The sequence below is a fragment of the Pagrus major genome, chromosome 8 (assembly GCF_040436345.1).
Source record: "Pagrus major chromosome 8, Pma_NU_1.0".
NCBI lineage: Eukaryota > Metazoa > Chordata > Actinopteri > Spariformes > Sparidae > Pagrus > Pagrus major.
The window spans coordinates 20,598,107-20,670,195 of record NC_133222.1 but is presented as its reverse complement, the minus strand read 5'-3'; the positions used below and the strand labels follow the sequence as shown (position 1 = coordinate 20,670,195).

Below are 72,089 nucleotides of genomic sequence, written 5' to 3'. Positions count from 1 at the left end.
ACCGAACCTGACTGTGTGTTGTGACGTGTCTTTATTTTCATGAAATAACATCGTACTTCAGAAGCATTTTTTTTTCTTTTTGGTTTGTTTTACGTCTCTCTACCTCTCACTTTGTTCAGTATTGCCAAAAAAAGTTGTTTAAATAAGAGTCGGCGTTTCAGTGATTTGTGGTAAGCTCACAGTTTTACCTTTCTCACCAAGTATTCATCAGATATTTGCCAAACTGTAGGCTGAGAATTATAGCACTTTGGTAGCTATCAGATCAGGTGACTCACACGTTTGTGTTAGCAACATATTGTGAATATGTGCACAGAACACAGTCAACCAACAGATCAAAATGCAGATATGCTTCTGCCCATATGGATTTAGACAGAAGTGACTGTGAGCACACATTTTAGTTCAGTGTTGTCTTACAGCATTTAACAGTCACAGTAAAAGCCAGTTATAATCAGCAACCCCTAAGGTTTAGTAGCATTTAGTTAATCGTGAGGAATTAAAGGAATAGACGACAGAAACAACGTTTACAGTATCAAACTCTCAGCACCTGAAGGATTGAAAAGTGGCTCTGACGACTTTCTGATCTCATCTTAGATTCACGTCAGTCACAATGGATTCCAGTGGCAACTTCCCTGTTTACTCGGCTACTTGGCTGACCTCTTTTCTATGTGTTGTGCTCACTGACGGCTTTTTCCCAGACGAGAAACAACCATGTCCATCAGACTGGGATTAAGCATGAGGGTGTGATTTTCCCAAAACCAATTGCCAGAATAAATGTTGGCAGTGCAGGGCTCCACACTAACTTTTTACACTGGTTGCACTGGTGCATCTAACTTTGACAATTAGGTGCACCCAATAATAACCTCAAGAAACAGAGTGTCGTTAAGGTGCTTGACAAACTCAAATATATAAATCAACCTCAAATATTATTTAGGTGTTATAAAAAACATAAATTGATGTAGTGTACAAAATAGTATACACAAAATATGTTTATATGCAAATACACATCCAGTTGGTGTTTGTTAAAAAATATTTGTATACATTATTTTAATGTCCTACTGAATATCAGACGCACCGGTGCAACCCATTAAAATGTTTCGTCGCACTTAGCAGTTTTTTGGGTGACCAAAAAAGTTGCACCCTGGAACCCTGCGATGTACGTTTCTGCAAACCAGTGAAATGTTGAACCCTCACATTTCTTTATGTTGTAACTTTTCATATTTTTAGGTTCAATTTTGAAAAAAAATTATTATATTTCGGCTAAAAACACCTCTTTAGGTCGCCACAAACACGCTTGGAGAAGCCCTGAGGTCTTGTTAAAAAAACACCTGCTTTTGTCGCCACAAACACTGGAGATGTCCAGCTTCCCATGAAAAATATAAAAAAATTTGTCGCTGCAAACATTGCTGGGAATTCTCCAAAGGTCGCCTTAAAAATATCCAACAGTGTGACACTTACAATATGTTGAAACACAGTATCGAACTGTGTTCACTGGCTTGGCAGCTGTCTCGTCCGAAACTCCACCACCATCCCCTCCACGTCCCGAGTCAGTAAAAAGTTGGATCACTGTCAATATGGTATGTAGCCTATGACACATACAAATATGAATGTATCAGTGGTTTGCAGAAACGTTAACCGCAAACATGATATCCTGGCGACAGGGCTGATTTTCCTGTGGCAGAGCCGAAGAACAATAACAAAAGAAATACAGAAAAATTACCTAATTGGCTGCATACATGAATGAAATGGACACAGTTGTACAGACTGTTCTAAGTATAGCTTAATGCCCTGAAAATTAAGTCCAGTGGGGCCAAACTACCACAACTATCTTTGAAAGTGAGTAGATTTGATCATTTCACCTGAGAGGTTTTTTTAATTTTTAAATTTTTTTTTAGCAGCATTTGAATCCAAATGTGATGGGAGTTTTGTCGATGTTTGTCTTGCCAGCACTGTCAATCAAACCCACACAGTCCTGATGAGGCAGATTAGATCAGTTTTTGTGAATAATGAATTAGAAACAAAATGGAAATGAAGTCTGATTAACGGTTAATAACAACCCAGTTTCAGGGTGAAAAAAAGCATAAAAATCTCTGCCACAGCATACAGTCCTTCTTTGTCATACAACCACCGTTTTCACACAAAAATATGGCTTAACACATCTTGTTTATTGCTAGCATGGTTAGCTGTTTACATCCGTTGAGTCCTGCTTCGTCTTCTCGTGTTGCTCCAGAAACTTATCATGGACATATTGGAAACTGGGTCACCGACGGAATCCATTGTAACTGCTGTGAATCCAAGCTTAACTTAGTTTCTGTCCTCTGCAAAAGAGCAAGTTACAAACTTTCCAGAGCCTGCGGGTGGTGCATAGTTAAATATTAAAAACCTAGTTTTTCAGGAGTATTCCTTTAAAAATGGGGAAATACTCATACCCAGAACAGGTAATTGCACTTTTTGTCACTTTTAGCCAAGTTTAAGGGGTGAAACTCAAATGCAACCCTGCTGTTTTGACCAGTAATGTGTAAATGAATACTTAACACAAAGCACAAACTCAGCCACTGTATCCAGAGGCCCCTTTTAACTCATGTAAATGTGTGAAGAACTGCGTTTATACATTTTACTGTGTCTGTGTACTACAAACTGTAGATGCTATCAGTACTTTTTGGGCCCTATTCAGTCAAGGAATCGCTCTAAGAGGAGGTTTACAACATTTTTCTAAACTTGCGCCTCAAAATCATCATATACTGCTTGGCTGATGAACGTCTACTCATAAACTGCTTGTAAAACATCTTCTTAGATATTTATACACTGTACAAATTTTTGCCTTTTTGTGTATTGGTCAATCTACTGTATGTGTAATGCTGCTTCTTTACTGCTGATATAAAGTATTACATTTTATACTGAGGCCTGTAATCATATTTAAATCATGACTAACAGGCCTTATTCATGTTTATACATAAGTTATTCATATTTAAATCATGAACGACAGGCCTGTATTTTTTTATAAGCGAATGGTTAGATATTAATGTAGGTTTCATGAGTGCAAGATGTTTAAAAGTAGACCTGCTGATCCGTTATACTCCGTAGCAACGTTTTTCTGCCAAATTCGACATATTAAGTGTAGCGTCTCAGACTCATTCAAGCAAAACTGGTCATTCAGTTTGACTGAATAGGGTCCCTCAGTGTGGGGACAGGTGGTCTGATAGATTTTGTACTCCTCTGTATTGTTGTTTCATTGCGGGGACCCCGTACAACAGTGGGGATGTTGAATTGCACAATGTAGCACAGGTCTCAAGTCTGGTATTGGACTGGAGCAACACCAAACTGGATCAGATCAGACCAGATCAGGCAGGAACAGTCTTTTTATATGTATATGTATATATATTCTGTATATACTGTTTGTTTTCTGGAGAGTTGACTTGCAGCAAACTGCCGGGACTCTGTGACTCTCCTGCTGAAACACAAGGCGGGGCCTTTCATTTATTTATCATGATACAATGTCAACTTCATCCCACACCCACACTCTCATTTATACTGTACATCCAGTACATGTATTTGTGTATGAAACATGCATGACACTTATATAACAAGGCGAGTGTTGAGCGAAGTTGGTTTTTCTCGCTTGTTTTCTCAGAGAAACAGTGGTTTCAGAGACGTGATGTCTATCTCAGTATCAGCAGATTTAAAAACTGCTTCTCACCCGCTTCTGTCCTGTGATCACATTTTTAGGTCCCGGAGCTCAAGCTGTGCACATTTTACAATGGCATATACAAGTTCAAAAACAAGTTGGCTCAAATTTTCACCATTTAAACAAATGGGACCAAAAACATTCTTAGTTCAGATAATAATGATAAACAAAAATAACTGTTTGCTAAACCCCCGACCAGCCTGTCAAGCTTTACATTCTCACACAACTTCTCATTTCTACCTAATGACCATTTATTTTGCCAGCTGTATTGAAAAATGTCACTAGCAGCTGGAGGAAGCTTGTGAAAGTGGTCTTCAGTGTGCACTTTGTACATTCATGATACAATGCTAAGACTCATGGAAATAAAGAAACAGCACTGGTATTGTATTGTGGAGGAGAAATAGTAAATGCCATAGGTATATTAATGAAAAGTGTAGGATCAGACTCTTATTTGGTTGTAACAAAACCCTGGTTGGCTGCTTCGTTTACATACTTATATAAACTGTATTTTTTCATCACTTTGAACATTAAAAGTGTCACGTTAAAAGTAGAAGGCTTACAGGTGTATTATCTTTGGTAACGTTGGTTGAAGTGCAGACTTCCCAGAAGATTATCCTAATTTAATTCGCCATTAACTAATGTAGTTAAGGATGTCCTCATCGGCCATATAAATTGCTTGGTTACTTTTGTAAGTTTTTAATGTAGTTAGCTGGGTATGCTGAAAGAGAGCAGCAGGGATGCCCGTAGGTTAGCATCACCCTGGTTCCCTCAACTAAAAGCCTATTGGATTCGTTCATTCATTTCAATTGGATTTTGGATTATTGCAGAAAATATTCTCAAGGTAATGATAATTACACATTTTGTGCATCAAGATAATCTTGACAAATGAACACCACTTACATCATTTTTGAAGTGTAAATGCAATCACCAGAAGTAAGAAGCTAACGTTAGGCTACAAAGAAACTACATCGTACTCGCAAGACTTCAATTTCACCATCATTGAGCTTCCTCCGACACTACACTATACACTCCTTACTAAAAATTGATCAATCTATGAGTTGGAAAGTTGGAGTTGGAATAGTTTCCAGCTGAAGTCCACCTGTAAAGATAGACTAGTGAGTAAATGAGTCTCCATGTTCAGTGTAATGACATTTCATGTCCTTGACAACCTCTGCAGCCTCATTTAGCCACTTGTTGGGACTTATCAACACACAATTTACACCATTCTTACACGTTTTCACTGGTTTATGGTTTGGGAATGGCTCAAAAAAATAGTATCACTCGCACAAACTTCATGTGGAGAAATTCAAAGCTTGACAGCTCTGACATACATTTATGATTGATGGGCTATGATTGGACACTCACTGCTTAGGGGAGGGGTTTAACAATCAGTACATCATTAGATCTACTTCATACAACCACATGACTACCATATTATTCTCTGATGCACTGTATAGATGTGACAGCATATATTTTTATTTTTTTTCGGCATGCATGGATTTGCCCCCAGGACAAGAAACGCTGTTTGCGTGGGACCCCAGTGGAATTCGATGTATTAACATATACCGATGTGTTTGTCACGTGCGGCTGCAATGTGTGAAATCACTGTTCCTCTGAGGCTGTGTCAGTGTAGGAGTGACAATCAAAAGCATTTATTGTGTAGGAGACTACACGGCGGGGAAAACAACCCTTTGCGCTAACGGTGGACAAACAAGCATCGATGAAGTAGGCTTACACCTCGCTGCCTCCACCGCTCATCGTTGCATCTGTGTCACTCTGCCAAGGCGATACCGTGTCAGCATGGCCATATGAACGCCCACGTAATCTTCACACATACAACATGAAAGGTGTTTACTGTACCTTATAATATTAACAATGTGGTTTAATCGAATGCTCGTGATGAATATCCTGTTTTATTCTGATGTTTTTTTATAGCATGCATTAAGTTTGCATGTGTAGATTTTTCTAACAGAGATACACCAGTTGGTTTAAAAAAATAGTCATATAACATCTTTATGTGTTATTTTAGACAACTTTTTTGCCTTAAAAATCTCACTGATCAATCTTGGAATTGTGCAATGCCTTCAGATGTTTCCTTTGAAGACTGTTTTTTGTTCTCTGGTTTGCTTTTCTTCTCTTTTTTTCGGTACGTTCGTGCACAGCCACTCATCAGACACTTCTCAGCATTGTTCTCTCAGACCCAGTGGTTGAAGTGATGTGAATATGAGGGAGAATGATCTGAACAGAGAAAATCTGGGCTGTCTCGCTCTCTGTAAAGGGACAGGATCATTCAGTTGGGAATAACGTTGTCCAGCCTCATATAGCCATGTTTAAAGTTACTACAGATCTGTATTTTATCATAAACTGAAACAATTCATCTGCCCAAAGTCATTAATCTGATTATTTTTCACTAACCCCCTTTTTTTGGATCTCAAAAACGTGACACATGGCTTCTGCATGATGCCTGTGATTACACTAAAAGACCAATCAAAAATGATTTGTCCATTAATACATATAGTATTTACTTAAAATCAGTTCTTAATGTTGGTGATATTGCAAGACAGCACAGGTTTTACTGTTCTAATAGGAAATATTGAAGCCACTAAAGACTGATTTCAAATGACTTTTTCTGTAAGAATTGAAGTCTTTAAATAAATATTCATGTCAAGCCCTTTTGTGTGTGTGTGGTGTATATCACAGGCTGCTTGAGGTGGATCTCAACATCCAGCTCGGAGATGTGCCTCACTGTTTTAAAAAATATCATTTCCTACTGCTGCTAGGGGGCGCTATGACTGTAACTGAATATCAGCGTGTAAAAAAGCTTTCTGTTTCTGGTGAAAACATCACAATTCGCCACGCCTTGTAACAAAAATTTTAACTTTTAAAAGTTCAAAAATTGTAAATGGCCAAAAATTACCATAAAATTCAAAATGGCTGACTTCCTGTTGGGTTTAGGTCATGGCACCAGGAGACTTTTTTTCTACACGTGTACCGAATTTCATGCATGTGCATCAAACTAAACGCTGTTTAGGGGGCGCTAGCGAGCTAATTTGCCCAGCCCATTGCCAACAACCATGAGCACATGAATATGTTTTCACTGTGAGTTTCATGAGGTTTTGAGCACCTTTAGCACTCAAAAAGCAGTTTATTTTGGCAAAAGAAAGAATAATTCCTTGCATTTCAAGGGGGTCCTTGCACCGTTTATTAAGAATAAATAAATTAATAAATGAAATGGAAAATGAATTGGGAAAGTACATAAATAGAGGATTAATACAAGTTAAATAAAAAAACAGAAGCAAATTAAAACAGACAAGAAAATTAATGCAACATTTATTTTTAATATTATTTTGATGCATTTAATGGTTCAGTTCAGTTCAGCATTTAATGGTATATTCATGAATTTATTGAGACACTTCACGATTCCCTTATTTTTTATTTTGGCAGTTTCAGTCCTCCATAGAATAAAGATATTTGGATGCCTCACAAGAAAAAGAATCTTTAATGCGTTGTATAAAAATATCCATGCTGTTATAGTTAACCTTTAACATGTTCATCTGTGTGGTGGGCTTTATTTAAACACAGAAACTACATTTTCTCTTGTCATAGACTCTCTCCACGTCAGTCGGCACCTGTTCTGGTTGACAATGCCAATAAAATCTGCTCAAACTGAGCCAGCACACTGGAATACTTCACACCATTACACCTTTGAAGTGTGGATCTCAAGAACTAAAACGATATAATGGGGTGACAGGCTGTCCAATTCCAAAGACTCTTCAAAATGTGGCTGAGAAATGAAGCAATTTCATGACTATGCCAGGGTGTCTCTTACAGCCTCTGTATTTTAAAATCCATAGCAGACCAATTAGATGTTTAAAGAAAAAGGCATTCTTTTTCTCACCGTCAACAAATACCATTAAAAGAAAAGGAAAAAAAAGCATCGTATTGTGATGCGGCTCATCACAAAGTAGTCTGACTCACTGGATGTAGACTGGCGATAAATAGCCTTTAGACTTTTTCAGTGGGGATCCTCCTCCATTGTGCTATCTGCACGTTAGCATTTTCAAAATCCCTGACTCTACCGGGAAACAACAACAATGTGCGCAACCGAAAAATATTGTGAAGGAACACAAAAGTATTGCAAGGGAACGCAAAGTATAGCAGAGACGCAAAACATATTGCACACATTACTTGTGAAAAGGCAACCAGATGAACTCATAAACAAAAGATGCGCAAGGCCTAAATCTTCACAGCATTATTCACAGGATATTATCATATGTGTATTATTAACACAATATCAAGATTTCATTGTTTTATATATTATTGTGAATATTGCAATATCGCAACACCCTTACTCCGTATTTTTGTATTTTCAATCATCTAAACTTTACTTCACGAGTTAGTGCATTTAGGCTGATTCATAACAGACGTCCACACAAAACAGCTCTCCCAGCTGAGGCATTATTGTTATTATCCGTGGCTGTTGGAGAGGGCACATACAGGGATGTAGAAGTAAACAGATTTCAGTTTTAAACTATTTTCTTGCCTGGTTTTGAAAACTTTGTATCTCTAAAGTCTCAGTGTTGTGGGAACCAATAAAAACAGAACTATATTTAGACTTCATGGATTTTCTAGTTTATCCAAAGGGTTTTGAAAGGCTTCTAAGTTTATGAAGTTTTCACATGACAACAGCATCAAATTGAGGTGGATGTCCTGTCATATGCTGTACTGAGATGTTTCTCCCTCACATTGAGCCATCTTGAGTTTATGGTTGAAGGATTTTACTTTCTTCATTGTATGACACAGACAGTCTTTGTACAATCACGTTTTACGGACCCTCTGCTTCATTATTTAGCACCGTGTGGAGTGTCAAGAGAGTCAAAAAAGCAAGTACATGACAGAAGGAACAGAACATCATGGTGTCGTCTGCTTCACAGTGCAGCAAATCACACTTTGAATTTATAATCCATATAAATTTGTGTGTTCTAGTTTATTTATTAATTGGTTTGCTGATCCGACCTCCCTTAGAGATGCAGAGGCGATGTGTTTGTGTGTGTGTGTGTGTGTGTAAGTGTTGTAGCCTGCTGTCTTTATAAATACACACTCCAATGTTTATCTATTAAACTTAAGCCATTTCTGCTTTATACTGTGTCACAGATGTTACACGCTTTCAGAATAGCAACAAAACAATCGGTTGATGCTCTTTGGGAAGTGGTCTGACATGCTAAGAACGTGGGCTGCTTTGTAACAAGTGTCAGTGTGCTAATTACAGCCCGTAGACTTTTCTCTCTTCCTCGCTGCAGTCCTGTTCAAGATTTTAATGAGCACTCGTTGCTATCTGCTCTGTATGTTTATCTGCCTATGATTTTTAACTTCATGTTGAGTTATTATATTGTTATGGTCACCTCCCACTTGAAGCTATAATCAGAAACTTTAATTGGTACTTTAAGCAACCCCCCACACACCAAACACATGGTAATGTTATATCACAAAATCACAACCAACGAAAATACTCCAGAGTGTACATATGCTGGTAGGGAGGCTGAAATAGCATTGTGACCTAGTGACGTAATAATGATAATGTTTGTTTGTGTAGCACCTTCCATAAAAAGAAAAGAAGTGTTCATGTATATTGCTGCATGATTTTAAAAAACAGTGCAATAAAACAAAAACAACCAACGTAAACACGGAGCTTCTTCTTTCTGCAAAACCTCAGAGAAGTTCAAGCCGTCTGTTTCTGTCTATTTCTTTCTTGTCACTCTTTGCTGTCTTTATGTAGGCCCAAAAAAACCACCTGGTCATGGCTTGGCCTAAAATACTTTTTTTGGTCCCCACAACACTGCTGAAAATGTCTAGTGTTGTAAAAAGTACCCAAAAGTCATGTCCAATCATAGCCTATCAATCATAAAAGTGAAAGTCACCCATATGAATAGTACTTGTCTGCTAACAAATGGCTAAATGAGACCACAGAAGTTGTCACAGACATTAAACGTCATCACAGCGAACACGGAGACTCATTTACTCACTAGTCTTTACAGGCCGACTTTAGTTGCAAACTATCCTAACTCTAACTTCACAACTTGTAAATTGATTAATTTACAGAAAAGGTGTATAGTAATTGTTTAGTAAGATGCTTAGTGGTGGTGACCTTTAAGTCATGTGACCAAAATGTCTGTATAGCCTAACATTAGTCTTTTACTTCTAGCGATTTCATTTACGCTTTGAAAATCACAAAAGTGGTGTTCGTCTGAGAAGATTACCTTGATGATTTGGCTAATCTAATTTCATTTTACGATAACGCACAACCTGTGGAACTAAACAAAGGAAATATCTTTCAGAAATGTAGTTTCTAATAAAGCAGATCAATTAATTTCTTTCTACAGAGCTACATGCAGATCTGCTTCATCTTATCTGACACAAAAAATAGACTTTTTAATCTGCCGCGCTCAGGGAATCACATGTCCTAGCTTCTCTCACTACAGGGACCATCTGCATCGAGCACTGAGACTCTAAAGCAATAAAGCAGACTTGAACAAGCTCAGCATGAATCTAATATCACTTGAGCCGATACGGGGAGCTACTTGAGTCTCCTAGCTGCCATTTCCACCAGTTTTATTTCCCTCGCTCCCCCTTATAAGCTCATCAACTCAAGATGACTGCATGCTGAAATAGGCGGTGATGAGTAATGGAATAAGGAATAGTGTGTAAAATTTTGATGACGTGCACCTCAAAAAAGCCTGCAGCCAGCACACAAACATACACCAACCCTGCAGAAGGCAGCGTCTGTCCACTCTGCTCAGAAAGTACAGGGATAGAAATGTCCTGGCAAGAACGAGGCTTAGTCGTAGGATGAATATGAAACATCTCTCCTGCTATTCTTAGAAGTGGAGGGGGTAGTGTTGCTAAATATAACCGGATCGTTTTGTGCCTGCCATGCTATTTTTACCCAAGCTGAGGCTTCCTGGGCTGCTCTGGTCTTTTCTTAGACTATTACGTAATAAATACATCTTAAGGCATGATGCAGACTCAGACCCAGAATGAAGTATCCCGTCATTCAATCAAATTGAGAAATCTGTGTTATGATAAAAAGGATGAGAGGCAGATTTAAAAGGATGCAGGATGTGTTGTGGGGATTTCTGTGAAGCAGTGTGGCTGATTCTGCAAAGACAAGACTAATGTGTGCTGGAATGTAGAAAGAGTTAAACAGCTCAAAGGACAGTTTGTCAGCTTGCTGTTAGCTCGGATGGTTGACAGGGAGGGAAAGGTAATGAGTTAGTCTTCGGGGAGACATGTCATCTTGAGTATGCAGGAGTAACAGCATTAAAGAGGAAAAACGCTGATTTTCAGTATTGGAATCTGCGCCTTGGGAAAGTTAACACTCACTGCTTGTTCTCATATAGTGAGAAACAGGCCAGCAGAGCGATCTCCAGTCTCTGCATCTGTGATGTCGCCCAGATGTACGGCTCCATCAAGACTCAGATGGCAAAAATGGAGAATGTAAATGTGACAGCGCCATGGAGGATTTTCTCTGTTTCACAGCTTATATAATCTTTATACACATCAGTGTAAACGCCTGGATAAGATATGATAATCCTTCATTAGCCCCACAATGGGGAAATTTGCAATATTACAAGAGCATCAATTAAAACAGTAGTAATAAATAAGTGAAACATATATTATAAAAAAATATAAGTAAAGAGCAGTAGGAACAATATCATTAATATGAGTAAGAAGTAAAAACTCTTAAAATATTTACACTATTGCACACTGATGATAATATTTACACCATTGCACACTGAGGAACAGAAATTGCACACTGGGAAATTACAATTTAGTTTGCAATTTAGATTTGATTTCATACATTTGACACAAGTTTCCTCAGGTTTACAAATATTGGGTCTGCTTTTTTAAGCCTTTCAGTCCTTAGTAGACTAAAACACTCTCACTGACATACTTTATATATTCTCCTTTATTTACAGTATGGTTCAGTGTTGCTGTTTAGTAGTGTATTTTACTTATTTATTTAGATAACCAGCTACAAAAATGTGAATTACTGCCTGCTCTGAAACAATATGTGAACTTCTATAATATCAATATTCTGTGTCAATCCCACAGGATGATAGAGAATCTTTCTGTCCTCGACAGCGTCAAACAATATTTAGTATTCAATACTAGAGGCAGAAAGCTAACTAGATCAGAAAGTTCAGCTGCATTTTAAATCAGAGGTCTGACTCTGACACTTTGTCACTTTCCTCCTGCTCTCATTATGTCTTGTTCAGACCCGCTGTTGAATGTTATAAATGGAGCAGGATGATGGAAAAGTTGGTACATCATTAAGATTACAACACTCAGTCACAAAAGTAATTCATAGAGAAGTGAAGTCCGGCCACTTCCGGTGTGCCCTAAACGACCTCAGGTCAAACATTATTTCCTGTTTTCCCGTGATAACTAGTTACATTTTATTTGTTTTTTTTAGATCACAAGTTATTTATGTCAGTATCAAGATATTATAACCGTTGTTTTCCTGAGATAACGAGATAACTATTCATGAGAATATGACTTCATAAGATTCATAAGAGTGGACCTTTACATACTCACTGCTCTGTGGGCTGGGTTTGGGAGCTTCAAAGCAAACCATGTCTTTTTATGAATTTTTGCCATTAATAATGGGTACTTGATCTGACATTTTCAACTTAAATCAGTTTCTACACTTGTCAAGACAACATGTATGCATGCTGGCTTACCACTGCTGATCTGATAAACATTAAGCTATAAGGAAATAGAGGGAACAACCATCAGAACAACCAACAGACATTACTCGTTATCTCGGATAACAAAGCTCGATGTCTCGATCTCTAGAAAATTATCTCGGAAAAACTTTGTTTCGGGTCTTGGGTTGAAAAATGATCTTTTAACTTGACAAACATCATATGTGTAATTCCTGGCACAATTCAAATGGGATTAAAAATATATTTGTCTCTCACCATTCACTACCATACATATATCTTCTGAATTAGGGTCCCATGGTGGCCCACCAGAAGGGGCGTGACTTTGCCTCTCTATTGGACATCATAAGCTGATATCTAACAGTGTAATCGAATCAAAGGAAGGACTTTTCCTCACAAAAGGGAGTCACAGGTGACCAACTTCTCCTGGCCTCTGTCATCTGACCGCCAGACTGGACACAAGGAGGAATCGCGCGTTTAAAAAGTGTTCAGGTGATCAACATGACACACACTGAACTAAAACCTTTCTCATTGGTCCTGACAGAAAATATCAAAAAGAACAGATCAAGAAGACTGATCGTGTTTTGGTAAATCCTCTGTTGTATCTGAGCATACATGCAATGTGCAAAATGAGATGAACAAGTGAGCAATAAATGATTAATGGTCAATTTACTGTTGGGCCTCTGAAATATTGAGAGAGAGCTCAGCCATGAAATGCAATGTAAATGGATCTATTTATAGTGTAGCAGAGGAAGTCATGTGGAAGAGGCTGGTTGGGGTGCCTTGTTCATATAGCTTTTAGAGGCAACTGACAGGGGAGAAAAGAGGGAGAAAAACACACACTACACCCACATTTGCATGTAAAGCCACTTTTCATTGGGGACATTAAACTTTAAGACGCACACTGCAAGAATAGGGATAAATAATTTCCACATTGAGAAAGATGGAAAGCCCCAGTTCGACTCCCACGTCCCCTGTAGCCTCCCACGCCTATTAAACCCTCCGTCCCACTTTGTCTCATGGGATTGTTTGGGAGTGAAAAGGAAGGGAAGTGACACGTTAAAACCTCTTTTTATTAATTCTGAGAGGAGGGAGGAGGTTTGGCGGTGTGTCACAGCAGCTGATGGGAGGCAGGGAGGCTGCGTGGTGCACACTCTGATATCAACCAGCGGATATCAGGATGAATAACTTAACACAAAGCCCAAATCCTCTGCTAACAGTAATAAGATTTGATTGTGTTTGCACCACTGGGGAATGCTGAGGAAGGACTGGAGATTGGGTCCTTATCCTTCTCCCTTTTATTACATTATCAAGTACTTGTAGTTGGTGGAAGGATCGCTTGATTGCAATTTGGTTACTACGTGATTTATTACACATACACTACATATATATGGATGATTGGCTTCTAATGTATTGTAGTGTTTTAAAATGTAGTGACTGACTGGTACTGAATTTGTCAGGTCTTTCACAAGGAACATGTACTTTTGAGCTGTTGTATATTTAATAATATCATACAAAATGATGCAACAAACCTATTATTTTCTCATTTTGTCTGTGAAATGTCAGAACAGTGGATAAAATGTGGCAATTTCCCAAGATGCTGTTTTCAAACGTCTTGTTTTGTCTGATTAGAAGTCCAAAACCTAAAGATATTCAGCTTAAAATGATATAAAACAAAGCCAATCATTTAAGCTCTAGTCATGTGTAATGTACCGTTTTGTAAGGAGCTCCCTACTCACTCGTCTAATAATGACACTGATCAAGCTCTCTGTGTGATCAATAATTTAAGATTCAGGGTAATTCCAGCCTGCTTAATCCGATGACACTCACTGTGGCCATAAAAAGGGAGTACTATTAGTGTATAGTACCTTATTACAGATGTTTGGGACTGCACTGCCATCTACTGGCTGCTGTGCCCACATGCAAGGGTTTGTCAATCTTTTAGGATGATTTACTGAATAAAAAGGTGTGTGTGAAAGTCGGAGCGACGGCCTCTCCACTCTTCTGGTTATGGGCTTGTCTCCACATTCCGGCTGAACCTGGAGTTTCAGTGAGATCCAACACAGATGTTGGGTGATGAGGACTGGCATACAGACGGTGCTCCAGCTCATCCAAAGTGTGTTGGATGGCCTTGTTCTTACACACTAAACTGAGAAAACCAGTACCTGGCTTTGTGTACGGAGGCCTTGTCCTGTCAAAACAGACGAGGGTTTTCCCCAAACTGTTGGCAGTACAAAGCAGTCATTTAAAATGTCATTTTATCTTGTAACAGTAAGATTTTAATTCATTGAAACTAACTGGCCTAGCATAAACCACCCATCAGATTTGAACCATGCAGGTTTGCTAATTAGAGCTGCAACTATTCATCAATTAATTGATCAAAATAAAACTAAATGCTTACTTAGATAAGCAATGAATCGTCTCAAATGTAAGGATTTGCTGTCTTTCTTCATCATTTATGATAGGAAGTAAAGAGTCTTTGGTTCGGGTTGAACAAAAGACTTCACTTTGGGCTGTGGGAAATTTTGATGAGCATTTTATTGACAAAACAATTTAGCTTTTAATAGTGAAAATTAATCAATAACGAAAATTAGGTGCAACCCTACTGCTAATCAGATTTACAGATTTAAATCTTGCTGAATTAATGTTATTATTTTGACCTACTAGTATCTAGGATTGCCTGCTATTCAAGTACATAAATCAAAGTTATTAGTAATTAGTTACTTACTGGAGAACCACAGAGTTTACAGGGAAGACAGAAGTCTACATATTGACAACCTGTAAATATTCCTTTCATTTGGATTCCTGGTGGAGCATAAATTTGAGGGATCGCAAACAAATTTACAAGTTTAGAAAGAAGAAGAAGAAAAAAAGAAAGATTTCTGTTTTCTTACGAAATTCATAATATGTTCCATCTCTTGTCAAATCTTTGTTTTTGAGACTTTAATCTCACGAGAGTAAAAACTATAAAAATTAGGAGGCATTCATGAGGAGGCATCACTTGGTCATAGAGCCTTGTGATGAGTCCAAATCTAACAGAGGATGTTTTTGCAAATCATCAGACCCAAACTGTCTCTAGGGTAGTGAAGTGTAATCCATAGAAATAATGACGCTCTGGGTTTGGTGGCCGACCCATCATACAATCCCAAAGCGTCAGTTTTTGACGAGTTGGGAATGAGACTCAAAAGTCTTTTCTTACAAATAGCACCTTTAAACCAGCATTTAAGTGTGCAGAATGTGTTCTTTTGAGGCACAAATCCATGAGCTGTTCCTCAAAAGTGAAGCCAAATTATCGCTTATCGCTTTCACCACCACAGCCCAGCATGAACTGTGACGGCAGTGTGATAGATCGAGATGTGATAGAAGTTTAATGTAGCAGAGTAACTAGTTCACTAAGCTAGGGAACAAAATGGGGGAAAGTACCACTATCTGCAGCTGAGTACTGGACAGATAAAATAAAACTTAGTCAGCAAACTTTGTCACTGAAAATAACTTTCTCTCTAGACCGGAGAGCTGTGTGCTTATCAGTAGAGTGAGGTAACTCTCCTGTATGGGAACAGTCCACCTGCCACCTGATGATAGCAAGAAAGTAGAAAAACTGATGCCCGACACATTTGTGGCTCTGAAACGGTCCAGACTCACAGACGAGATGAGAGGTCTCTGGCTGCTTTTGGTGCTTGTGGCTGCGGCCCAGGCTGAGAGGGTGTTCATCGGGTAAGTTAATCTGGCGACACTGAAAAAAAAAGACATATTTACTGTGTTTTTATTCGCATTGTCAATCAAGTCATCAAAAACTTTTTGGACATTTAAAAGCCAACCGAGAGTTCTAATATTTTACTCTGCAGACTGTTTCAAATCTAATTATTAACCTGTTCTGTCTTCTTTTCTTACCCACCTCAAGACTATTTATGTTGATATGATAAAGGAACTCCAATTAACATTTTTAGTACCTAAAAACCACCTCCAATCATCAGAAAACAGAGAAATAAAACAAAAATTGCTATGATGTTTGCTACTTCATAGAGTTTAATGAGAAAACGTGTTGAAGGTGAAGACAGTTAAACATAACGGGTGTTTCTGGAAATATAAAGTTCTTTTTCTCACAAAATAAATAACTATTATACCAGTATAAAGTTCATTTGGTGATTAAAATTTCAAGCAAGCACTTTCAGTGTCCATTAACTCAGTGTTGGTAGTGTACATTTCTGCAAACCTGGATATGTTAAATCTGTACATTTTATATTATGTTGGTATGGTGAAACTTTAGATTGCTTTACTTTTCAATTTTATGTCGTGACAGCACTATGGTTCAAGTCTGGTAAGGTTTAGGCACAAAAACCACTTGGTTAGGGTCAGAGTTGGCAAAAGTACACACATTCTTTACTCGAGTACAGATACTTGTATATGTAAAAGATTCTGGTAAAAGTAGAAGTACTGATTCAGCTTTTTTACTCAAGTAAAAGTAAGAAAGTACAGGCTCTGAAATGTACTCAAGTATAAAAGTAAAAAGCTAACTTCACGTCATATTAATATAACTCACAGACTATTAAACTTAAAGGTAGAACCAGTGGGATTTGTCCAAGCTGTTCGTAAACGCACCCAAAAGTTGGTGATTCTCGAGTCTTGTTCCCAGGATGTCAAATACCGACATTTTGGGTTGGTAAAGAGCACAGCAAAGTGAGAAAATAAGAAAATCAAGGCAGAGGGCTGCAGAGTCTCTGCAGATACTATCACGCCACCCACGCCGTCATTGGTCTGAGCTGTTCTGTACGATTAATTGCCAGTTATATTAGTAAGGAGTCAATTCAAATCTTCCTCAATTGCTGAACTCACTGTACTTCAAATCGTCATGAATATGAGCATCATCTAAAATCCCAAATTTAAATAATGATGTTCAGGAATATTAATTTCTTCCAGAGATCAGGTCATCAGGGTCAATGCGCAGAATGAGGAACAGATCCAACTGCTGCAGGCCCTGGAGAGTCAAGAAGAGTGGGAGGTACACACACACACACACACTCAGAACAAACACGTATGTTCAGGTTTTCTCAGCTGCTTGTGCCAAACATTTTCTCATGAACTTCCAAGAAATAATCCACTTGAGAGTTTACGTGGGCTGAAGGTTAACAGTCACCTCTGCTTATGAGAAAGTCAGAATCTCTATGCTGCACTCTTTCATACAGAAAATAATCCAGACATTAACCATCCCTCTTTTTTTATTCTGTTTATTAAATCTTTCGCTGCTCCTATGCACATAAATTAGTGCAGATTTAGAATCAAACAAGTGCAATAAATAAACATCTTAGATTTTGTGTTTTGATGAGTTTTGGATGTTTTAGTTTGACACATATTGGGAATTTATTGGATTTTAATTATTGCAAAAAGCTTTGACTCAGTACAAGCATGCTGGAATACTTGCAGGTTTGTCAACTGTTGTGATGTGTTCATGCTTACTGGATCTATATGAGGACAAGCCACTGACAAATTATTAAAGAACTGATCATTCTGCGCAGTACACTTCCCCATTTTCAACGCAGGTTCTCCAGTATAACCTGTGATTTCTCTATCGTCTGTCTGATCCCAGCTGGACTTCTGGGTTGACCCAGTCTCCACTGAGCTCCCTGTTGACATCCGAGTGCCCCGCTCCAGTTTGAGCTCTGTGAAGGAGTACCTCCATGTCCACAACATCGCCTACTCTGTTATCATCAACAACCTTCAGGTCTGTTGTTAAAAGACTCAAATACTTCCTTTTAGGGATGTTAATGATTAATCATTAATTGATTAATCAGCGTTAAGAATGTAACTGATTAAAAATGTATTAACCGACAATCGGAGGTGGGTACAAATACATAAAAAAATATCTTGTTGCAAATTTCAAATACTTGGTTATCAAATATGTCAAAAATAAAACACAATACTGGTATGAAAAAATGTATTTTGATTCAAATACAAGTAATTTGTAACCTAACAAAAAACCTTTTTTTATAAACTTATACTGTCACATTTTAGCCATTTAGTAGCTTTAGTATGGATTGGATTTTGTTGGGTTAGTATATAAATATATACATTTATAAAAATTTCCACTAAAACAATAAGATTTCTGATTTTTTTCTTCACTGTCATTTCACATTCAGGAGCTTCTCAATGCAGAGAAAGCTGAGATGGAGATGAACCAGATGAAGGAGCGCAACACCCGCAGCTTCAACTTTGGAGCCTATCATCGTCTGGAGACAGTACGCTATTTATACAAACGCATAAATATTGTAGTTAGAATCATTTTTGGGTTATTTGCAGTAAATTTTAATCTAAATACAGGCATTTCTTTAATTTAACCAATTAACTATTTATTAGTCAACCTAGTTTAGAGTTGTTGCAGATTCTGAATTATACATCAAGTGTATTTGTTTAGTATCAGACGTGCCAAATTTGTCGGTAATTTAGCGCTTGGCTTGTCTCCCATACAGATCTACAGCTGGATGGACACTCTGGTGGCTCAGTACCCCAACCTGGTCAGCAAGCAGGAAATTGGGAAATCATATGAGAACAGGCCCATGTATGTGCTCAAGGTAGGACAGAGCTCATACAGGACAACAGCTTGTTTCCACCTGCCTGTGCCGTGTGTGTGTGTGTGTGTGTGTGTGTGTGTGTGTGTGTGTGTGTGTGTGTGTGTGTGTGTGTGTGTGTGTGTGTGTGTGTGTGTGTGCGCGTATATGTGTGTTTTTGCACAGTAAGAAATGCGTTAAACCCATGAGTTATAGCCACTTTAAATGTCCCCATTAAATGAGAGATGTCTTGACTGTTTGCCAACATCACATGCTATCTTTTCAGCCATTTTTATGACAGCATGAGTTTTCCTACTGTTGATTTTGTGTTTAGTTCAGCACCGGAGGAAACAAGCGCCCTGCTATCTGGATCGACACCGGTATCCACTCCAGAGAATGGGTGTCTCAGGCTACCGGAGTGTGGACAGCCAACAAGGTACAACATGTTAATGACATTGAATAATATGATTGATTGAACTGAAATGTGCTCCTGCTATCCTTTGTTATATTTCACTCAAGACACCACCACTATCTTCTGATATTTTAGAGGAAAACAATTAATTTAAAAATTATTGGCAGATAAATAGAAATCGAAAATCAATCCATACTTTTGCTCACTGAAAGGCAAATGCTGTTTAATAATCCATCTACTATTCTTGTTTCTAGACTCAACAAAATGTGTTAAATCAAAGTGCATTGACCCTCAAATTCCTTCCTATTTTATAAATAATCTAAATAATCTAATAATAGTTTTCCTGTCCTCTATTGTTGCATTCATTGTTAACTCTGATTGTCAGATGCGTAAGACACAAAGGACATGCTTTCTTTTCTTGAGAGTGTTATTTCTAGAGAATCACTTCCTTGTGTTCTTGTTTAGATTGCCACTGATTACGGTACCGATGCCTCCCTGACCTCCCTCCTGAACACCATGGACATTTACATGCTGCTCCTGGCCAACCCTGACGGATATGCTTACACCCACTCTAATGTATGTGACTAACAATCAATGGAAACATGTTGGACTGCTCTTGTTGTTACTTTAGTTTTACTATGTGATGTGAATATTTAACTGGAAACATGGTTGATATGAGCCAGTGCAAATAGCTGAAAACCAGGTATCTAAACTGTTTTGTAAGGTTTACATCCTTAAATACAAATGCCAATAATTGCAGTTACATGCTTTTTGCCTGAATTGTAGTGCTTGACTGACTGTGTTTACTGTGTGATGTACAGGACCGTATGTGGCGTAAGACCCGCTCCATTAACTCAGGCTCTGTGTGCCGTGGAGTCGATCCCAACAGGAACTGGGACGCAGGCTTTGGTGGTCAGTATAGAAAAGATGCTCCTCATATCTTTGTTTTTGTATTTTGTAGATACAGATATAGAAATTACAAACAAGGTACGTAAAGCCAGTGTTGTATAAAGTACCCAAAAGTCATACTTGAGTAAAAGTAAAGATATTGTGTTAAAATATTACTTGGGTAAAAGTGAAAGTCACCCATACAAATAGTACTTGAGTAAAGTATCTGATAATAAATGAACTTAAGTATCAAAAGTTCAAGTAAAAGTAAATTATACATTTATTTACGTGTATGAAAGTATTGTATACTATGAGTTGACCCATTATCGGCCTGGCAAATTATCTGATCAAATGTTCAGCATTTTTTTGATTATCAGAATCAGTATTTTATTTTATCTCATTGTCAATAAAATATGTTAATTCAAAAATGCACTCATTTGGCTCTGACGCCGATGCAATCAGAAAACTAGTCACTAAAATTCAATCAGATTAATGTAGTGAGCAAAAAGTACGATAGTTGCTCCAGAATGTAGTGACTTAGAAGTATGTGGAAATACTCAAGTCAAGTACAAATACCTAAAAAATGTACTTAAGTACGGTACTTGAGTAAATGTACTTAGTTACACTCAATCACTGCATCTGGCCTATGCAGTCTAATACAAAAGATGAACTGTCCATAATGAGGGTTATAATGTTCAGTGTTTTATTCAATTTTATGGTAATTTTAAGGGCTGTGGTGCTGTTGAACTGTGAACTGTTTCCAATATTTTGTCCACCCCATGGTCAGAAAAGCATTGGTGGACATATTAGAAACACCTTTCTAATTCTAATTATAATAGAGTAATTTTGTCATTGAAATACATTGTACTTTAGCTGATAAACTGGCAGCTATGTATATGTGGTACATGAGATAATGTATGTGAGCGCTCTTCCACTGTACTGTATGTAAGTATGTATTGTTTTTATGATTTCCATTGTCTCACACACGTGTTCTCATTTTACTTTCTCCCTCCAGGTCCCGGTGCCAGTAGGAACCCCTGCTCCGACTCCTTCCACGGCCCCTCAGCTCACTCTGAGATCGAGGTGAAGAATGTGGTGAACCTGATCAAGGGCCACGGCAACTTCAAGTCCTTCATCTCCGTACACGCCTACTCCCAGCTGCTCATGTACCCCTACGGCTATTCCTGCGGGAAAGTGCCCGATCAGCCTGAGCTGGTAAGGAAGGAAAAAACTTTTAAAAGACACATAATAAGATTAAATCTGACAGCTTTTTCTATTTCATTCTCATGAAACTGAGATTGTGAAGTAGTTCTCACACAAGAGAGACAAATCAGAGAGGAAGCTGAATTCTCTCTTTATAAATGTCTGTATCATCAGGTAGATGAACGACTGTATTGTGACCTGACTTGAAACACATCCTTTGACAACTCTAATGATTCAACAAACCATTATCCTTCCTGCCTTTTGACTGCAGACTGCTTGAACAACCTTAGCTGGACAACGCGGGATTGTAATTTCTTTCTTTTACAGCTGAAAATTCAAATAATTTGCTCCAGCATTGATGAAACGACCAATTAAAAACTCATCACTGTTATATATGACAAATGATCCACCTTAACTGAGCCAGTACTGCTTCAAGTTTATAAAAATGTGCATTTTAACCACTGACAAACTGCTGTATGGACTAACAGTCATGTAGTTACTCAGATTTAATAAACTCCTCTGAGATAAATTCATGGTTTTGGGCTATATAAACAAAACTGGCTGACTTGTAAACTCCATAATAGGATGTGCAGGACCTTGAAAGTTGCTTTATTATTCACCACTCCTCTCGAGATATTTTCAGTTTAATGTGGGCATTTAGCCTTTTTCTTCTCCATGTCCCTTTCTGTACCACTATTACCTGTGCACTGTATCTAACTTCAGGTCTGCTTCCCTTTTTCATGGCTCCCTCTAGGACTCTGTTGGCAGAGCTGCAGTGCAGAAACTCACTTCCCTTTACGGTACCAGATACAAGGTTGGAAGCATCTGTAACATCATCTGTGAGTAGCTTTTTTCCCCAAGACGACTTCACTGCACCTTAAATTCAAATTCAAACTGACAAATAAAAATGCTGTGATGTATATTTGTAATTATGATTAATAATAATGAAGTGATTTAAATATGAAGACTCAAAAAGTAGTGTGCACAATATATAAATAAGTAAACTGAAAATGCAAGTCCTCTAAAATACCATTAAGTACTACTTATATAGCTGCTACTCGTGATAATAGCCCGTCACCTACGCCCTCACATATATCACCCTGTGTATCTAATGACTGCCACCAAATGTCCAAAGTAATACTGTCATATATCTAAACAAAACATTTAAACATGCCGAAAATAAACATAAATGGCTTGAGATTCTGTCATCATTCTTGTTGGTAGAGCTTCTGCTAACACTACTAGTGCTACTATTGACTCCTCACCTCATCCTCCTTCTCTCAGATCAAGCCAGTGGCGGCAGCATTGACTGGTCTTACGACATGGGCATCAAGTACTCCTATGCCTTCGAGCTGAGGGACACCGGTCGCTATGGTTTCATTCTGCCATCCAATCAGATCATCCCCACAGCCTCCGAGACCTGGCTGGGTCTGAAACACATCATGGAGTACGTCCGTGACCATCCCTATTGATCACCATAACAGCGGAAGGAGGGAATGTTTTAAAAGCATTCACTCTATGCTGATGACATGTGACTTGACCAAAGTCCAATAAACCAATAAAAACCCTGTTTGTCTGTGTTTCAGCACTCACTTTTGTTTTCTCTGTTTTATTGGCTTACACAAACGGTCAACTTGTCAACACCTATGACTTCAAAGGTCCAGTGTGTATGATGACACACTGACACCAGCTCATATTTTGAGGTGTTTTAACTCAATATTGAGAATATGTGGGTATTATCAATAATATGTGATAATCTCCCTGATTGAAAAAATGGAAATCTTGGCTGGTCCACAATGTCTATTGCCAAACAATGCATCCACCTGTAGAGATTTTTTTTAGGTAAAAGTGCTATTTAGCTATGTAGGATTCCTAATTATTAATTATTTTTAAGTCATAGTCCCATTTTTTGGTTACATGCTGCCATTACGACATACCGCCATTCTGACATTGTACTATTCAGACATGGCACCATTCTGACATACCACTATTCCGACATGCGAACGTCCCGCCATTCCGACAAAGTTTCGTCCCGGCATTCCGACAAGGCTAAGCCTAACCCGCAACCCGCAACCCGTAACCCTAACCCTTTTAAAAGATTTGTCGGAATGGCAACACATTTAAAAAAGAAATAAATACCACGATTCCGACCTTAGGAGGCAAAAAATGTCGGAATGATGGGACCTTTAATTAAAGGTTTAAGTGTTGCCATTCCGACAATTAGGGCCTAATGGCGGAATGGCGGTTGCCTCCCCCATTTTTTATTCAATCAATACAATACAATTTAAGTTATTATATGAGTAGGCCTATTGTTACTTGTCCAGACCTGACCTTGGCAGAACCACATCTGGACTAGAAAGACCTAATTTGGGGTTTCTACAGTTTTTTCTGACTTGATACTTAAATGGACCTGGCCTTGAAATAGGCTGGCCTTCCACATTAAGATTCAGGACTTGACTTTATTTTTGGATATAAACATTTACTTGTTTCCTTTTATAGACTTACTTGTGTTTTTAAGTAATTACACATAGAAACACATAACTCAAAACCGTAGTTTGTCAAATAGTCAGGACCAGTGTTTGGTGTAACTTATTACAAGAGTACATGCGTTACAGTAATATATTTCTTTTAGCCGTAACAGAGTAATAAAATGCGTTACTAATAATATTTCAGTAATATGTAATATTAACAGTTATGTCATGTAACGCGTTACATCCGTGTTTCCCGCCTGTAGTCGCCCTGCCTACTTTGATTAGTTTAGTTCGTTTGCATAGAACAAATTAGCATCTTGACTCACCGCAGCGAGACCGATTAAAATGGGGTATCTGAAACAAATTGAGGTAGAAAACTTCAAGTCATGGCGAGGGAAGCAGGTTATCGGTCCTTTCATGCGATTTAATTGCATAATTGGCACAAATGGCTCTGGTAAGTTAACTTTTTCTGGATACTTTCCAAGCTCTCTAGCGAGCTAGCTAACGTTAGCTGCCAATGCTAGCTTAAGTTGTCATTTAGTTGAATCAATATTAGGCTAGCTAGCATTTAAAGTTTTGCTAGGTCGATTTTGTTTTGCATATCCCTCTTTCTAAGAAGACGAACTATATATAAATCATATTATAGCAATAGAGCATCATTGTTTTGTTTAAAAAAAATCATGTATCAGGGAATGTGTTCATAATTAATGTCTGCTAACTTTAATATAGATGGCCTTGAATTTAGCTAGGTTAGCTTTAACAACAGCTTACTTTAACGCTAAATGCGAAGACTACAATTCGTTGCTGTGCCACACTAAATCACACCAGGCAAGTCCAATGTAATGGACGCCCTGAGCTTTGCCATGGGGGAGCGGACTGCCTCGCTCCGGGTGGGGCACCTCAGGGACCTGGTTCACGGAGCCCACATCGGCCGGCCGGTGTCCGACACCGCTAGAGTCAGCATGCGCTATTGCGACGATGACGAACAGGAGACCGTCTTCTGCCGGAGCGTCTCAGGTCAGTCTAATGGGGTTCACATATTTTTTATAGGTTTATAGTCATGACATGTTTAAGGGCAAGCTAAGGGAGGTAAAGTTGTCTGGAGAAATCTCCCTGTAACGTTACCCTGTTGTAACTCCACATTAGGCCTCCCCGTGGTGGTTGTTATGGCTGACTGGTGACATTAATAACCTTAATCATGATAATATATTCATAATAACTGCATGACACAGGTGGTGGGTTGTAGTAGGCGAATAAGTTGTCTGACCTTTGCAGAGAAAGAAAAACACATTTTCCCAGGTGCCCCTAGTACTTATTAATAGAAACAAGCCCACCAGTTTTTTTCTTAAAGTTTTGAGCTATTAGCTGCTGTCTTTCATCGTGTTTTTTAGGTGACTCCTCTGTGTATCACGTCAATGGTTCACATGTCACTTTGGCCAAATATTTGGAGCAGCTGGAGAAGATTGGCATTGTGACCAAAGCCAGAAACTGTCTGGTTTTTCAGGTAAAGACTGTCATAAAAGTAGACAGACATGAAATCATGCTGTAAACACTAAAACATTCAAATACATTGTAGAGAGATTTCAGGACAGGATGCAGGACAGCAAAACACATGAAGTTGCTGTGGGGTCCTATCAATCATGTGCGATCCCAAACACATTCAATTTCTACTTTGCATAACTTTTCTGTTACATAGTTATGTAGGGTCTGACTTTAAAAATTGTCCTGCAGTGCACCGTAGAGCCATTACAATGGCTGGTAGTATTAATGCCTTACGAACAGATCTGTTACTTATTGTTCTCCTCACCAGGGGGCAGTGGAGTCCATAGCTTTGAAGGCTCCAAAGGAGAGGACAAAGATGTTTGAGATCATCTGTCAGTCGAAAGAGTATGCTGAAGTGTATGATAAGAAGAAGGAGGCCCTGCTGACGGCCAAAGAGGACACTCAGTTTCACTTCAACAAGAAGAAATCTGCTACTGCTGAGAAGAAACAGGTGTCCCAGGAAAAAGAAGAGGTAAAGTCACACAAATATAGGAAGGTAATCCCAATCCCCAAAGTCACCACACAGTGGTAGTTATTTAACCTGCCAGAAACATTCATAATCATCCAGACAGACAAATAAAGTACCTGGCTGACAATCATTCCTTCACAAACATCAGAACTTCTCAAGGAATTACTTCTTTCCAGTTTTACAAGAGGTACGTGAATGAAGGCTTAAGGCAAAAGTGTTGACGGCTCTTCTTGACACTCCAGGTCTTGAATTTAATTAAAAGTAATTAATTAATTAATTAAAGTAATTAATTAAAAGTAATTAAATGGTCTTCTTGAGATCTTAATTGCCACCGGTATTTATTTAATTTGTTTTATCTATCCAAACCTACCACTGAACCTAATACTGTCTGTTTACTTTATACTTACCCTTACCTGTTGGCAACATGTAGATTAACCTAGCTCACTCTAATAACCATATGCCTACAAAAAAAAAACCTCCTCTGAAGGGGACCACACATATACAACAAAGATTTTGGTAGATGCATACTGACACGTAAACTACTAAATATAGCTGTAATGTTCATATGTAGTGTATATTTAACACTGTTAAATGTTGCAATGTTCATATAGCCTCATATGGTAAATGGTCTTGCATTTCTGTAGTGCTTTTCCAGTCTACTGACAGCTTACAATACTTGCCACATTCACCCATTCACACATTCACACATTGAATGCAGGCCAACTGCTCATCAGGAGCAATTTGGGGTTCAGTATCTTGCTCAAGGACATTTTGACATGTAGCTGAGGGGAGCCGGGATTCGAACCAGTGACCTTCCGATTACTAGAGGACCCGCTCTACCTCCTGAGCTACAGCTGCCCCATATGGCTCAGGCCACAAAATCATAGTTTATCCAGAGCTTTGACTGTTACACTTTATACTGCCCCTATTCTGGCTTGCAGCCCATTTTGTCTCTGTTTATGTAGGTATAGGAGAGACATGCAAAATTAAGTTTATGAATTTCCTGAATGAGTGATGTATGAATGCAAACAGTAATGGCATCATGGACTCGTATGCATCAACTAGACCGTAGTTTAATTGCCTTACTTTCTCTTGAACTTTCTTGTCCACCGTTGACTGGTCCTCACACCTCCCACTTTACCAGGCCCAGAAGTACCAGGCGCTTGTGGACGACCTTGACCAAAACCGCCTGCAGCTGAGCCTGGCTGAGCTCTACCATAATGAGAAGGGCATCAACGCCCTCAACGACACCCTGAGGGAGAAACAGCAGGCTGCAGCTGCCATGAACAATAAACTGGTGAAGGCGGAGCAGACGGTTAAAACCCACAAAAAGGAACATGGACGCCTCACCAGAGAGCAGCAGCATGTAGAGAAGGAGATCCGGTGTGTGTTTAGTTTTTAGGGGCAGTGAATTTGCTTTTCACCTCTGGGAATAAACTATGAGCATAATTTGAAAATTATAACTGTGAAAAAATATATTGAACAAGTATTAACCAGTATATTAAAAAAAACACTCAAGTATAGCTAATGGAGCAGTAAATAAGTATTTAATTTGTCCCTCGCCAGCTATTTAGTTTCTCCCTGTAGGGATATTTAAATTTCAAGCCAGATGATAGGATCTATGTAGCTGTAATGGAATTGGCATACAACATAAACTTTAACTAGAATTAATCTCCTCTCACTATGTCACTCAGCACCCAGGAGCAAATCCATTCCCAGTGCAGGTCCCAGTACATCAAGGCCAAGGTAAACACCTCCCATCACATGAAGAAGGCTCAAGAGCTCCGTGATGCCCTGAAGAAGAGTCAGAGGCTGATGGTGATTAAAGAGCAGGAGCTGGCGGAGAATCGGCAAGAAATCACTGAGCTAGAGAGAACATGGAGGAACTATGAGAAGCAGGTACAGGAGAAGGGAGCCTCCAGGGAGAGACACGTCGAGCTCGATGAGGATCAGGTGAGAGTGTGTTAAACCAAAAGTCAGTTAACATGATTTAAATTACAGCTGCTGGGAGGCTAAAGGCTAGGCTATATGTTTTTATTCAGTGCAACACATATTCCAAACATAATAACAAACTCAGCTGACTGTATGTACAATGCTCAACACATAAACATTGTCCACAGTTAAATATGTAATGATTAATCGATTAGTTGTCAACTATTAAAGTCAATGACTTCTGATTCCAGGTACTCAAATGTGAATATCTTCTGGTTTCTTTACTCCTCTATGACAGTAAAGTCAATATCTTTGAGTTGTGGATAAAACAAGACATTTGAGGACATAATCTTGGGTTTCGGGAAAAACTAATTGACATTTAAAAAAAAAAAATGTTTTAACTTGTTTTAGTCCAAACGACTTATCAATTAACTGAGAAAATAATTGATTAATAATTATTAATTATGTTTGTGGTATTTTTCTTGTCAAAAAGCAGGAGTCAGTCTTTCATCTGTACGCAAAACATTAAAACTGTGAGTAAAATGGCTGTGTTAGATCTGCCACAAGCACATTTAATGGAAAGGCGAGGCAACTGTTTGGAAAGCTCTTTGGCAGAGTTGCAATGATACATCACTTAATTTTGGCCATAATTTCAGATTATCCAGTCCTAATTTATTTTGGAGGTTTGGAGGTAACTCAAACTACATAAACTCGTAAATATCCAATTAATATATTGCATTTAATTCAAGTTTGCAAGTTAATATACATTAAGATTCACTCTCATAGCGACCAAAAAGGGACATCATCATAACACCCTCTGTGTATTTTTGCTTGTGTTTCTGCTACAGCTAGAGCGATATAAAGAGCTGAAGGAGCTGGCTCGAAAGCAGGGGGCTGTCTTCAGCCAGCAGGCAGAGAAGCTGCACTGGGAGGTGAAAGCAGACTATGAGAAGATGGCTTTTGACCAGCGCAAAAAAAAGGAAGTGGAGGTACGGTCAGTGACACACTACTGAATTTGTAGTTGGTAATTCCTTAATCATGCAATAACTGATTTCTTTTGCCACTTGGGGGCAGTAGAAACAAGTTGTGGCCACAACATTGGCATATCATCACCTTTGAGGATGATATAATGAACTTGTAAGCAAACAGCTTTCAGGAGTTACAGAGCAACATTAGGACTAATTTGGAGTCATGTCCCTGGTCATCTGATGAATTTAAGTCCAGTATTTACTCTCCTTAATCTTTGTTTTTGATCACAACCAACTCTGGCTCAAAGATCTGGCTCTTCACTGTGCTCACCAGCTAGACACTCACTGTGTCCGTTTGCCTTTTTGTGCTTATCCGGTGGTGTACAGAGGTTTCTTGCCAAAGCCGAAAAAAGCGCTATGAGAGTGAAAAAAGTTAACCAAAACAGCCGGAGATCTAAACAACAAGATAAAAGTTGTCATTAGATACATTGTTATTATAAGAATATAACATATTATTACACAAGGTTGCTGCTCTTGGAACATTATCTTTTGTAGGCTGCCATCAGGAACAACCAGACTCAGCTGGAAGATTTGACAAGCAGGGCAGAGAAGCTGGAGCAGTACACAAAGACCTGCAGGTATGCCATGGGCACACCGTACTCCACAGGGCTGTATAATGTAATGCCAGCCAGAAGAAATAGCTGTTCCCAGCTGTCAGGGAGGTAGGGGTGTCACGATTCTCCAAATCCTCGATTCGATTCAATTTTCGATTCTAAGGTCATGGTTCGATTCGACTTTTGATTTTTACATTTTTTTTTTAAAGCACAGGTTGCTATGCCATTTTTAGACTAGACTTTTATGCAATATAATATCTGACCTTTGTTCGCAATGTACCACACTACATTGTCAAATTTAAAACATTTATTAACAACATAATGACAACAACATAATAACTTATATCTTCAGTCAATTGGAAACAACAAAATAACCCGCCATCTAGTTTCTCTTTTGTAACTGCAGTCTTCTTCACAGAAGATGACATTGAAGTTCACAACAAAACAAACAAAAAAATAAAACAGCCATGTCCATACTCTTTTCTGAACAATTAAGTGTCTTAACAAACTATTTCCGAACAGTTGGACATATACAAGGTGCGTGAGGTGTGAGTGGGCGAGCGAGAGTGAGGGACTGGCGTACGCGCGGACAGTGAATGAATGGGAGAGGAAGGAGAAGGAAAGGAGTAGCAGTAGTAGCGACAGTAGTAAAGTGTACAATATAGGCTGCAGTTTGGCTGTGAATAAAGGCGACGGCTCCTCAAGATACAGCAAAGCTCCCTGGTATTATTTCCCGACCAGCTTAACACGTGAAAGGGGGTTCACCCCGAAGGTAAACATGAACTCCGGCCCTGGAGGAAATCATCTCCCCTGTGCTTCCCGACCACGGTCCGGGAGCTGAACAGGAATGGTGTAACACCATGCTATCGTTTGACTGGCTGTAGCTAATAGCTACTGGCTTAGCTAGTAGCTAAGTTAGAGGAGGTTGACTTGCAGTACTTCAACACATGTGTGTTTTTTCCCCTTGGCAAGCCGACCGGATGTGACATGGGAGCGTGGCAGCATGATGATTCCATTTTTTAATTCGAAGTTCGAGATTGTGAATTCATTTTGATCGATTTCGATTTAAAATCGAAATCGTGACACCCTTACAGGGAGGTGTTGATTTAACTGTTATTTATCAGTGACAAATTATATATTTATAAATCAGGATGTAACATCACATAAGGAACCTTAGCATACTTTATAGAGTTACTGTACATTCCAGCTCGAGCCTTGAAGAGTACCGTCAGCAGGAGGAGAGTCTGAGTACAGAGCTAGAGCGGGGCCGCCAGCGCACCGAGGAGGTGAACCAGGAGCTGGGCCAGGTGCTGGAGGAGCTGGGAAACGCCTGTCTAGACAGCCAGGAAAGCAGATGCCAGCTGCAGCGCAAAGAGCTGCTAGAGAAGCTCCGCAGACTCTACCCTGAAAGTGTGGTGAGAGACAATGAGAAGGGATCACTGTTAGAATGCAGTGAGAGGCAGAAGAAATGTTCAGGATTTATTTTCTTTGCAAAACAAAAAACATGTCAGCCAACAAAGCTATCTAACTAGTCTCACATGGTGACTGTCAATCTATGGCACTGAAAATAATAAATAAATCTCAGGTAAAGGCACTCAAGGGCAAACTCAAGACTCAGCTACCAGGAATCAGATTACTATTACTTTTAATAGTTTTACTTACTAGTACAAATGGAAGTTTTTGTAAAAGTAATCTAATCTCAATACATTTGGTTTACCTTTGGATTACTTCAAAGTCAAACATTAAAAATATTGCACTTTAAACCATGTTTTACATCTCAAAATGTATTTTAAAAAGGTTGACAATGTTAAAATTGCCATATTTTAACGAAGTAATCAACAATATAATTATGTAAGCCTTGACAATGTAACTGTAATCTGCACATTTTATCAAATGTAATCTGGGCTGGTTATAGTTACTTAATTAATGCAATCCCGATCACATATAATCTGCAACTACCCAACTCTGATAGGGGAAGTCAGTGATCAGACAAGGTAAATAAGTGAGGAGGTACCTGCTTCCAGCAGCAGGATCAGCACCCTGGAGAGCGCCATGGTGCACAGTCCTGAGAGTAATATCATTCAACTTTTTGAGAGCAAACACCCTTCATGCGAAATTTAGTTTTCTTGAAGATGATAATAAACCTCCACATATAATCTCTACAAATCAAAAGCCATTTTTTACTTCAAGCATCATTAAAATATATTGTAGCTATATCCACTTTAGTACTTGGTCATTCATCATTTAGAGCTCGTCTGGCTGCATCTTGAGAGAGAAATGTATTTTGTTTTTTTTGAAAGGTAAAAACTTCTCACTTGAAAGCTTTTGGGAAGCTTTTCACTTGATCTGTGGGAATTATTAGTTTTCTTTATTTTTCTTCTCAAATATTTATTTTTTCCTGTCCCAGTATGGTCGTCTGTCTGAATTATGCAGCCCCATCCATAAAAAGTACCAACTTGCTGTCACGAAGGTGTGCAGCCGCTACATCAATGCCATTGTAGTGGCCTCAGAGAAAGTGGCCCGCGACTGTATTGCTTTCATGAAGGAGGAGCGAGCTGTACGTGAGACCTTCCTGCCCATCGACTACTTGGAAGTGAGTTGCAACTAATATAAGCCAAGAACAGCAGATAAAGTTGTGTCATGGATAACCATGACTACTGTGTGCCTAGGTGAGTCCTCTGAGTGAGCGACTGAGGGAGGTGCCTGGTGCCAAGATGGTGGTCGATGTTGTACAGATCAACGCTTCCACAGGTGCCAACCAGCTGAAGAAGGTTGTGCAGTTTGTCTGTGGCAATGCCTTAGTGTGTGAAACCATCACAGAAGCAAGGAGCTTGGCCTTTGATAGGCAGAATCGCCATAAGGTAAACTTTTTGCAATTTTGCAATTAGGGTCAGTTAAATCCACAAAAGCATAAGATATTTTTTGGTTCACTCAAGCTGCATATCAGTTAAGTGTCTGTTTATGACAAAGTTGATTAGTACTGTTAGTGTGGCTCCATCTGTTTCTTTAAAAATGTCCCCTTAAGGTATTGAATCCAAATATAGTAGATGCTTCAATAAAACTCAGTAGTCAATGTTCATCGTTTCAACCATTTACTAAAACTTCTGCCCGCGCTCACTCAAATCAATTTGCATGTTTGGGCTTAAAAATCCAAGTAAGAATGTTACCTAAAAAAGTCGATGCTAAACATTTTGTGGACCTAACAGGCCCATTTAGTACTGCCACCTTCAGCCCTGAACTTGCTAACTGACATGTAATTGGATGTCTTTTCTGTAGACAGTATCTCTGGATGGGACGATGTTTGCAAAATCCGGTGAGATCTCTGGAGGCTCCAGTGGACTGCGGACCAAAGCTCAATGCTGGGACCAGAAGACCATGATGAAGCTGAAGGAACGCAAGGACCAGCTGACAGCAGAGCTGCGAGTGAGTCAACACAGAAAACGTCAAATATTTTGGAAGATCATAGAATGTGAAGTTAATGGTCTCAACCAAAGTCTTGGGTTGCCCTTATCATCTACATACTGTATATGTATTACTGAATCATTCTGAAATTATTATTTAAGATTGAATAATTTATTCTAAATTTACTTGAACTCTATGTTGTGGTCCGGTGACAGGATTTGATGAGGCTGAAGCGGAAGGAGTCAGACCTGAAGCAGATCATTGCTCAGGCTCAGGGTGCAAAGACCCGCCTCAAATACTCCAAAACTGAGCTGGAAAACCTTCGGAAGAAAAACATCCTTAAATGCCAAGCGGTAGGGTCACAGAACTTTGACTTTCTCAAATGTAATATTAGAATTGAGGCTGTGTTCTTTGACACTGTTATTTGAATCCATGAATATTACACATACAGAGATATACTGTGTCATTGTCACAATGCCATGGGCCATGTCCTGCTAATTATTCTTAGGACATTTCTCGTATGGAGAGTGAATCAGCAAACCTCGAGTCTCAGATCCAGATGCAACAGGAGAGTGTGGAGGCAAAGGATGCAGAGATGAGGAAGATAAGAGAACAGATCCACCAGGTACTGCTGTCTGTGCTCCGTCCTCAACCAGTTTCAGCACGTGGCTTTGACTACAATGTTGACCCTCATGCTGATGACATTCCAGTGAATTCATATTTTCAGCCTTTGCCGACCTCTTATTACTGTTGCAGTTAATTGCCTTAATATTGCACGTCTTTAATCACTTCATGTACAGGGGTTTTGGGCCAGAACCCTTGGCATACAACAGAGTGGCCAGCTAGTTAAAAAAAACCAAACTATGCATGCTAAATAATATATTAGACTGTCACCTGATAAAGCCACTAGTGGACAGACTTAATTGCAAAATCAGCCACTGTCTATTGGCTGGTTACATGTTCTTAACAATGTACGTATATGCTCTGTATATTTAGATGGAGGACTTGGTGTTTTCTGACTTCTGTGCTGAGATTGGTGTGGACAGCATCAGAGAGTATGAGCAGGAGCATCTGAAACAGCAAACAGAGCTCGACAAGAAGCGGTACAGCAATCACACACCAACATCTTCAGTCACATGTGCTAAAATTTTACAGCCAAATCTGTAATGAATATATTACAATTAAGTAATAAACATGAGTGATTTTAGACCACCTAGAAACATGAGAAATTATTTTAAGTGGCTTTGTGGATACAATCAGAGGGTTGCTAAAGTATTAGGTTAACAATTTTTAGGCCAAACATGAATTCTATTTTGTTAGTGTTTAAAAAATTGGCAAATATTACATTTACTGCTAATCTTGAAAGACTTGTATTGTTTGTTCATGTAACGTTTATGTCGTGTGTTATTATTATATGATTTTTGTTTGTACTACAATGATGGTATTTGTTTACAAGTTCTCAGTGACACGTTGGTCCTTTCAGACTGGAGTTTGAGAGTCGGTGCACTCAACTGTATGCACAGCTGGAGTACGAACAAAACCAACTGGAGCAGCAGAAGAAGAAGCTCCATAAAATGGAGGAAACCATCGACAAGGAGGAGAGGACCGTGGCTGAGCACAGGAGGGTAGTCATCTCAAAAATGAACTCTCTTATGCTGATACAGTCTACTACCATCAAACTGCCTCCTGTAATGTGGCTGACATGTGTCCAGAATCACAGGTTCAGTTACTAAGGAACAGGGCAAATGTTTTTGACCCACCTTCCCCTGGAATACTAATTTCTTCCAAATGAGATTTCAGAATAAGTCTGCATTTAGAGCCATTTCTGGACACACTGCGGCTTATGTAAAATAAAACCTTTCAGTGATTGCAGCCTATTTTTGGCCTGATCTTTATATTCACCCTCAGGATGAGGAGAAGCTGCTGGTGGCTGTGGAGGAGGGTCAGAACAAACTGCTGGAGCTGCAGAACCAGCTGCTGTCTAAGAAGAGCCAGGTGGTCACTGCCAAAGCTGAGCTGGACCAGAAAACCCAGACTGTCCAAGAGATAAACAAGTAACTTTACTACTAATACTCCATTGCAATTGGCACTGCTACTCTGCTTTTGTACTGTTAATACTGCCAATACCTCTACTAGTTTCTGATTAAGTTTCTCCTGTAAAAACTGAGCGTGTGTCCTACTGCCTATGATTTTTTGTAAACTTTTAAAGATATACCTGTGATCTAGATATAAACAAAATGGTAACGTCAGCACCATAAATACAAACATTAAATCTCACTGCTAAATAGATTCAAAGGTCTCTTACCAGATAAAAACTAAAACTAAGGTTGTTTTCTGCTTTATGGTTGTTTTTATCTGTAGTATTAATAAAATCATTAGTTAAACAGAAACTGTTTTCAATGATGATCTGTATTGACATTTTGAGGACCTTGAAGTCACTGCAATATGAGGAAAGTCCAACTTTAAACAGGCACTTTTTTCGCTCTGTCTTTCTTTCAGACAGTTGGTGAAGCTTCAGCGGGAGGTGATGAGTGCAGAGACGGCCTTGGAGCAGAAACGTTTGGCCAGACACAACTTACTGCTGGACTGTAAGATCCAGAGTCTGCCCATCGTTCTTCTGTCAGGGAGCCTGAATGAAATCAGTGAGGTGCAGGTAGGACATAAAGAAGTGTAGAAGTCTCTTTTGATAATAGATTGTTCTTTGTCCCTTCTGAATTGCCATTTCAACACCAGTCCTGCACAATTTTGGAAAGTACTGGATATTAATTTTAGCTTAAATTAGCATATTTAGAAATAAAAAAGCATGTAATAAAAGAAGCTGCAGACACCCTCACATTAGAGTAATGACAACTGAGAACCCCTCCTGAATTTTTGAGAAACTGAAGAAATTAAAGGACTTGAAGCACTTTTGGTGTCCGTCACTAATGACTGATGACTGATTCATGTCTGTGCAGTTGGACACAGAATCTGAAAGCACTTCAGCCACCATGGACATCTACGAGAGAGAGGCACGACTAGTCATCGACTACTCCAGCCTGGAGGCAGAGCTCAGGGTGAGACATTGAGCCTCATGATTGCCTTAATTTTCTCTTAGTGCTGTTTATTTATATACATGTTTATTTGTGAGAGTGCAGAGTCTGCAGGCAGAGCAAGAGGTGGAGGCCTACTTGGAGAAGCTGAAGGAGTCACTGTCTGCCATAGAGGGAGTGCTGCATCGCACCACTGCCCCCAACCTCAAAGCTCTGGAGAAGATGAGGAAGGTGAAAGACAAGTTACAGGGAGTGACACAAGGTATTTTTATCTCAGCTTTTAATTTCAAAATTAAACTCTTCATAGGTAAAATCGATCTGCTGTATATTTAATGTCTTAATAACAATATTTGTATACGTTTTCTGAACTGTCAGTGTTTAGAAATTCTTCAGCATTTCATTCCCACGTGGGACTTCTGCTGAATGTTTCAATACAATTGAGTTGTTCTATGATAACTGTGACTATGTGAACTGCTGATTCAACTTTGCTTCCTGTCCCTTCTGCAGCATTTGACGCCAGCACCAGAGCTGCCAGAAAATGCAGTCAGGAGTTTGAGCAAGTCAAATCCCAACGCTTCCACCTCTTCAACCAGTGCTTTGAACATGTGTCAGTCGTAATTGATCAGATCTATAAAAGAATATGCAGGAACAGCAGTGCCCAGGTGAAGCGACAAAACCTCAACCACAGACACACAAACACGATTGTTTCTTTATTTATTGTGTTTATCTGCATTTGAGTCATTTTTTTTCACTCATCCACAGAAAAATAATCTTAGCATAAGCATTACTGTACTGTACTGTAACTGTACAGACTTAAAGGTGCAATATGCAAGAATTGGCTGCCTGTCGAATTCATACTCAAAACAAATTGGACCGGTATGGGCCAGGGCTAGCTGGTTAGCATGCTAACTTCGGTAGGTATACAGTATATTTTAATTTAACTGACCCACTGTCGTTCCCTCATTAACAATGTAAACTATACATAATTATCTTTGGCACTGAGCATTGCAGAAGGTGCTTCAGACCAGAAAAAGTGTCTTAAATGACAAGCTCCAATAAATGAAATCAAAATAGACTATTATATGTGCTCCAGGCCATTCTGAGTGCAGAGAATCCAGATGAGCCGTACCTCGGTGGCATCAACTACAACTGCGTGGCACCGGGAAAACGCTTCATGTCCATGGACAATCTGTCAGGTGGAGAAAAGGCCATCGCTGCCCTGGCTCTGGTGTTTGCCATCCACAGGTAACACTGGACTCAAACCCTGAAACAGACTATACTACATTAGATTACAATACATCGGAGTGTAGAAGTAGAGGTTAGTGACATTAAGATAATAAAAATGACAAGTAATGAATGTAATAGCACCAGATAGTGAGTAGGCTAAAGATAATAATGCATCTTTAATGACAGATTGAAAAACAACCATCTGATTTCTCAAAAATCTGTGTTTGGTAAACATTAGTAAAGCTGGACAGCTGGATCATTACCACCCACAGCTATGAAAAAATAAAAAAGGATTTGCAGTTATAGCACAGCTGTTGTCACACCATGAAATATCTTTCAGAAACTATCATTTCTTTTTGGAGGGAAAAACAGGTAGCTGGAGGTACGATCAGTTTTTAAACTGATGAATAGACTAATAAAGTATCTGCTATGTAGTTTGGAGAGCCTGTTGACCTTCTTGTCTTTTGAATCATCAATTTACACGAAGAACTCTTTTCTGAAGAGACACTCGACTCTCATCCATCGTTGCTGCTTCTTTCTTATTTTCTTTTGTCCTAACACCGAACTATAAAATCAAAGCCTCTTTACCTCTATTGATTCCTACTTCATTCCTCCTGAAGCACTTGTCCCATTTTGGCTACCATTATCCTTTGCATCAGTTTTAATGGTTGAGGCTCTGACATGAAGTTTCTGGGCGTTTTGGCACACTGGTGTTTGTGTCATTTCTCTCAGCTTTCGCCCTGCTCCCTTCTTCATCTTGGATGAGGTGGATGCAGCCCTGGACAACACTAACATCGGCAAGGTACGATTAATGGCTTACAGTTGACCTCTACAGTACTGCTGAGACAATTCATTTGAATTTATTAAGCAAAAATGCCAATATGATTTGATTCCATGCTCTCCAATGTGCTGCTTTGTCTGTTGTATATCATTGAAAACTGATTTGCAACTAAATCACCAAGATTTCTTCCCCAAATAACATTCTTTGGAATTCCAGTTACATAGTTTGTGATCGATATACCATCTATAAGATTACGTCCTATCCATCCTATTTTTATGGATTATATTTGTGCGTACCTAGTGTGTGTGTTTCATTTGTATCCAGGTGACCAGTTTCCTCAGGGAGGAGTCCAGGGAGAACATGCAGATCATTGTCATCTCCCTGAAGGAGGAGTTTTTCTCCAAGTCTGACGCTTTGCTTGGAGTCTACTCAGATGTAACAAACTGTTATATTGTGTTGCAAGTTGACGAATATCTCTTAATTTTTGTACGTCATGACGACGAGTCACTGCTGTATTCTCTCCTTTACAGTTTGATGAATGCATGTTCAGTCGCATTCTGACCCTGGACCTGCAGCCCTACCCTCTGGTTGACGAGGACAAAGAGAAAAAGGCGGAGAGGGATAAGACAGGACACGTGTAGCTTGGAAGCACCTGCCTGAAGCCCTTACATGTGTCGTTCTCACATTTGTGTTCATTGGCCATGTCTTTGTTCCAGTGTGTTCATCTGTTGACTAAGTGTGCAGGCAAAGTAGTTACCTCACACACCAAATTAAGGTTTTCTATGTTCGGTTTTAGGCTGTTTTACTAAAAAGATTTTAGTTATTCTTGGGGATTTAGCATTTGACTGCATTTATGTCACCTTACTGTGAAAATTCTTGCAAATTTGTTCATGAGAAAGACCCACAAAGACGTTCTTAAATACAGCTGTGCTACTTCTAAATGTAAATCTCTGGATGTTTCTGAAATGTTGTGGTAGTTGTTTATCTCCTGAGGATGTTCCATGTTCTTAAAGGTGTGTTTATATTTGTTAATTATATTGCTTTGTACTCAAGTTATGCTTTTCAGCGTGACTTCTGTCCTGAACATTAAAGTTTAAGTTAAAGATTTTCCCATTGAAGTGTTTGTGACCGAGTCTAAAGGTGATCAAACAAGCCTTATTACATTCTTTGCAAGTGTATGTAAACGTTTCACCACGACTGTATAAATACAAATACATGTTTGACCTCGGGAGCAGTGGGGGGCGGTAATGTTCTCGTGTGGACAACCCCGTGATCAATATTTACGGAAGTGTTTCCTCATTGAACTCGCGTCTCGGTAGTGACTCATTTCTGCAGTGTCCTATGTTGATGTTAAACTACATGATCTTTTCTAGCTCTTAGCGCTAGCACTTGTGTCAAGATAGCACTCGGAACCTAACGCTAGCTGACTGATAGCCTGTTAGCTAGTAGACGTCAAAAAGGCAACGGGTGATGCGTGGCTAACTGAGCTAACTTTTAGTCAGTGAAATTGCGAAGCTAACAGCGTTAGCACTCACTTTCAGTTCCCTTCGTATGGACATGGTTGTCTGGTTGTCACGTTGAGTGTGTCTGGAAGTCATATGAAGTGTCTGGGGGATTGTATCCGATAACTTTATTTAAAGTCTATGGCTGCAGTTTCTGGAAGCGTTGACAAAAGCTAACCGCTAGCCAGCTAGCTAGCTAGCTAGCTAGCTAACCGAGCGTTAGCACCATGGGAGCAGAACAGAGCGGAGAAGCGGAGCACAAACAGTCCGATTACAGCTCATCGGGTGAGTGAGACTGCCTGCAGTGTTCATTTCTGATTGTATCATTTCATATAGTAACTCAGTGTCATGTTAGCAGTTTGTGTTACAGAGGTTATCAGTAGTATAAGTGCCATTATTTTCCAAATCAAGTGGTGGAAGTACTCACTTCCTCCCTGAAGGAGGAGTAGCAATACCACAAGTAAAAATCAACAGTACAAGCTCTGCACTGAAATTGAAAGTATAGAGGTATTTACAGTAAAATATATTTAGGTTTGGGGGCATTGTTATTATTGATGCATAAAGATCAACAACATTTTAAAGTTGTAGCTGGGTTTAAGTGGAGGCTATTTGAACTACTTCATATAGTGTTGGGTCGAGCAGTCTGCAGAGATGCATCATTTTTTGAGACTATCATTCTTTTTATGAAATGTCTTGATCTGTATCTGTAGTTTCCTCATTCCCTCTGAAATGAAGTGAAATTGATTTTATATAATGTTTAAAGTACAATGAGAATTATTCATATTTTTATGTTAGCACAGCACGAGTAAATGTATTGGTAATGTACTGCCCAAGTGGCTTGTATTTAGTCAGAGATGTTTATAAGAGTGTTTTAAAGTTTGCACGTCCTATGATTGGATGCTTACATAGTGTCAACTAAGTACTATCTGATGAGTCTAATAGCACTGTTGTCATTGCAGTGGTGCCTTCTCCAGCCAAGCAGAAGGCAAAGATGGACGATATTGTGGTTGTGGCCCAGGGGACCCAGTCGTTGCGAAATATCCACAACGACCCAGATGTCATAAAGCTTCAAGAAATACCCACCTTTCAGCCACTTTTGAAAGGTAACTCTTAAGTCTCCCCAATGCTGATGTGGTTTCAAGTCTTTAAGGGACCGTTCATAAAGACAAATATCAGGTACATCCAGCTAATTGTACATGTATCAAGTATAAAACCAGCATCACTGATTTGGGACACCGGAAGGAATAGGTGCCATTTCAGTTTTAGACAAACTGAGTGTAGGGCGCACACACCTTTATAAAATCTTCCACAGATGTTAGATTAAAAAAAACAAAACAACTGAAAGCAGAAGTCAGAGAAAATATCTGCACACTGCGATCTCTGCAGTAAGTGTTGACGTATGACAGATAATCTTCTGAGATTTCAATGTTGCTCTGTAAATAAGATTTAATGTTTAAGTGCTGACATTTTGTCAGACTAACACCATGTAAGTTTTCAAATGAAGATATTGAGTTTCATCTCATTTTCAACCATTCCCCACCAGTCCATTTTCAAGTTCTGTGCAGTGAAGCTGATGTCACTGCAGCCCATTAGCACTGTGTCTGAAGGTGTATAATGAGCCAAGTTTCCTGTGTAGGCGCACTCCTGAAATAGCAGGATGTTAGATCCTGTGCAAGGCTAATTACAATAATTATCAAGTGCTACGTCGTTGTCAAGTGTTACTCCGCTCCAACATGTCCATGTAAGTCATTTGAGCTTCACTCTCCACAGGAGTGCTGAGTGGCCAGACGTCACCCAGCACTGTGTGTCTGGAAAGGCTGGATGCTGCCCAGGTCCTGCAGCTCTGCATCCGATACCAGGACCACCTACACCAGTGTGCCGAGGCTGTGGCCTTCGACCAGAACGCGCTGGTCAAGAGGATCAAAGAGGTGAGAAGACCATAGTGCAACATGAGACATTTAACACACAGGGTGTTGTTATTTTTCACTCGAGCAACCATATAAAACGTATTGTTCAACGACTGGCATGAGCACCTTTTTGTTTCAACAGCTAGCAGTTAACGATTTTAGATTGTTTTTGCTGAAATAATTAGTCGGTTGACAAAAAATCCATCAACAATTATTTTTACAACCATAAAACTAAATTTCTTTGGGGCTTTTGTTTGTTTGGACAAAACAAGTCATTTGAAGTCTTAGCATCGGCACTGCACATTGTGATCGGCACTTTTGAGATTCTACATATGAAATTAAAATGATTGAATCATTGAAAATAATTAGGGATGCATGATACTGACAACCGACAATGACCTGCTTCTCCTTCCTTGATACACATAAGTTAACCGACATACATGTGAAAGTAACTTTGTTTCGGCTTATTTAATGAAGACAGTTGCATCTGGGAAAGGCTATGCCAAAACTTTACACATTGACAACAGACAGTTGGTAATGTCAGATATTTTTATGTTTCAGTCTTAGTGAAGCAGAATTTAATAAATCTTCTAAGCTGTTTTGCTTCTGTTTTACTTTGAGATGATTCAAAAGTCAAACACTTAATCTCTTTTCTTCTCTTGTGCCTGTTTCTTTCCAGATGGACTTGTCAGTAGAAACCTTGTTCAGCATAATGCAGGAGCGCCAGAAACGCTACGCTAAGTACGCCGAGCAGATCCAGAAGGTCAACGAGATGTCCATGATCCTGAGACGCATCCAGATGGGCATCGACCAGACGGTGCCGCTGATGGAGCGACTCAACAACATGCTGCCTGAGAGCGAGCGCCTGGAGCCCTTCAGCATGAGGCCTGATGGGGATTCTGCCACCAAGTAGCCTCCTTAAAGCCAACAGAGCTGCTTCTTATCCAAGTCCCACCCAGTCCTCTGTCCAGCAGAAAGAGCAGGTCTGTCCAGGTGTAGGGATGCTAAGTCTTTATAGGGGTATATAATGTCTTGGTTTTATACTAGAGGTAGAGCTAAGGTGTAAATGAGTGAGACTGCTCTAATCAGGTCTCCAGGTCATGATCTGTTCTTTTTATTCTTTTTATTTGACGCAGCAAGTTTGGCTGCACACTCGTGCTCTTAATCAGCAGCATCATACCTACTCAGCACACATGCATTCACACCCGAGTTTAACCGAAACCTTCTGCTGCTGGCCACTGAGCAGCTCGAGTGGAGCAGTTACCAACTTAAAAATTGCTGCGATCAAATGTACCCCAACTGTAGAGGGCCGAGAGATTAATACTTATCCCTTCCCTGCAGGGAATCAAACTGGCAATCTTCCAGTGACAGACCTTCCTTACTAATCCAAAGGCAGGGGAGGAACAAACTATTTTGACTGAGTCAGAATAAACTCCATATGTTCAAAAACTTGTCTGCAGATGTGTTGCAGGACTCAAATGGCTGCGAGCGATATAAAAAGTATCTCAAAATCCTTCCTGCTCCTCTGGAGGTTAGAGCTGCTCCAGAATTGGCAGCGGATTGATTTTGGATCTTGCGCTTCACATTACAAATATTTGTTGCTTGTGATTATGCCATATGCCTCGCTCACTGCTCGGAGATCCCTTCCACTGTTTGCTTGTTTGCAGATTGACAGCTTTTCATTTTCTAAACAATATCGGTGTGTCGTTTTTGGATACTATGAGGAAGAGACTGACGGGGAGGATCAAGATGGATTATTGCCTTTGGATTACACAAGGAGCTTGGATGTACTGTACTTTGGAAGTAAAAGGAGAAACTTATTCGTGGACAGAATATTCTCATGAACTTGTGAACTTCAGTTTTGTGATGAGAGAACTTTAATTTATTTGGATCTGTTTGCTTTAGCAGTTTTGTCAATCCTATTTGCATGCAAAAGAGCGATAAAAGTGGAAAAAAATAAATTAAACAGAGATACCAGAAGATGTATAGACGATGTTTGCATAGATGAAAGAAAAGGTTCTATCAAGTTGCCAACTGTGTCACTGCAGCATTAACTCAGCCTGTCACATTGATAGCCAAACATCACACATACCAAAGATTCGCACGTCCTCACAGCGAATAAAAAGTGGCACTTTAGAAACAGTTGGTCATATCTTGGGTCTCTGTAAGGGAAAGTGATCAAGTAACTTAATTGCTTCATCTGTTGAATATTTGCTTCTGTATCATATGCTCTTTAGGCTTAAAGGGTCAGTTCACCCAAATGCTTAAAAAAAACAGAAAAAATAACTTGCACCTGATGGTCTGTGTAGATAGTTTTATTTGTCCAGGTATTGACCGATATGTCTCTGCGATTTCTGCCTCCACCACAACAATTACATTAATTAACAGTGTCATATTTGGTGTGCGAATCATGGTGAGAGGTGAATTGTCTTCAAGAAACTGAAACAAGTCCAGTTGCCTACGATACAGCACTTAACATTACCCTGACCTGGATGACTGAGAACCTTCATCAACAATTGGTGTCACTTAATCCACAAAACTGTGAGCAATTAAAATATAGACATTTTGTTATAGAAATACTGAGTTGTTAATATACCTTTTCATACTGTGAGCACTACATTCAAAATTAAATCCACTGTAATTTTATTTGGTGGCAGCAAAAATCTCAGAGGCGGATACTTTAAAACTTGGGCAAGAACGAAGTGAGTCCTCTTCTAATTTTGCTGAACAAACACTAATGACTGGTCAGTTTTCAGTGTGGCAATAAAAATTAAGAATGCGCAAAAAAATTTCAGCATGGGCTTGTGTACGTTCACTAGGTGGCGCCAGAGAAAACTCAACACTGTCTGTAGCTTCTTGACACACATTTTAAGGTTAAAAGTCCCAGAGCAGAGAGTATGTGGGGCTGGAGTGTCATGCTGAAGGATACTTGGACATTAGGGCTGTTCACACACTGGCTGTCGGAGGAATCAAACCTTAAAAATATAAAGTAGTCTAACCACCTACTGGGCCGACCTGTTTTCATTTGGATTACCTCTACCATACCTTCAGAAAGCGTCATCCTCATCTGAGCATCTGATTTTATTTTACATATAGTTTTTTGAAAAGGCGGTCATTTGGTTGTAGTTATTCCTCGGTCACAATAATCTGACCCCCTGCCGCTGACATAAGCGATTCTTTATTCTAGACCAGCAAAGTATAGGTGCCACTCTCAAACCAGTTCTCCTGACAGTGAACCAGTTCTTTGGCTGTCCAAACGCAAAGAACTGGTTCGAGAATAGGCACTGGCTCCGAACTAGCACTCACTCTCACTTGTTCTGAGAACCCCCTCGTTCCAGTGTGTGTCTTTTGTTTGTGACAGTTGTAACATCACAGAAGCCTGGAGGGCGAGTGGATCGCTCGGGGATTACAACATGTATGCATCAAACTCAGAATTATGTGCTAAAGGGTTTTGACCAGAAAGGGCTTACTGCTAATGGAGAGTGGCTCTTCTCTGGGTTCAGTGGTGGATGGTGTTTTCTCCCAGGAGCCAGTGCAGTCTGATTAGAGTGGTTGTGTACGTTCTTGAATTTTTCATCACTTTATACACATGCTGAACTCAGTTACACCTACAAACGGCTCGTCCTCCCTCTGGCTTGCTTTGAGGTACAGAATTAGCGGAGTTTGTTGACATAAGGGACATAATGCAGAGACAATTTTTTTTTTTTTTAAGAAGAAGTGCTTTGATATGTTATTGCCTTTCATGTGTAAATTGAAACGAGTGAAAAATGTCTTAAATGGCCTCGGGGGTATTGTTTGAACATTGGAAAAGAAATGGAAATTGTCATTGCATTCTGCGGCGAGGAGGTGTAAAAGTTCCTCTGAGTCTTTGTGATGAAGAAAAGCTCCTGACGCTCAGAGCTGGATATTAACGCCACAAGATGATACAATACGATCTGCCACCAGGATATTCATTCTCTGAAATGAAAGAGAAATCCAATTTCCCCTGTATACTTCTCATTTGAATATAAATCAAAGGCTGGTTTGCTCCCTTTTTCCTTCCTGTTTTGCACACTCAAAATTGGAGACATGAAAGTAAGTCTCGGCTTCTTATCCCTGTCATCTCTTAGGGTGAAACTCAGACCAAGGCTGGTTGTTTGGCTGCGATAAGAGCAGAATTTTCAGTTTCCAGACGACACATTACCGAAATATGAAAAACATTTTATATAATTATGTTTTAGTTGCATAATTCAAAATATAAAATGGTAGTTTACAGCCTGTCAGAGGTCATACAAAAAAGATGATCCACAGGCTGATTGGATCTGTAGCCACAATATTTAATTGATTAGTCAGTTTGATAATCAATTAATTGAAGTCATTCTTCAGGCAAAATGTTAAAAAATTCCTTATTTCTAGCTTCTCATTTGTGTATATTTTTTCATGTTATTAAAGCTGAAACTAATATTCATTATTATTCATTAATGAATTATTAATGAATTACCTAATTAGTTGATAAACAGATGACTAGTAAGCAACAGCTTTGATAATCATTTTGAGTTATTTTCCAAGTAAATGACTGATTCCAGCTTCCTTAAAGTGAGGATTTGCTACTGCTTCATTAAACTGAATCTTTGGGAGGTTAAAATGTGAAGTTGGACAAAACATTGATTGCTAACTTAAAAAAATAGATGCTCAGTTGCAGCTGTATACGTGACCATGAGCTGAATATCTTTAAATTTTGGACAGTGACATCTTAAACTTTGTTATTTACAAAGGTTTTTGAAGGGTTTGGGGAAGTGGTGATTGTGAGAAATTGATTTTTTTTTCAGACAATTTATTGAAGATGAAAGGGATTGCAGCCCTTCTTAATTGGAAAAATGTTTTGAATAATTCTCCACATAGTTTGTGTCCATTCAAATAAACATTTTGTTAACCAATTATCCCTATTATTTGAAAACACCTCCTAAAACCCAAGGGCTTTCTGAAAACCTTGACAGAATTGTAAACGTTCACTGAATCCTTTATTTCTCAGCCTTTGGAGCACATAGAAAATTCAAATAAAAACAATTTAGGAGCTTAAGATTTTGGCTTTTGCTGGAAATGATTGCCTGCCTATGCTCTAATGTTCATTAACAAATCACAATGCATTTCTTCGGTCACATGTCTTGAAAGTGACGATAAAAAATACGCTCACGTGGCATCAGGCTCAAGAGGGAGGAACACACAAATGTTGCATCTGGTCTAAATAGGTGAGAGGAAAAGGTTGATATTTTGGAAAAATGCACTTAATTGCGTTCTTGCTGAGAGTGAGATCAGAAGATTGATGTCGCTGTCGTATTTATATGCAGTCAGTTAGCTTATCATACAGATGGGAAGCAGGCAACCAGCAGAACCTCCAGAAAGTTAGGCTGTGGTTTACGTCAAGGACTGATGAGGACTTTTTATGACTTTATTAAAAACCCTGTAAGTGAATATGTTTGTAAAAAAATCATAAAAAAACAACATTCCTCCACAAAAGTAGATTAAAAGACTCTTATGTCAAACTCCTTAAACTCGATTGTTTTTTAATCTCACTACAATCTGATTCTACATGTACAAATCCTCTCTGAGCAGGTTAAAACCATTCGGCCCAGGACTGTTGTATCAGTGTACTCGCTGTACTGGTGAGTAGCTCTAAGAAAGGCGAGAGGCGTCCCTTAGATGATTGCCTGTATTGACTGTATTGACTTTCATCCTGTAAAATTACCCAGCACTGCTTTTTTATGTGACACTCCGTCACCTCAAGTGATAGATACCCGGTGGACCCTCCCTCTTGACTTGAAGCCAAACATTATCCCTCTTACTGGAGACGTGAATTCTACCTCGGACCAGATCTATCAGGGGACATCTAATAAAGCACTTTGTTGCTTCATTGCACAGTCGTTCTCTCAAGGACACTGAGACGCTGCAGCAGATCAGTAGTGTCCTTCCACTGAAATACCACGGCTCTGGTAGAGTTCAGGAGGGCAACAGTACATCATCTGCGTGACTGTTAGTACTTCCAAATAAACAAATTCAGTCAGATGCTGTTTGGTCTCTACGTTACGTATGTGAGTGCAGTGTAATGAGGAATATTTAAGATGTAGTTCAGTGCTTGCTTGAGGACACTTATACACCTTGACTGTCTGGGGGGATTGTCTCTTTTTATTTAGTTTTCATGCTTTTGTTTTTTAATTTACTCTTACGAAATCAGAAAGGTTCTCTATATTCGCTTGCAAAAATATTTACTTATAGGAATGCAAAGAGTCAATATTCATAATTTTTGAAACATTAAATAAAGATCATTAAAGATTTAAGTCTTGCAAAATGCTCAAGCTTTAGACCTCTAATGGGGCTCCGTCAGTACTGCTTTCGGGGCGGTCACATAGCTTTGGAAACCTCCTCTGGTTCTGTGTTAACCATTTCTGTCACTTTTAGAAACAGATGGTCCAACCTTCACACCCACTTCACACTGATTGGCCAAGTGTCTGGAGGTGAGAGAAAGCCAGATCTTGAACTTTTCTCTCTCGCCATCTTTTTTCACTCGTGACACAAGTATTTCTGTCATTCTGTCAAGTTCAACACCATGAATATCTCCCAGAAGAGATCATCTAAAACATGCGCCCATTTTAAACGATAACGATACCTTCCTGTAATGGCCAATTTTCTCTCCTGCCTTTGAATGTGGCCGTTTGGATCAGGTATAAACACTGCTGATTGGTCGGAGAGCATGTCATATGAACTACTTTTCCAGTAAAACCAGGCCCTCAGACTTTAAGAGAACTAATCAATTCCCAGTTATCGTGCCTTGACCAAAACCAGTCTGAATACGCTGGACACACTTTTAATAATACATTACTTTAGAAATGGTCCCATTCAAAGGATTTTTGCTCATTTGCCAGTTGAGACTGTGAGATGTGGTTGACAGAATCCTCCTTTGAACCCAGATTATCTGTAATGAAACAGGAAAAGACACAAAGTTGCACTTGAGATAAACCTTATATAAAAATCATGCATCTAAGCTTTAAGTAAACATTTAAACAACAGTGTGTTGCTTTACCTTTCAGACTGACATTTTGAGCTGTTTACCTCATAGGTGTTTACGCAGTGAAAGGTACAATTATGTACCTCCAGAGCCACCCTGTCATCATGAATTAGGGCAAAAACCGTGTGGGCAGCCGAGTGGAAATCTAAAACATTAGACGTCAAAACAATTCAGCTTTTGCCAGAATATTTTTGTGGGAATGTAGAGATAATGAGAAATAAACTCCTTAATTAAAAACAAGCCACAAAAACATGTTTATACCTACAAAAAAAAATCAAATCAGGTTGTTGTATTTCCAAAAACTATTGAATTATTTTGCTTTATATGCCCGCATTTTTCGTAGTTGTAAATGTTCATCTTTTAATTGAACACATAAACCCTCGACTGTACAGCTCCGGTATGTCAGGTTCAGTGTCAAAATGTGTGATTTATGTGCCCTTGAGCATGGCACTTAGCCCCTGCTGCTCTAGCAAAGCAGCCAACAACACATAATGATTGTCGGTGAGGGTACTGGCAAATGAATGATGTGTAACACATCCTCCCCCGCAGTTAAATTTCCTAGTCATTGGCGTAAATAAGAACATGTTCTGGGCTTGTATGGATGAATAAAATGTTTAACAACAGTAATAAAAAGAAGAAATAAACCCTGGATAAGGACATTTTATGCCAGAGATAACACTGAAATTGTTTGAGAACTTGCCTTTGATCAAACGCGGGGTGGTGACAGACTCAGATGGTGATTCAGTGCCAACGGGGCCGCTGAAATCTGAGTGACAGCATCATGCGTCATCTGAGACAGCCTGTAGCCAAACAAACAGCAGCTCATTACAGCATCAGTCTGAATCGCCTGCTCTGAATGGAAGAGAGGTGACATTGGCTCATAATGTGGGGGTGGGACGTGTGTGTGGAAGGGAGGCGGCAGCGTGGTGCCATAAATTTCTTAATGTCTCTTCACATCTCAGCGGTCACGATGTTGAATCAAAGGTACGTGAACTTTGGATGCACTGGCTTTTGCAAATATGAGCCAAGTCAATCCTCAGGAGAGGCTGCAGCCAAGCAATCTGTTTGGTTAGATGTGATCCAGACATGCAAGCAATTTCAAAGAAGCAGAACTTTACCATATTTCCAGGCTTTTCATCAATCGTTCTATCCTGTTTCAGTTGGTTTACTGCACAGGACAACCACTGTAGGTGTGTGTGGCAATGTACTGTGTGACACGGGAGGTAAAAAGACACTGACCAGAGGGACGTGTGTGATGGACTGACCAACACTCAGTGTAGCAGGAACAACAAGTAATCAGAGCTAACCTAGAATGCAGTCCAGTGATACAGCTGTCAGAAGCAAGCTCTGGATGATAGAGCCCAAACTGAAAACTAAGACAAGGGTTAGCCAAAAAACAACTTTAAGTTCCCATGAAGTCAAAATTGCCTTTTTACAATGGCAAAAAAGCTATATTTTAGAGTTTGTAACTTCCGCGAAAATCATTGAAAATGTTGATGGAGCGTATGTTAATTTTTCATCCACCACCAGAGGAGTCTGTTGCTAGGAACTGGACCTCGCTAATTACTGTACAGTAACACAATATTATTCAATGATCAGCATTAAGGTGGACTAGCGTCAAGCTACTGGGCGGGTATATCGGGTCACTTTTTCACATTTTTCCAGGCTTCACTAACCTCACTGAAAAACATTCTTTCAGGTTGTTCTTTCAGTTTTAAGTATACCTGAACAAGGGAAGTGGTATGTATAATTGGACCACATATCAAGTGTACCAACAATCTACAAGTGCAAGAGGGAACAAACCATTCACACTGCGAGGTGAATTTTAGATGTGACATGATTGCATACAAAGTAAAAAAATAGATGCAAGTCAGTGTGTATAGACTAGGAATCTGCCCAGGGCCACGTCGACATATTCACGCAAGTTGAGAATGTTTCAACTTGAGCGGAAAATTTGCAGCTACCCCTGGGCATTAAGAATCTACTTTATAAATGTACAGAATCAAGATGGAAAAGCAGAGACTGGAGGGTTGTGGGAGAAAGAACTGGAGTTCCTTGTGAGTTCGGAGATCATTTAGCAGCTGAGCTGAACACAAACACGAACTTGGTCAGTGCATGAATTTATAGCCTGCTTGTGTAATCCTACAGTGGGTGTTTGTGGGGAATAAACAGTGAGGACACAGGTGGTCCAGCGGTCTAATTTGTGTGAATAATGCAAGAAGATTGGATTTGCTTTCATCCTGAGCACATCTTAAAGACATAAGTGTTCATAACTATTCCAAATGGCCAAGCTTGACAATGGGCCAAACAAAATATAGAGTCATAGAGAGGGACAAGACAAAATGTATCTTACAATTTAGATTAAGATTTATTTCATCACAATTAAAAATATATATATATGTACACAAATAACAAGGATAGACAATAATATACAGTGCAGGAAGAGGCAGAAAACACAGGGCTTATTTGAAGCTATCACAAACTTATAGAAAACGGGAAACACTTTCAGACATTCTCTCACTGAAGGCACTCATAGTGTTGCACTTGTAGACACAAAGGATGGTGGAAATAGTTGTGTGAAGGGTGAAAAAAGAGCTTGAGAGAGAAGTTCTAACCTTGCCTACTTTCTTACCTCCACACACCTGGCTAATCGTTGTGTAAAGTTTAATTTTTAACTTTTGGGATTAAAAGGTGTATTTATCTTCACTCCTGTTTTTATCGACCTGACTGCAGCAGCAATCCACCGAGGTGACCTCCATTGATGGCTGTTTTATATTGTAATGTTGACTGCTGACTGGAGCTGGAGTGGAAATGTACTTTACTTGAAAGTAATATTACCGAGAGAAGAGGGGAAAAATAACAGAGAGAACCAGAGTCTCTGGTGAGTGCTTGGGGTAGATAAACACTGCTTGAGTAGTCTGACTTACCAGATGTAGACAGCTGGTATAAAGCCTGTCATTGGGCACCAATTGTCCCATTCCTTCCTCTATTTGTGTGTACTGTTCCCAAAGTCCCCATTGCAAGGTGAAACATCAACAACAACCTCCAAGCTGGCAACCTACTTGCTTTAATTGGGAAGTTACTTAACACTACCCTGTTTGCTAACGGCACAAACATAAACAAACTAGCAGTTCAGGGTTTTACTGTGCGAGTAACCCCAATCAATATAAATGATCGCTTCACTTGTGGTGAATACAACATTATAAAACCACCATGGCTGATGACATGAGTGAGGCACAACTGTTAACAATCGAGGTAATGTTTTAAAGGTTTATTCAAGTTAGGTTTAGTCTTGTTTGCCAAAATATGTGTAAAGATGCAAAACTTGTCGGACACAGTCACTCCCACGCCACTGTTTGACAGGTGGTTTCAGATATTATGAGATTGTGATTATCCAAGCACTTAGTTTAAGTCACACTGAGGCCTTTTACACTTCGGAAATATGGTGAAAAAGTCAGCGCTTGGTTGCATGTGTTGAAAGGTTGTCTTTTTTTTTTTTTCTCGAACGGCCGCTTTTTCATCCATAATTCATAGAAGAGTACATCGAGGAAACCCAGTGAGACTCGAGCCACGTCCATCACTGCTCTGTTATGTTTGACTTGCTCAGATGAGTGAGTCAAACAAGCCACTGGGAGTTCTGCTCTCTCTCAGCTTAGTGTCTCTTATTGTAGGACATTTTCATTCACGTCCCCAAGCTCTGATGTTTTTCTTTTTGGGCGTCCAAAGGCTGCATGTTTCTTCTCTTTTTCTCATATTATTTGTTGCTTTAAATGTGGACAGTATACATCAAATATTCATTATCATCAGTTCTTTACACAAATAGAAAACCCAATAATCCTTTTGTGACTAAAACACAATGTTGTCATTACGGTTGTATGAACCTCTATCATATGTAAGTTATGAGTAATACAGTAGATAGTTAAATTGGCCCTCAGTGTATTACAATGGTAATGCATCTCAAACAATGGCAGCGAGCACCAAATTGCTCATTATGGCTTCATTTAAGAGGGAACACATGTACTGCTTCACTACGAACAATAACAAGCAGGAGGAATTCATTATTCTCTGTTATTCATATGCAAATGAGAACGTATCCTCTACAACAACGCCCTCCTCTTCTGTCTCCACTTAGCTGGGTGCTCCAGCTTTGTGTATGTGTGTGTGCTTGAGTGTAGAAAAAAACACATTATCACATCCTATATCAATTATGTTGAGTGGTCTCTCCAAATTGATTACCAGATGAGCGGTTGAGCCAAATGCTTTGTTCCTGAAACACACTGTGGGCAGATGGGTGGGTGTATGTCGGTTGAAAGGCTCTGGAGGACCCTCAAGGTTCGATCAGAACAGAACTTAGTGAGCGCGTTGGCCTGAAGTGAAATGTCCTCTGTGTTTGGCTGTTTCCTCAATGTGGACAAATACCCAAACCCATCAACAAATCATTATCACCTTCTCCCCAATACCACATTATCTGCAGCCTCTGATTTTCTGTTGCAGTGCTCAGCAGTGTTAATGCCAAACACCACTGAAGCGTAATGTGACTTCTGCTGCATTTGAAAGTTGACCACAGAGTTTGTGTGTCAAGGAGACTTTCATTGACCGTAATATTTTTAATGCATCCATGCCGGAGACAGCCGTAACCAGAGGCATAATGTTTTCTGGTTGTTCATCTCTCCGTCCCATTCTTGTGAATATAATATCCCAGGAATGCCTCGAGGGAATTTCTTCAAATTTGGCACAAATGTCCACTTGGACTCAGGGATTAACTGATTAGATTTTGTGTTCAAAGGCCACCGTGACCTCACAAAACACATTCATGACCATAACTCAAGAATTCATAAGCTGATTACAATTTTACAGAAATGTCTAATAGGATAAAATGATGAAACGTTGACATTTTTATCCAAAAGTTCAAAGGTCAGCTTTTATGGCCATTATTCAACACCATAACTCAGGAACAGAAGAGGCGATTGTGACCATATTTCACATTAAGTCAGCTAGGCTTATGAATTGGTGATTCCAATCTCGGGGGACCTCCTTGAAACTTTGGTGATTGTCCAGATCTTCTGTGCTGCCTGGTTGGAGATGTTTGTGAAGCATCCACGTTTGGGAATTTGTCGCTTTTTTGCAGCAACATCTGTTTTTGAAGCAGTTTTATTATTACTTTTATTCTATCTTTAAAAAAAACAACTATATAACTGTGACCCATTTTTAGAGATTTAAGACTACAGTAGGAATGATTGAGCTTGAATGCCACAGACGTGGTAGCAAAGACAGAAAGTAATAAGACACAGACAAATGCATTGATGTCTTCACATAGCATCTGTTGACTATAAGAGAAATATGGAATATTGCCAGCATTGCCCTTTAAATTCCTTGTCATAATACAGTAAGTGTTCATTATTACTTTCTCTCTCTGAAATGTAAAAATAAATACATTATTTTGATCACAGAAATGTCTGAATATATGATTTGATTTTACTTAGATGGAATCAGTAGTGTAATCGGCATCTCTCACATTCTCTCTCCGTTTTGTCACTTACCAGCAGTATTTTTTGAGTCTCGGCTCATTGCAACCTGCACTGATCCAGAAACATAACTTCTGGATGTGTGGGAGTTTTACATATAGCTGACATTTTAGAAAATGTTTCCTGCCTTTCAGACAGCCACTTGCTTCTATTTCTTTACAATTGACATGAAAGCCTTGAGTCAAGTGAGCGAGTAGAGTTAAAACAATGACAACACCATCAAATACACTGCCCTCGCACAGTGCAGTGATGATGTTGAATGTGTAGGCTGATTTGAACCACATAATACTACATAATTGTACCACATCACGTAATTATAACAACACAACAGCAGAAGTTCACACCCATTGCTGATTTCAACACCATACAAAAATGAATGGAAACCAATGGCTGCTGGAAAGAAGTCTGAAAACATCACCCTGCCTGATAAAATGGTGAACATTAATGTTAAAACTATGCAGTTTTGTAGTAGAAGGGCAAAAACACACTCAGCTACAAAGGGAACAATAAATAATGCACAATCATGCATAAAGGCAGTCTATGATGCGACAGTATAGGACATCGTGAGCCTAAATTCTTCAGCAGACAGTTTGAGTTTGTCATCTTTTCATTTTATGAGGAAAGCCTCAAATAAATGACTCACTCAACAAAGAGAACGCTGGCATTATGGTGAGAAAACATCATATTTTTCTATTTGATTAAAGTTATTACACAAGAGTCCAGTATGACTGGAGTGTCAGATGCTCTGGAAGTGCACCAGGCTGGATGCTCCACAAGCATTATGAAGTATCTTTAAAGCTACAATGCAGCCTTGTCTTCTATTCATTTACTGTTCCTACTCAGGGTTACAGAGTGATTAGACGCTGCAAAAACCATGCGACCAAAAAAAGAACTTAGTCTGTGGGTAAGAAAGAAGCTGGTTTGTTAGGTCTGGAGGTTAAATCACGCAGGTAGGAATTAATGTAATCAGAGCTGAGGTTAAAATTGGGTCAGCTCAGGTGTGATGTTAGAGGTTGTTAAATTTGAATATAGTTCTGGTGTGTTAGGTCCAGCATACAAAACTGGGTCATCAGAGAAACTCTGACATTATTTTTGTTGGTCATGTGACTTGACTTGATCATGTTTTTCCCAGTAGGCTTTTCTGTCACAGTATGCTGGAGCCCATTCAAGCATGCATTAAGCCAGACTGAGTGCAACATGCAAACTGCACCAAGACATCAACAAGATTAAAACACAGGTGTTTCTTGCTGCAGGGCCAATGTACAAACCATGAGGCTGCTGTTCCTGTGTTATAATAATGTGACACTTTATTGATATCTGTTTGACTCAAGGTCAGAGTGAAGGGTGAGCAACAAAATGGTGCCGCCGGTGCTGGGAGCAACTGAGTGATTTGCTCAAAGACACATCAGAAGGCTTGAACTCTCTCTCTCCCTTTCATTGTATACTGTATACTGTAATTTAATGCAGGGGTTCTGCACTTGTTGTGTTCTTCAGTCATTTTTAATCCTCATGCTCAAAGTGGCTAAAGAAGCAAGGGTGCAATTGCCACTGGGGAATCATGGAGACATGTCCTCCTGAACTTTTCAAAATCCTGTTGATTTTCTTACTGTAGTTTGTCTGAACATTGTCCTCATTCATGGTCCCTTTACGTATGAAAAAAGATACACTTTCAAACGATATAAATGTCACTGCTCACATATTCCATGCGTCTTTCACGTTGGCCCAGATCTTAAGCAATGCAACCACTAGAAGGCGCCACTAAGAGTCAAATCGGTCTCAGCTGTTCTGTAGCAACTGCTTGTGTCTCTGTGCCTGGGCGAAGTAGGCACTTAGAAGTAAGGGCGAACACCTTAAAACTTCTCCATATTTGAAACTTCTTCCTCTTGTCCTGTCATATCTCGTTTGAACTATTAGCCACATTGCCCCTCACGCACAGAAATGGACGAAATGAACAAAGAGTACAGACAGAAGGCTCGGTCTGTATCTGTATGCATACTTTGACGTTGAGCATAAAAAAACCTTTACTGTCCAGCCACCGTAGTCCTGAGAGGGTTTGATAAACAATCTTGTCAATCTGATCTGTCTGAGGTCTGTTTGTGAGGAAGTACAAGATGCACAGTCAAGCCCTGAGTGTAAGTTTTCCAATGTTTTTCATGGGGGAGAAAGTATCAAATGCTGAGCTGAAATCAACAAACAGCTGAATCATAGGTCAAGGTGTGTGAAGACTGAGGGGAGGGCAGTGGATATGGCATCTTCTGTGGATCTGTTGGTTGACTGTTGAGGTCTAGGCTGGCAAGGATGTTATAATTGATGTGCTGTAGAGCCAGTTTCTCAAAGCACTTCATCAGCATGGGGGTGAGAGCCACAGGGCAGTAGTCGTTAAGACTAGACACTGCAGACTTTTAAGGAACAGGGACGACAGTGGTTGTCTTGAGGCTGATGGGAACATTCTCCTGTTTTTAGTTCATGGCCAGGGATGCCTTTGACATATACTCAACTGAAAATAGTACAGTGACAATATATTTAATGTTTTACCTCATTTTAATTGATTTTTATAAATATATGCTTATTCACAGTCTCTTCTAGTCACGTTGGTGCAAACTGGTGAAATCTTTGGTCGGAACAGAACTTTTAACTGCGTCAGGCTCGATTTGGGTTCTGACCTAAACAACTGAACGCCTGCCGAGTTTGGGTCAGGCCCTCTTATTCTCTTTTGGAAAAAAAGGAAGCCGAGCTGCACTTTAGTCCCAACACTAGTTGGCTGTTCACTTCTGGCTCCAAAACCAAGATGGCAATGGCCGTAATGCCAAACTCGAGGCTTCAAAATGGTAGTCCACAAACCAACGGGTGATGTCATGGTGGCTCCATCCACTATTTATTATACAGTCTATGGTTCTCTATAAAGGAAACTCAAAATGTTTTTAAGAAGGTCTACAACACTGAGGTTTAGCAGTATTTGTATTTTTTGTTAGATGTGTTTGACTTTGTATCCTGTATAAATGTATTAGATATCTATTAAAGATTTTTTAAATCCATTGCTGAATAATTTATCTGGTTTCAGAATATCTGACCCAGAGAATCAGCCGAGAGGGAGTTCTGGCCAGTCCTCCAAGGAGCGGCTCACGTCTCGTCCACGATGCAGCCTTTCATCCTGTTCCACCGGGTTAAAATGTGAGTAGCAGTTCACTGAATATTTAGTCACACTGGGAGCTCTTGCAACCCTTCAAATGATCGGTTATGAAATATTCAGATCTCATCTCTGTGGGGACGGAGCAGGAACACAGCAGGAGCTTGGACAGCTGATTGGGTGACAGTTTCCCTTTAGCTCACTGGAACTCTGCCTTCACCTTTTACAGTGACAAAGCTGACATTAATGGATACCCTTCATGCCTTTTTAAGCATGTAATTATGGTGCAGGCAGTTAGAAAATACAGCAATTAGCAGTTTATAGAGGGGAGCATTGTAACTGAGTGAACTGTCATCCATTACCTTATCAAAAATGAATAACATGGAAACTGTTTGGAGCTTGAAATTGCAGGCCTCTGTAAAAAGTGACTACTGGGGATTAAGCATTTCAAAAAGGTAAATAAAGTACACAGAGTACCATCTTTGCCAGCTGGTAAGCAAATCTTAGATGCGCAGAGCTGCTAAGACATCGAATTAGTGTTATTGATCTATAATTAAACATACGGATAGCAGTTTAATTGACCACATTTTAAGAAGAGTGTAAAAGTGTAAATACAAAGTAAGTTCTTTTAAATGTTCTTAACCTGCTTAAGCCCCCGTAGCAAGAGTACTTGACTTGAGAGTTAATATATAGACATCGTTAACAGCCTTGAAACTGGTATGAAATTTTTTACACAGTCGGAGCCTTTGCAAAAAGATCAAATCATAAAAAACCTGCTCAGAATAATCATAGTTAAAACCAGTGATTCCCAAACTTTTGGCTTTAAAAAGTGATGTTATTCCCTGTTTTTCTATATTCAGTTTCATTTTTAGTTTTGAGGAGCCTTGAGTGTTAAAATTATTCATTAAATCACAAGGGAGCAAAGCAAAGATTGGAGAAAAACATGAAAATTAAATATATATTCTCTGCCAATTTTTGTTCTGCTTTCCCATCCTGGTAAATTCATCGTGAACCCTCAGACTTATCTTGTGACTCTAGTGTAAACAAAGCCACCAGCAGATTGATTCCTTTTTTTCAACAGAATCAAAAAACGGCACGTGTTCACTCAAGCATTTGCAGCTCATCTTTGGAAACACCAAGGCAATACAGAGACAGCTAAATCTCTTCTTTTATCCTCGTCTTTCTCCTCATTTATACTCATGGGTGGGAAGTGCAAATACTTTGTTACTGTACTTAAGTAGATTTTTCAGGTATTTGTACTTGAGTATTTATTTTCTTCTGACAACTTTTTTTACTTTTACTCCCTATATTTTAACACAAATATCTGTGCCTTCTACTCCTTCTATTTTCAAAACGTGCTCTTTTATTAATTTCCATTATTTTATTTTGTGTTATTGCACACCGCCTTCCCAAGGTCAAAAAACTGATTTCAACCTATCAGTGCATATCACGTACGGCAGACATAAAAACACGTCGAAGACGTAACAAGACAGAAGCAGACAGAAAGGGAGACTGCCATATTAGTTTCTTGTATCTGCAGAGACCCTGCAGCCCTCTGCCTGGATTTCCTTATTTCCTCAGTTTTTGCTTTACCAACCCAAAATGTCGGTATTTGACATCCTGGGAATGAGACTCAACAGTCGTTGAGTTTAATAGTGTTAGAATTATATTAACATGACATGAGCTTCGCAAAGAAATGGCTGGTAGAAATGTCCTTTTGAGGGATACTTTTTACTTTTATACTGTGAGTACATTTCAGAGCCTGTACTTTATTACTTTTACTTGAGTAAAGAAGTTGAAACAACTTCAACTTGTACCAGTCTGTTTTTTCTCAAGTATCTGTACTTCTACTTGAGTAAAGAATGTGTGTTTTATTTCAAACTCTCAATTTTGTTCTTCTCCTTTGATTATTAACAGTGACTCATAAATGCTGCCAGGCAATCAGTAAACAGCAGATAGAATAAACATAACAGCAGGTTAAAAACCCTTGAACACTCAAACCCTATGGAGAAACTATACTTTTAAGCTTTCAGTTGTTCGCACGGTGTGCCTGGAATATTTATATAAAAAAAATTATGATTAATTTAAAATATCTTTACGTTTATTACAAGTTCATATTTCATGTAAATATTTAATTAAATATCAGCATAATGAGTCCCACAGGCGAAGTAGTGGGAAGCTAATGACGCCATCCAATCTGTTGCATTTATTTTAGGGTGTGAAAAATGCCTACATAGTGTGGGCAGAAAACAAAGAGGGAAAGATGTTTCTTAAAGGCCTTTTAAGACATGGAAATATGTAACATTAGAGTGGTTTTGTCAGACTCTTTGTGGGTGTTGTTTTACATTAATGTTCTTTTCAGTGTCAGTCAAACATCAGGACATTAATGGAAAGAGCCACAGTGCTTTATTAAATGAACTTTAGTCCCTCTTGTAATTCCTCATTTGCTCTCATGCAGTACAGTATGTAAAGTGTTTTGCCGGATATTCATTTATTCATCCACGCGGTGACAGTCAGTCAGATTATCACCAGGTTTGTTTTATGGGTCATCTGAGGTGTTTTTTAACATCTTCAGCCCCAGTTGCATCATTAGGGGGAAACTAGGCTTTACAGACGGATCTGATACCAAAAGAATCTCCTCAACAACCTGAAATGGGCTCTTTTACTGTGTTTCTCTTTATATTAAACTGATTTTGTGCATAAGAGAGTATGATGGTCAATAAATGTACGTATCACAGTGATCTTATGTAGAAAGCAGTGATACACATGTGTTTCCAGTGGGGGTTTTAGAGGCTGTTCGTTTTATAGGAGATTTAAGGTGGTTTATAGTTGTCAGTGCAAAATGTGCCAATATGAGATTCAATCCAGTCGCCAGATTAAATGTTGGCAATGCATGTTTCTGGAAACAAAGGATATGTTGCAACTTTATGTTTCTTAAGGTTCAATTCTCAGTTTTATCTTGTTACAGCACTATGCTTATGATCTGGTTAGATTTACGCATTAAACCCACTTGGTAAGGGTTTTTTCAGAAAAAATCATGTTTTGGCTTAATATATCTGTTTTTGTCACAACAAAAACACCTGGTTTTGTTACCACAAATATGATTGTGTCCTTAAAAATAACAAATGGTGTCAGCTTTACAAATGTTAAAACCCAGCCATTCCTCTTCAAAAGTATCCAGTGGCTTCATGTTCAATTGCCATCAGCTTAACACAACGTGGTAAATGTCTGAAAGCAACTTCAGATTTAGTATAGTGTGATTGCTCATGGCTTGTAACAGCATTAATATTGCTCATGTTCTTCTGCCACCTAAAGTTTGTCTGGACTTTTTTTCACAGACTTCCAACAGTGTTTTTTTTTTAGGTTGCTTTTATTTCACCACTGTCAGTACAACCTGTTCGCTAACATTGAGGCAGTGAGGTTGCCAGCATTTCGAATAACATCCCTGTGTGTTTTGGATGCCAAAGCACCTCTTGGATCCAAAAAGTAAACCGTTAGGATGGGAATCGTGAACCGGTTCTTCTTCAGAACCGGTGCCCAGTGAATTGATTCCTTGGCACCTTTAGCATGCCTACTTAACGATTCCGCTTATCGGTTCTGCTCGTTGCAAATGCGTCATGAAGTCACACATGCGCTGCGTTGTTTTGGTTCAGAACGTAGCAAACATAGCGTCGAGGCAGAAGCGCTCTAAACTTTGGTTATATTTCAAAGTTGGAGACACCACTCTCCACTGCTGGAGACACCCTAAGTCCAGAAAGATCTTGTATCCTTCCATGATAATTTTTCTGCACAAAAATTGTTAATTTGCCAAAGTTGATAGTTGTGGTCTTATCTTTACAGAAGACTTCTTTGTATTTTTTTATGTCAGCACAAGCTCTTCCTTGACTGTTTTCAGTCTGTGTTTTTAGTTTTTATGGCACATAATGGCAGTTGGCCTTAAAAAGCCAAACTTTTTTTTTTTTTTGTCTGGACCAATTAATGTGAAAATTGACAATTTCCTAATCCTAAGGCACTCTTGATAATCTTTCAAGGCACACACTAGCGTGCCATGGCATACTGGTTGAGAAGCACTGCCCTAGGCTATGGGTCCCTGGACTTTACTTTGAGAAGTAGCTCACCTACTTTTAGGTTTGTTCTGAGGTCGCTACACATAATTTGTGTGTTCTCTGTGCTGTGTCTTCTGATCAGATATTAAAGCGAGTTAATACAAACAAACAAATTTGTACTTATTCCCTCACCCAATGAGAATCGATAAGGGAATCGATAAGGAATTGGATCGATAAGCAATATCGATAATGGAATCGGAATCGTTTAATTCTCATCAGTTCCCATCCCTACCGTTCACAGTCTCATTCATTCATTTATCCACCCATTCATTCAGTCACAGTGAGTTTGTTATGAGGCAGATATGTTAAAATACCTACTGTTGCATTGTCTGCAGACACCATTCATCTCCTCCTCTGCAGTGATGCTGAACTGTGTCAGCTGGTCCACCTCCGTGTCCTTGTTTACAATCATTTGCCAGTCTTTTAGAATTCACTGCTTTTTTTACATTCTTAATATGAAATATTAAAGCTCATTATTCTCCATTCAGAAGCAGCCATTTGCTGCCAATTATACTTCCCCCCGAGTGACATAATCCATCATCGTTTACATACTGTTTCCGTGCTGAGTGTTTTCATAATCAGCACCACCTTTTATTCCCTGTCAGTCACCTGTTACCCACATGAACAACCACAAGTCTCTTCCAGGAAATAGTGCCTCAAAAATGTTGCTTTAAAAACTCAGCCATCACATCCTCGTTGTTTTATTTAAGCTGTCTAAGTATCTAATAAAATTCAGTTTTGGGAAATGTAAACTCAGACACAGCAAAAGAAAACTGATGTAAAAGCATTTTAAGTGGCTGTTGCTCCAGACAGATTTGTTTTTAGTGTTTCGAGGGCTTACACACCGTTGTCTGAATTCTAATTCTGCACCCCAAAATCAAACCAAACACCCTCCACAAAAGCAACCAACTCCATTGTCACAACAATAAATAACCGAGACAGATGAATGATTATGGCGAGGGGGATCAATTCCAATTCAAAGTTTCTGACAAGCTAATGGATGGAGTTCAAGTTGGGCCGTGGAGGTGATGTAAAGTGCTGCCGGCCGCCGGAGATGAAGGAAAATTCTCAGCGCTGCGGCTATGATCCACTACATTCTCTCTGTGATTGGAATCTGATGATGTATGGAGGGAGATGAGGGAAAGTATTGACTTTTTTTTTGCCTTCGCACAATCATCGCTCTCATTGCATACCTCAAGGTCCCGTATTAATCATTCATTGCATCAGGAATTAATGCTATTTTCAGAGGTGGAAGAAGTAGTCAAAGTCTTTACTTAACCAATACCACACTGTAAAAATGCTCCGTTACAAATAAAAGAACTCTATTTAAAGTCCTACTCAAGTAAAAGTACATAAGTATAATCTGCTAAATGTACTTAAAGTATGCAAAAAGCACGTACAGAAACTGGCCTCTGTAATTGATGTATTATTTTGTTACTTTAGTGGATTGTGAATACTGATGCAACAATGTGTAAGCAGTAAATTCACTCTTGTAGTCGGTCAAGGCTGAGCTGGTTTTAACTGCTTTGTAGTTTAGACATTGGCTCTCACTGGTGGTCGACCCCTTTCAAAGATCACAAGATTAATCTGACGGGTGGTGAGATGATTAATGAGATCAAACTGAAGAAAAAAAATAATATCTAACACACAAATCTATGTTCATTTTTTGGAAGATAGTCTATTCTGTGCTTTTTTATGAGGTGTAGGAAAGTTTTACATCTTTAACAGTTATTTAAATGAAATAACCTGAGACAGATGGCAAATATCTCTTTGACGAAGCCGCGTACAATTCATAGACATCAGAAACTTGACAAAAAGCCGCGACCAGACACTGTATTTCAGTAAGAGGTCACAAGACAAAAATATTTGTCAGTCACTGGTTTAATCTTTAACAATGTGTTGTGTGTGTGATATGCGTACTTATCATTTACACTGGGGACACTGGGGTCATGTCTGCACAGCTTTTTGAAATGTCCAGTTTTGTCCCCATCACTTTTTGAAAGCATTATTTGTAAAAAATGTTCTGAAAAATATTTTGCACCAAGAAATGTTAACCAACCAAAGAGAACACTTTGCTCTAGACCAGCACCTGCTGTTGAAACTGGCTGCTGCTGATTCTGGTGCAAAGTCAGGACAACATTTGAACCCAGGACCTAACATGTATAGTACACTATAATCTAAGGCTACACAACATCTTACAGCATATGCAGGAAAACTGTTATTGTTCATTAGATAATAGATGTGATAGCATATTGTAAAATCAGAATGTAATACATTAGATGGACTGATTAGCTAGTTAGCTGTAGCTAGTTTGAATAGCCATCTGCACCTCATATGTCCAATTTTATGGAATGATGGCATAGTCTCCTCCCATTTTCCTCTTGGACATCATGCAGTTTGGGTTTATGTAAATTAAGCTACTTCATTTTTTAAAAATGTTTAGTGAGTTATTGTACTTGTCTAAGATTGATTATCCCACAGCAGCCCTTCATAAGGAGATTGACTGCTGTGGTTTTTAATTATACAAAATGTTTAATTAAGTATGTGGATTTAGAGCAAAAAAGAAAATAAATTAGTTTATCGTTTTAAAATAAATATTGACAAATACACAAGAAATGAAATACCTAATCCAGTTAAATTGTTTTCACATAGCAATATTTAAACCTCATGCTTTGAATGAGTCATCATTGGTTAAACTAAAGAAGTTCGTATCATTGAAACAACAACACAGTTTAACTTGACGTCCAAAGGTCAGCTCGGTTTACTATCTTGTTGCTGACATTGTTAATGTCATACCTTCAGGTTTCTTTTTTGTTTTAGGATAGTGATATTTGGTTGTGTTGTTGTAGCTGTAGCTGTAGATGTGATGCAAATGGATGACTGTTATTTGTGCAGTCAGTGTTGTTGTATATTTTTTTTATCTGACCCCTTATATCCCCACCACTTCTAGAACAAAGTGACACCCTTGGTTATATGCTGAAGTATATGTAGTAGTTATGCTATAATGGTAGCATGAAATGGGAATACTAAAGTAAAGTATAAGTACTTCAGAATTGTTCTTACAGCACGTGAAAAAAAGCTTCAAAAAGCTACTTTCCATCACTGGCTGTTTTTAAATATGAAAGAAAGAGAGTGTACTGGGAAGAACTTTTCCTCGGAAAAGAGGTTTTAAAGCTCTAAAATCCCCTCAGTGATGACATGAATCAGACGAAAACATTACAACAAGATTAGCCTTTGTCACTTGTGTGTTTGTAACTGTGGCTGTTACTCATTCTCTATCTGGCTGCAAGGTTTACCATGCACCAAGTTGTCATAACTTTGTTTGGCAGCTAAATATGATAAGATCTTCTCTTTAATGCGTTCCAGATGGAGGAAATAGTAATTTGCATCCGTTATCAGCGAGACAAGACGAGCCTGGCTCTAGAAAATTCAATCTCTTTCTTTCCCCCCACTCTCCCCCCAGTTCCTGTATTTGTGATGGTCTAAAGTGTCATATATCGACCTCAAATGCTCTCAGACCAACTTGAACTTTTAAAACAGTTAATTAAGACTTGTTCTGACACATTCAGCGTTGATTTTTCTGGCAAGAAATCCATATTCATATTTGACAGAGAAGAAGGTCATGAAGCACAACGCCAAGAGACCAGTCACCCGTAGATGTCTTTGAGCAGGACTTTGCATCGCCTCATCAATTTTTAATTGATTTATTCATCTATTCATGAATTAGTTTAGCTTGTCTCCAAAGCACACATGAATATCTAAAGTACACACCAGGCCCCTGATGTGTAATTGCATTCCCTTGTTGTATCAATAGTCAGCTGACTGTCGCTCATCATCATGGCTGCTAATGGTTCCAGCTTGTTTGCAACTTAGAGAAGCTGACAAGGAACTTTTGCCTTTAATGAAGTCGCTCCCAGCAGCAGACTGTTGAAATTAGAATTAACAGCGTGTTCCCAAGACAAAATACTGCAAATAATGTCTTTAATCAGGCGCGTGGAGAATATCAAGGCATTGACGGGTCTGCTGGGCACTGAAGCCTGTTTTCTATTTGACTGGACTGAACATTGACAGTGGCTCTCGGCTCCTGATAAAATCACCATGTTGACGCTCGCTGCATTACTTACAGTGATGTTAGTTCTTGCAGCACTGCCTAAATAACAGTAATTATTTATGGCTTAACTTAGCCTAAAATGTAATATAAGTCATTTTCTTTACTAATGAGGACAACACACATTAATCAACATTTCCATAATTTGCCACGTGTTAGCCAGCTGGCTAATTTTCAACTCCAGTCCTTTGGCAAAATGTTCCAAAACCAAAGAACACTTGACAGTAATACAGCGCTCAAAACACTTCTATACAAAGATAACACCCACCATTCAGTAAACAGTATGTAGCCATGTAGAGCACAGTATTGTAAAGATATCCTGTTTAATGGTAAAAGTGGAAGTCTATCATATGAATTGTACTTGAGTAAAAGTCTTAAAGTGTCTTATATGAACTTAACGTTAGTATCAAAAGTAATTTTTTTGGCAATAGATGTACTCAAGCATGAAAAGTGCAAGTAAAAGTCAATCGTACATATGTTAACATGTATGTATATACAATATGCTATGGGTCAACTGATTATAGGCCTTTCCAATTATCACATCCAATATTCAGCATTTTTCAGATTATCGTAATCAGTGCTTTTATTTTTCCAATTGCCAATCAAATAAATTGATTTAAAAATGCACTGCTTTGGCTCTGATGCAGCATGCGATCTACAAACTATCTAGTGCCTAGAATAATAAAATAAAATTAGTGGAGTAAAAGTACAATATTTTCCTCCAAAATGTAGTAGAGTGTAAAATTTAGCAGAAAATGGAGATACTCAATTAAAGTAAAAGTACCTCAAGTACAGTACTCGAGTGAATGTACTTAGTTACATTCCATCACTATGTGCCACCCAAAAAGTCCACTCAAAACAATTTGTACAATTTAAGGTGTCACTTCATGTGAATGTTTCCATTTTTTTCTACTTTATACTTCCACTCTACTACATTTTGGAGGCAAATATTGTCCTTTTTTTATTTACATTTTTAAATCAATTAATAATTATCATCAATCGGATACAAAAACACTGCTTGCAATAATCAGAAAAATGCTGAAAATCTGATCCGATTATCAGTCGACCCATAGTCCATTTATAATACATCAAATCATTGAAAATATGTAACTTTTTTATTCTACTTGTGCTTTTAATACTTTAATACTTTTATTGCCAGAAAATAAATTTTTCAGTTGATATCAGATACCTTAAGACGTCTACTATTACGTCTATGTCTTAGTACTATTCGTATGGAACTTTGGGTACATTTAGCACAGGTTTTGGGACACAAATGCAAAAATATGATAATACCACACTGTTAATAAAATACTATTAAATACACCCACACATCCAGACTATGCAAAGTAGACCAGGCAACAGACAGATGGCATGGACGAGTTAGAAGAAGAAGAATAATGTTGTGCTTTCGGAGCCATTAGACTTATAACTCTTTATTTTTACTTCAGTTTAAAAACATTTTTAAGTGTTCAGGCTTATGTGTTTTTATTAAGAACGTAATATATCTTTTCATAACAACCTCATATTTTTAAAATGGCTCTGGCATTTCAGCTTTAAAGATTCTGACTAAAATCAGATCCCAGTTAAAAACTACAGATGAATAAAGTGTAAAAGGACCTTGAATAGGTTTTGCACATTTTAGCCCATTAACTATATTAAATTGCATTCACTTCACATTACTACTGATGTTCTTCCATACATACCTTTGCTCATTGATTTTCATCACTGGTTTCAGCTCATTTCACAATCATATGAAAATCAAGTACCAGTGACCTAAATGTGCTTTAGATACATCATTCATCTCAGTGAACATTTAACATTTAGCTTTAGCTTTTTGTCAAAGCTACACGTGATAGCAGGATAATAGTGAAGTGGTCTAAAATCTCTCCATGTTGGCATCATCTGGCAGTATTATTTTAATGTAGTAAACAACTGCATTTACTCTGTGTTTTTCACAGCATCTACTTTTTCTCGTTATTTATTTTCTTGGTTTGATTTTTCTAACATGACAGCCCATGAATGCAATGTGTTTCTGCGGATGTTCAAATATTAGATGGCAGTGCGTCCTTGAATGAATCGCAGCTTTTTTAAATAGGGCAGAGCTAGCAACAAGAAAATAACATAACTGTTCAGAGGCATAGACTATTGAGCTCTTTGAACTGTGTGTCTTTAGGTAATTCTACTGAGGGTTGGGAATTAATATAAATGAGTGGCTGCTTAGAAGATAGGAAATAAATATGAAAAGAAAAGGTATCCTCCGGTAAAACATAAAAATGTAAATGCATGAAGCCAAGATTAAAACACGCAACAAGACAAATGTCTTTCCTCAATTCCCCAAAGAGATCATCCATTACTGGAACTAACTGTAAATTTTAAAGTTGACTTTACTTGAAATAAGTCAGGAAACCAATTACCTCAGAATGACCAAATAAAGTAGACTATTAAATTTTAATTGGATGAGCTCAAAAGTTTTAACAACTTTTAATTAATAGTCTACTTTATTTGGTTTCCTTGAATTTTTTCTTTAATGTAAAGTCACTGCAGTTTCATCATGATACGATATTATATCAGTTCTTCGGACCTGCAAATGATATGAAACAATATCATATACAGTATATCATACCATTTCACACAGGAAGCTGCAAACCCTTTCTTTTCTGGTTTTGGCCGTAGAGGAACAAAACAACACTAAATACCGCAGTATTTACAGTCTCCTTTACACCTGAACAGCAAGGTTAAATGTTAAGGAAAGAGGAGCGCGTGGAAGGAAAACATGATAAAAACATGCCATTGGAATTTCAAAACAAAGTCATGTCTTAAAGATGATTATATGGATCAATAATTTTACTTTGCATCAATATATTGGATCGTTGGTATTTGAATAGATATGTTGAGTCGGATCAATGTAACACCCCTAAAGCGAAGACATCTGCTAGAAGTCAAATTTTTTTATGTAATGACATGTCTAACAGCAGCAGTTTCCTTCAACACTGACAATATTTGTTTGATGTGTGATATCTGTCCTCCACTTTTTTCTTTCCCTTTCAGTCCAAAAGGAGCACATGGATAAAAACCTTGCCTCTGAGAATGGAGCTCTGCATGTTGAACTGTCCCACTGGTGCATAAATGCATCTCAAGACTAAAAAATGCCGTTTATGTATTGGTACAAATCCCAGATCTAAATCTGTGTCTCCTCCAGGGAAATCTGCACACCAAATCTCAACCAAGTTAATTGTATATTCTTGAGGCTAGTAAATAGACCTGCAGACAGCGATTCATATAAAACCCACAAATAAAAACTAACAAGATGACAATAAGATGACTCCTGATTACCACGGAGACTCTGGTTCCCGATAAGAGCAGGACAGATGTTCCAGCATTCCTCTTTAATTTCCTGTTCGCATGAAAGCTGCCGCACTTGAATTAGGCTAATGCTTAACAGGAGTGTTGTAACAGCGGGGACTCTGTGTTGGTGCGTGGTGTTACATGGTGTGAACTGAATGATTTAGGATGCTTGAATTTTAAAACAGCTGCAGCATATCTTCAGATACACAAACGCGACAACACCGAGAGCTCTTCACGCCCTCAACATGAGCACATCTGCGATTCTGCTATTAATCTGTTTTTCATGCCGAATTAGGATGAATATCATACAAGGACATAGCAGAATATATGCAATCTACATTTTAAGGGGCTTGGAGGCTAATTATAATTGCAAATTGGCAACTTGACTCCTGGCCCTCTTTCGGCACAGACCCAGTTTGAACTGATCATTAAAGGCCACATCCACTAAAAATTCACAGTCCTCAGATCTCCTTACTGAGGGCAGTTTGATGTTCTGCTTGTTTTTTTTTATTTGGATTTCTACCTCTTACACAGAAACCATGTACATAAATAATCCATTATATTAAGTTACGGAGATAATAGACAAAAAAATGTATGAACAAAGGGTGGAGGAGTTGATGTTATCCGACAGTATTTATATGAAGTATATGGCAAGTGGGTTAAGGAGAAGAAGAAGTGTCAGCTGAATTTAAGAGAGTGTAAAACATTAAATAACCCCCCTGCATCAGTAGGGCCATCAGAGACTCTAGTTCTTTATAAATTAGGACTCTTGTTAATCTTTACGTTGTTTGACAAATGAGGGAAAGTCAGGTTTTAAACACCTAATTTAATGGATTCCACTGGTGGAGTTTCTAGCAAGCTATTTTCTCATAGCTTCCTGCGATTCCCTCCAGAAGAGCCACTCTATACGTTTGAGGGTTAAATCTTCCTCCTCATCCTTGTCATTGCTGTTAGTGTTAAATCTAGTTTATGCTTGAAACAAACTAGTCAATATGACGTTGTCTGTATATCTCAGTGTCGTCTAAAGTCGATAGCGATTATAGCTGTTCCTGATGGGCCAGCCAGGATAAAATGATGGCAGTTTCTGCAAACTACATATATGTTCACATTTGTTCATGTCATAGGCTACGTACCATATTGACATGTCTACAAACACATTAAACGTAATTGTCATTACATGTTTATGACCTGAATTTCATATGATGAGGAGGAGGGGATGGTGGTGGAGTTACAGGTGAAAAGGCTGCCAAGCCAGTGACCAGAGTTCGAGTCTGTGTTTCAACATTCGTTTGTGTGAAACCACTGGATATTTTTTCATGATTACTAGTTTATTGTTTTCATAATGGACAAAAACACACATCACCACCCTGATTAAAAAACGCACAGAAAAGACTGTACTTCCTACAGAAACTAAGGAAGGATAAATTCAAGAGCCAGATTCCTTTCAACCTTTACAGAGGAGCAACAGAAAGCATCCTGACCGGAAACATCACAAACTGTCGTAGTTCGTGCACGACCCAGGACAGGACGGCTCTACAGCTGGTGATTAAAACCACCCAGAACATCACTTGTACCATCTACAGAGCATCAGCGACATGGGTAAAGTGAGATTTCTGTACAGAGCCAGAAGGATACTAAAAGACAACACCCACCCCAGCTACAGTCTGTTCACCCTGCTGCCACCTGGCAAAAGATACAGAAGTATCAGCTGATGTACCACCAGACTACAGAGCAGCTTCATTCTCCAGGCTGAGACTCCTCAATTCATCATCAACACATTTTCCAGAATAGATGTAGTAAAACAGGCATTGTTTTGTTAAAACCATAAGCAGTCATTCAATAACACTTGACTGTAACAAGTTGACATGGAGCACCAAAATAAGATGAAACAATATTGAATACAAACATCCAAGACACACAAATATGGGCAATTAAAAAATACAATAAAATGGGACAGAAAGAGGTTAATAGGAAAAGAAAGAAAGGCTATTTACGGCTATTTTTACGAGCTGGAATCACCATCAACCTCTTGACACGTATGAGTGGCACTGTTCCCATTTCAAGTGATACTCCTCCACCTTATCAAGCACTCTTTATGATAATCATTCAAGGGCCGCCAGCTGACCGAGTGAGGTGTGCCACAGATTTAGTGTCGGTGCAGAGGAGGCGTTCCATTCTCTGACCAAAAGTTTCCGCCCTAACGTAAGGACAGTTTGGGTCTAATCAGCTAGTGGTGGAGTCAAGTCACTTAATACAGAGGGATCACCCAAAATAAACAGACTTTAGGAGAAAGTGATATCACCACTATATATTTTTTAAGGAGACCTTGGGACATTTTCCATGCCATGTTTGTGGTGACCAAAACAGGTATTTTAAGCCAAAACATCAGATCTGACAACCATGTTGTTCTAAGCATAATGATCCAAAAAACAAACATGGAAATTGCTAAGCTTTCCCCAGAGGGCAACTAAACTGTGGGTTTCAGCTGTTCGAAAACAAAACAGAGGTCCGAAAGGAGGCAACAGAACAGTAGTTTGGCTGTTAATAATGGACTCATGTCTGTCCAACTCTTATACAGATGTTAGATGTGATCAACAGTTTTGTTACTTATTAGCTGAGATAGGCAGAGGAAAAACAGATTTAGTGGCTCTCTATTACTGGGGGCGTTTAGTGAGGACAGAGATCTTTACAGAAAGCTGTTAATGTGTCGTCCTGCACACTTTTAAATGTAGCTTTCCAAGTGCGGACATACTCTGGGTTGTGCAGCTGTGGTGCGATGCATTGCCTCTTTAAGGCAGACAATCCGAACAGAGAGAGAGAGAGTGAGAGTGAGGGAGAGGGAGAGGTGGTGGGGAGGGTGTTGGGGTAGAGCGAGGAAGAGCGAGAAGTGAGAGCCAATAAGAGGCAGTGGGTGCAGACACACTCTGTTTGTGACACCTTGTGGTGGAGAGTGAGGGGGTGGCAGAGATGGAGAGAGAGGGGGGCACTGCTGGATAGAGAGAGAGAGAGAGGGAGAGATCAAAGAAAGAGACAGAGGAGGAGAAACAAGGATGAGAGATAGCAGCTCTGCAGCGAGAGCGAGCGCCCTGCCAGCCTTTGCAACGTGTGTTTACTCCACTTTTCCTGAGAGCCGGTTATCTTCCCTCTGCGTGAGTCATGGAAGTGATTTAGGTGAGTGGAGCGGCACGGAGCAGCAGTGGAAAGCCACAGATCTGTGTGTGTGTCTCAACTGTGGGCAGGTAAGCTCACTCTGCATCTCTCTCTGGGTCTAATTTTCACTGTTTTCTCCTCTTAACTGCTTTTTCATCTCTGTTGTCTGTGAGGAAAAGTGAACAACTTCTGCAGAGTTTGGGTCATGTTCAATTTTCTTCTCCTTTCCCCCATACACCCCTCTAATAGGCTTCGTTCTTTAAATTTCTCCTTGCAGTGGAAGGATAGTTTGTGCTCATGCAGGCTGTACAGTGGGACTGTGTAAAGTGTGCGAGGCATGCTGCAGTTTCTCTCTGACAGTCTGAGCAGCATTTAGTGTCTGTGTATTGACA

The 72,089-nt window shown here is 39.1% G+C and overlaps 3 protein-coding genes across 3 annotated transcripts; all 3 read left to right on the top strand.

Annotated features, from left to right (window-relative positions):
* Positions 1-15,928: 15,928 nt before the first annotated feature.
* cpa4 (carboxypeptidase A4) lies at positions 15,929-23,042 on the top strand. Its single transcript, XM_073472723.1, has 11 exons — positions 15,929-16,119; positions 17,323-17,404; positions 17,990-18,124; positions 18,540-18,638; positions 18,870-18,971; positions 19,282-19,383; positions 19,825-19,935; positions 20,181-20,271; positions 21,263-21,462; positions 22,205-22,289; positions 22,735-23,042. The coding sequence occupies exons 1-11, from the start codon at positions 15,956-15,958 to the stop codon at positions 22,920-22,922; spliced, it is 1,359 nt and encodes a 452-aa protein (XP_073328824.1). The 5' UTR covers positions 15,929-15,955; the 3' UTR covers positions 22,923-23,042.
* A 1,224-nt stretch (positions 23,043-24,266) lies between these two features.
* Positions 24,267-38,526, top strand: smc1b (structural maintenance of chromosomes 1B). The gene is made up of 25 exons (XM_073471864.1): positions 24,267-24,375; positions 24,750-24,938; positions 25,313-25,425; positions 25,732-25,935; positions 27,077-27,315; positions 27,627-27,885; positions 28,713-28,853; positions 29,388-29,470; positions 30,654-30,861; positions 31,854-32,039; positions 32,116-32,307; positions 32,723-32,869; positions 33,064-33,201; positions 33,357-33,473; positions 33,845-33,951; positions 34,332-34,473; positions 34,757-34,902; positions 35,348-35,501; positions 35,803-35,901; positions 35,983-36,139; positions 36,385-36,539; positions 36,971-37,122; positions 37,837-37,906; positions 38,210-38,320; positions 38,416-38,526. The coding sequence occupies exons 1-25, from the start codon at positions 24,267-24,269 to the stop codon at positions 38,524-38,526; spliced, it is 3,729 nt and encodes a 1,242-aa protein (XP_073327965.1).
* A 660-nt stretch (positions 38,527-39,186) lies between these two features.
* Positions 39,187-43,274, top strand: borcs5 (BLOC-1 related complex subunit 5). Its single transcript, XM_073472760.1, has 4 exons — positions 39,187-39,672; positions 40,347-40,490; positions 41,158-41,315; positions 41,974-43,274. The coding sequence occupies exons 1-4, from the start codon at positions 39,615-39,617 to the stop codon at positions 42,205-42,207; spliced, it is 594 nt and encodes a 197-aa protein (XP_073328861.1). The 5' UTR covers positions 39,187-39,614; the 3' UTR covers positions 42,208-43,274.
* The last annotated feature ends 28,815 nt before the right edge of the window (positions 43,275-72,089 follow it).

Coding starts and splice junctions, on each gene's coding strand:
- smc1b (XM_073471864.1), top strand. CDS start 24,267: ATGGGGTATCTGAAACAAATTGAGGTAGAAAACTTCAAGTCATGGCGA. Junction 36,540..36,970: donor GCAGGAACAGCAGTGCCCAG/GTGAAGCGACAA, acceptor TATGTGCTCCAG/GCCATTCTGAGTGCAGAGAA. Junction 37,907..38,209: donor ACAACACTAACATCGGCAAG/GTACGATTAATG, acceptor ATTTGTATCCAG/GTGACCAGTTTCCTCAGGGA.
- cpa4 (XM_073472723.1), top strand. CDS start 15,956: ATGGGAACAGTCCACCTGCCACCTGATGATAGCAAGAAAGTAGAAAAA. Junction 20,272..21,262: donor CTGGGACGCAGGCTTTGGTG/GTCAGTATAGAA, acceptor TTCTCCCTCCAG/GTCCCGGTGCCAGTAGGAAC. Junction 21,463..22,204: donor TGCCCGATCAGCCTGAGCTG/GTAAGGAAGGAA, acceptor GGCTCCCTCTAG/GACTCTGTTGGCAGAGCTGC.
- borcs5 (XM_073472760.1), top strand. CDS start 39,615: ATGGGAGCAGAACAGAGCGGAGAAGCGGAGCACAAACAGTCCGATTAC. Junction 40,491..41,157: donor CTTTCAGCCACTTTTGAAAG/GTAACTCTTAAG, acceptor CACTCTCCACAG/GAGTGCTGAGTGGCCAGACG. Junction 41,316..41,973: donor TGGTCAAGAGGATCAAAGAG/GTGAGAAGACCA, acceptor GTTTCTTTCCAG/ATGGACTTGTCAGTAGAAAC.